Below are 72,089 nucleotides of genomic sequence, written 5' to 3'. Positions count from 1 at the left end.
AGGGGGCAACCATTTGGGGAAGATTATTATACACAATACAATCATATTAATTTTTAAGACGATGCAAAATAAAAAAAAACAGGAATATTTGGAGAATAAAAAGTAAATATACCTAGGTAAAATACCTAGGTAGGAAGTGAAAACTAGTCATCTAAGAATATGAGAGGAAAACGCATAAGGAGATCTAAAAAAAGATAAGTTATACTGTTGCTTCTGTGAAATATAAAACTCTCTATAGTCCCTAACAGCTTAAAATATAAAACTCTCTATAGTCCCTAACAGCTTAGCATAAAAGAAAAAGTCTCACAGAGAATCAAAAATGATCTTTACATACTTAAGGCAGAAGGGTAATAATGAATATTGAGTATTCTTTGTTTTTATAAATAGAATGTTTCTACCTAACAAAATTTAATATATTTTGCTATTTAACCATCTCGATTTCCATTAACGAATCCCAGAAATAGAGGTTGATACAGATTGTAAACATTGCCAGAAACACTCTTCTATCTCTCTTCAGCCATCCCTGAGCAGAAGGAATTACTTCCTTTTCAATTGTTGATATCCTTGGGAAACCTCTGCTGAATTGCAAAGCTTGTAGTAAAGTAATACCAAAAGAAGTTGCATTCCAGGAATCCCTTTGTAGGGTGTGTTGAAACTTTGTTTACATGCGTGATCTTCTCAAGATGATCTTTTATAATGCTTCATTATCATGCTTTTATCTCACTCTCTAATGAATAAAAAATCCTTGTGTATGGGAGAGTGAGAACAAAAATGCGTGGGTAATGTGAAACTTGAATGCTGTCCTATGGATCAGATAAGGTTGAAAGAAGGGCGTTGTCAGTCAAGCATCAGTTTGTGGTGGCTTTCAGCTTAACTATTGTTGAAAGGATAATGTGTAACTCCACCTTTTTTCTTAACTTACTCAGCAAGGGCATTTTCTTCTTCAAAATAGTTGCTTACAAAGAAGCACGTGTACGTCTAGCATCCCCCCACCCCTCAGCCCAATGCCTTTATTAACAGCACTTTGGGGAGAAGCATTCATATGTGTTTATAGTGTGTTTGAGGTTAGGAAAATGTGACTTTAAAGTTGAGTTATCATCTCGGAACTTTGTCCATTTATTTTTATTTTCAAAATTCTGACCTGCATATGATGGGTTTTAGAAACTTTTTTTAAAAAGTTGATTTAAACAATAAGTATACCAGACAAAATAAAGTAACATCAACAAGGCAAATGCATTTAATAAATAATGAAATTATTAGATAATTTAGATAACATTAGATAATTAGATAATTTTTTTAACAATGCCTTACTGAATAAAAGATAATTATCTAAAATGCTAGACTATTAACCAAATGCCTGATACCATTGTTTCTGTGAAACATAAACACTTGTTTTTTATGACCCATAGTCCCTATTCAGAACAGAGTCTTTGTGTGATTAGTCTTTTCCTAGGAATAATCATGCAAGATATATTACATGTTTGCAAATTTGAGTAAATATGCATAGGTATACTGCTTGCTTAGCTTTATTTGCTTTAATTTTCCACAGAATTCAAATAATGAGAGTAGCGGATGTTTGCCGATGAAGACGTTCCAACAGGAGAATGCATAGCATTTGTCAACCATTTTTAGCTTTGGAATATTATTACAGCATAAAAGAAGAAGGATCTGCCTAGGGAGTCCTACTAAAAACAAATCCTATATGATTGTGAAGAAAATCTGTCTAGGGAGCAGGCACCATATGTATGCACATAGTGGAAATTATGAGATATTAGCAGTATACAGTTTCCAAGATTTATACATAGAGTGGTCCCCATATTTAGTGCATTATAGTAATCTAGTTTAAATATGTCCCAGCTTTCAAACTTTACTTTCAAACTTTAATGGTATTTCTATGCCGCCCACTCCCTGGGGACTCTGGGTGGCTCACAGCAAATAAAAACAGCAAATAAAAACATTTTAAACATTTAAAATTACAAAATTAAAATCAACGCAGCATCCATTTCATCAAATGGGGTTGGAATACTCAGCAGCCCCAGGCCTGATGGAACAGCCAGGTCTTAGTCGCTTTACGGAAGGCCGGGAGGGTGGTGAGGATCCGGATCTCAGCAGGAAGCTCGTTCCACAAGGCCGGTGCAGCTACAGAGAAGGCCCTCCCTCGGGGAGCCGCCAACCGGCATTGTCCAGTCGACAGCACCCAGAGGAGGCCCAACCTGTTAGCTAATGGCTAACATTATCATACTCATTTTCTTAAGAAGACACTCCGGTGTTGAATAAGACAGTGTGTTAGTTTTTAGTTTGACAATCTTATATTATGCACAAAGGCAAGAAAACTTATAGACATTAGTGATGTCCCTATCATGCATGCAAAAATCAACATTTAAGAACATTTTAAGGCCAGGTCCTTTTGGCTTGTTTTTTTATCTTATGATTGTTTGACCACTAATATTATATTTAGGAGTAGGCATAGTTATCAAATGCTAACATTCACTAGTACATGAAAAACAATGAAAGATAGTGTACTTGAAGGCTGTAGTTACACTAAGCACAATTACGAAGGGTTTGTTTATTTACAGATCCTGTGAAGAGGCACCTAAGTTATTGCCAGGAGCTGAGTGCTATTTGTGGAGCCTGGCTTCTTTTTATACTGTTTTCAAACATGTTTCAAGCTCTTTTCAGCTAAACTTTACTTTCTAAATCTGCTCAATATATCATGGTTGTCCAATTTATCTGTAAGTTTCAGAAGGAGCCCTTTTTTTAGGAACAGAAATAATCAGGACAAGACAAGTTTGGCATTTTGGGGAGTGGGGTTCTTTCAGTGGTAGGAGTCAAATTTTGTTACTACTGATTCTGTGGGCGTGGTTGGTGGGCATGACAGGCTAGATGGGCATGGCTTGGTGGGCATGGCAGGGGAAGGATACTGTAAAAACTCCATTCCCTCCCCACTCCAGGGGGAAGGTTACTGCAAAATCCCCATTTCCTCCCAATCAGCTGGGACTCGGGAGGCAGAGAATAGATGGGGGCGGGGCCAGTCAGAGGTGGTATTTATTGGTTCTCCAAACTGCTCAAAATTTCCACTACTGGTTCTCCAGGACTGGTCAGAACCTGCTGAATACCACCTCTGGTTTCTTTGTGAGATAGGAGATAGTTACAGACAAATTCAGTATCTCTCCTCCCTCTTTAAAATTACATTATAGGTAGTCCTTGACTTACAATCACAACTGAGCCCAAATTTTCTGTTGTTAAGCAAGACATTGTTCAATGAGTTTTGCCCCATTTTATGACTCTTGCCACAATTGTTAAGTGAATCACTACAGTTGTTATGTAAGTAACAGAAATGTTAAGTGAATCTGGCTTTCCCATTGACTTTGCTTGTCAGAAGATGATAGTAGATGATCACATGACCCCAGGACACTGCAACCCTCATAAATATGAGTTAGTTGCCAAGTGTTGAATTTTGATCGTGTGACCATGAAGATGGTCATAAGAGTGAAAAATCATCTTAGGTCACTTTTTTCCGTGCAGTTGTAACTTCAAAAGCTCACTTAACGAAAGGTTGTAAGTCAAGGATTACCTGTACATTGTTCCCGTCTATCCTATACTCAGCCCATTTTAATTATCAAATTCAAAATATTTTCAGCAATAAGTACATAAAGAGTTTCTTCTGCATTTCTATTGGAGTGTAGATAGCTACTCAGGCTTAGTAAAATTCAAAAAACCTACCAATTTTCTCATATAATTTTATATACCGATGGCGCAGTTGTTGGAATGCAACACCTCTGCCCACAGCCCGAAGTTCCTGACAGAGTTCAAGGTTGACTCAGCCTTCCATCCTTCCAAAGTTGGTAAAATGAGGAGCCAGATTGTTGGGGGCAATATGCTGACTCTGGAAACCGCTTAGAGAAGGCTGCAAAGCACTATAGAGTGGTATATTAATCTAAGTGCCATCACTATTACTATTTAAAAAGAAAAATTGCAGTTAGAGAAAAATTTCTATTGTCCTCAGACTAGTACCCAAGTGCTAAATTCTCAAGACAGTGGTGGGCATATGACAGAAAGTCTTTTCTCTAGAGTATTGGAAAACTTCATGTTTCACCATCCAATGCTCATTTCTAACCTGTTGTGACTAATTTCATCAGATCATCACAGGATTCTCATGCAAGCGTTAAATGTCAAATTTAGTTAATGCAAACATAAAGAATATTTGAAAGATGTAAATATTAAATACTTCCTGTAGAGTCTGCATGAGGAAAAACTATGATCTACTTTGGTAAAGGGTTTGATGACTAACTTCTGACTTTCTGATAACAATGCACCTACTTTATGATTGCCTTTCTATTTTTAAAAAAATAATGAACAAATATCCTTCAATAATAGCATTATTGGAAATTAATTTTAAAAGATTAAGTCTACAAATATTTTAATGAAAAATATACTGGTAGTTTGAAGTGATGTTTGAAACATTAGTTTGTCTCATCTTCTGTTGTTCAAAATATTCTTAAGTTTGGGATATGATAGTTTGTTCCAAGTAGGAAGCATACTTGGCATGGTGTTTACTTGCAATGTAATAGATTTTGAGGAAATGATTCTTATTTAATGAACTATGATCTAAACAGATGTTGCTTATAAGCAAACATTTTGCATTGTTAATTTGTTTCTTCTTTATACGCTTCACCAGAACACTGTTATATCTGAGTAATCGTGTTTATGATACTACGCAACAAAAGTGAGCAATTGTTGAGAAAGCAAATACTTTTAGTCATATAATATTCATGAAGGTAATAGTGTTATCTTGTTGGCTACACATGGAAAAATATTATTTGCTTTTCATGCCACTTTGGACCAGAATGGGAATTAAAGAGGAAAAAAAAACCAAATTTAAAATTTCATTTTAAGGAGAGGGAAATATTAAATCATTATATGTTTTTAAATTCATTCCAAACTGGCATTGATTCAATAATTGATTGCCTTTTATATCCATTGCAGTTCTCTCTGACCACTTTAACCTTATAAAGTTCCAAACAGTGATCAATTTAGGGCTCAGAACTCCAGTTTTGAGTGTATGAAGATATTATACTTCACATGATGTGCATGCTGATCTCTTTTAAAGGACTTAAGAAATTTCATTCTTACAAGGAGCTCCTTGTATGTTTGAATGCACAAGGGGGGAGGGTTATCGAATTCCAAATCAAGGGATACAGATTCTGTTTGCCTAAGTGAAAAATGGAACTACTTTGATTAAAATTGGGTTAGGACTGGAGAGAATCTACTTCAAATACCAAACTAGTCATGAAACACATTAACCACCTTTAATTCCTGGAGAAATAGTGGGATGGAAGTATAATACCAAAATAAGTAAGATTAAACTCCAAACTGGAATATCATGATTTGTAAGTTGCAAGTTGCAATGGAAGTTGTAAACAGGTGAGGATGGGATGAAGTCGGAGTCTGAGTTGGGTCATTTCACATTGAGTGGGTGATTGAGTCAATGTATCATATTATTTCAGGGGAGAAATATGAAATAATGAAGTTTCACATTAGCCAAACACTTGCCATCTTGAATCCCAGTTATACACCATATGTACTTCAGGGGTATGAGGTCAAGCAATTAAATGTTACAATTTGTGAGGATACTCATTTAAGAAAAACAGACATTAATGGGTAAATGTGCCATTATCGTTTTATCACAAGGAATATTTTTTTTTGTGGGAGAAACCATGGCTTTTTACAGGACTTTGAGACTAGTACTGGCAATTAATCCTAGTCTTTGATCATGGAATCCAGCAGGCCTCTTAAAGAACTCCATTTGTAGTTTTGGGTGGAATGATAGCTTTTGAAATTTGTTTCACTGCAGTTAAATACATTGCTGCAAGACAGCTACCAGTAGGAAATTGGATTTATTGGATTTTATTGAAAATTTATATGCCGCCCTTTTCCCTGAGGGGACTCAGGGCGGCTTACAACAGTGAAGGGAAGGGAGTGCAAGACAGGACTTAAAAAGAAAAAAAAGAAAAATCGTGATTAAAAGAAAATTGATCATAAAAACACAACATTCACTCAACATTCGGGCGGGGTGAGAGTAATCCTATCCCCAGGCCTGACGGGATAGCCAGTTCTTAAGGGCTGTGCGGAAGGCCTGGACTGTGGTGAGGGTACGGATCTCCACGGGGAGGTTGTTCCATAATGTCGGAGCAGCAACTGAGAAGGCTCTCCTCCGCGTAGTCGCCAGTCGGCACTGACTGGCGGATGGAATTCGGAGGAGGCCTACTCTGTGCGATCTGATGGGACGCAGGGAGGTAATTGGCAGGAGGCGGTCTCTCAAATAGTCAGATCCACTACCATGGAGCGCTTTATAGGTGGTAAGTAAGACCTTGAAGTGCACCTGACGATCAACAGGTAGCCAGCGCAGCTCACGGAGGATTGGTGTTATATGGGCGAACCGTGGTGCGCCCATAATCACTCGCGCGGCCGCGTTCTGGACTAGCTGAAGTCGCCGGATGCTCTTCAAGGGCAGCCCCATGTAGAGCACATTGCAGTATTCCAGCCTAGAGATCACAAGGGCTCGAGTGACTGTTGTGAGAGCCTCCCGGTTCAGGTAGGGCCGCAACTGGCGCACCAGGCGAACCTGGGCAAATGCCCCCCTGGTCACAGCCGAGAAGTGGTGGTCAAAACTCAGCTGTGGATCCAGGAGGACTCCCAAGTTGCGGACCCTGTCCGAGGGGAATAAATTTTGCCCCCCCAGCCTGATTGGTGGAATGTTAGCCAAATTTTTGGGAGGAAAACACAACAGCCACTCGGTCTTTTCCGGGTTGAGTACCAGTTTGTTAGCTCTCATCCAGTCTTTAACAGCCTCAAGGCCCCGGTTCATCACGTCCACCGCTTCATTGAGTTGGCACGGGGCGGACAGATACAACTGAGTATCGTCCGCATACTGGTGGTATTTTATCCCGTGCCTTCGAATGATCTCGCCCAGCGGTTTCATGTATATGTTAAATAGCAGGGGGGACAGAACCGAACCCTGCGGCACCCCATAGGTTAGGGGCCTCGGGGACGATCTCTCCCTCCCCACCAACACCGACTGCGACCTGTCCGAGAGGTAGGAGGAGAACCACTGTAAAACAGTGCCGCCCACCCCCACCTCCCGCAGTCGTCGCAGAAGGATACCATGGTCGATGGTATCGAAAGCCGCTGAGAGGTCGAGGAGAACCAGGATGGACGCATAGCCTCCATCTCTGGCTCTCCAGAGATCATCGGTCAATGCGACCAAAGCGGTTTCAGTGCTGTAACCGGGCCTGAAGCCAGACTGGAAGGGGTCAAGGTAGTTAGCTTCCTCCAAGGTACGCTGAAGCTGTAAGGCCACCACCTTCTCAACAACCTTCCCCAGAAAGGGGAGGTTGGAGACTGGACGATAGTTGTTAAGAACTGCTGGATCCAAGGACGGTTTCTTCAGGAGGGGCCTCACCACCGCCGCCTTAAGCGCGGTGGGGAGGTGTCCCTCCCGAAGAGAGGCGGGAAGAGAGGAAATCTCTTTATGCCAAGCAAAAGGACAGTTTGTCAGTTTGCTGTTCTCTGAGAATTTTCCCACCAACAGCTTTCCTGAAGATGAGCCAATGCAGCAAGTTTTGACTCGTAGTTTCACTGGTTTACCAACTATTTCATACTGAAACTGGGAGAATTACTCAACTGCAAAAGCTAGATTATGATCAGAGTTTTGCCAGAATATACCTAGACTATGTCCCTTCTAATAAGGAGCATAATTAGAATAGCATTACATGAAAAGAGAGCATTACCTAGTTTGTTTGTAAAGGTGACAGAAAGGAAGGGTTGTAAGATCAATCAAGCTGGAAAGAAAATAACAAAATTACATTCCTAATTGCAGTACTTCAAAAACATTTCATTTTCCCTTTACACACTAAGCTCACATTAAAGTAATTATTTAATTATGGAACACTATGTGTAAATATCTGTTTAGAGCAGATATCAAGACTGGGAAGACTTGTGAGCATTTGTGAGCATTTTTCCTACAGGGTGGAGTAAAGGCAATATTGCTAATGGTCAAAGCTGCAGTGCTGAAAGTGGGAAAGAATGTGTTAGGCATATTAAAAAACCTGTACTCTGAAATTTAGCTTTGTCCTTTCATGACACCAATACAGATTTATGAATGAAGTAAGTAAATAACTAGATCAGCACATTGCATTGCATCACTTGCAATGCTATTTTGCACGAGACTGAGTCAAATGTTCATTCATGCCAGAAATGTAATATCCAGGCTGTTATTTTAAAAACCCCATGTTGCAGCAGATTCACATGAATTTGAGTAAATATTTTGACCATTGGAAATCTCAGAACTGACTGGGTCTATTCTTCTATGATTGCGTATTTCATTGCCCAAGAGAAAGACTGACACTCACAAGGAATTTGTGCATGAAGAATCCATCCTAAATTTTGCTTTGTGTAACTTTGTCATCTTAAAAACTACTTCATTGTTGATACTATTAGGTAAAGGTGATGCACCACAACTAAGTTATTTCAGGCAGCTTTTGCCCTCACAGGCTCCAAGAAAGCCCCCTGCACATGCATGTGTGACCCCCCCCCACTGCCCCGCACATCTGCACATGGCTTTTTGGGAGCCTGTGAGGGCAAAAGCAGCCTCCCCCCCCCGGAGGCCCCCCAGAGGCCAGAAATGGTAGGTCTGTCTTTCGCTCTCCCCAAGCTCCAGAGGCTTTCTAGGAGGCTGGGGGGGGGGGGATGAAAAATGGCCCAATGCGCAAACTGGAAATCTGTTCCTGAACTTCTGGGTGGTTTTTCATCCTCCGGAGGATTTAAGTAGCTTCCCTAAGGCCTCCGGAGGGTGAAAAAGTACCCAACGTTCAAACCGGAAGTCCGTACTTCTGTTTTGCATGTTGGGTGGTTTTTTGCCCTCCAGAGGTTTCAGGAAAGTCTCCAAAGGGCGAAAAATGGCCAAAAATCAAGGGCAAAAATCAGCTGGCCAGCACGTGTCGTGCATGCACACTGGATCTGACAGGGCAACTCCTCGCGTGCCTCAGAAATGGCTCCGGGTCTGGAGCATTTCGTCATAATCCAAACCTGTGCCTAATGAAAGAGTGTAAACATTAACTTCTTGATTGTGAGTAATTTCATTTTACCTTGATCCAAGGGCACATGAGAAACTATAAAATTATATACAGAACTCCAATTATTGCAACAGTATTTTAATAGCTTTTTTTTAAAAAAAAAATTGAGTTGCAAATATTTACAAATTTCTCCTACCTCCTTACACAACTTTGAAGAAAATATTGCATTGATTATCTTGCTTTTTTAAAAAACCGATTCTCAGTACACACTCATAACAGAATCTGAAGCATGGCACATATAACTCTAACCAAGGCATTCTGAGATACTTGCAGAATGCCAACATTATTTGAAATAAATAGGCAATAAGCACTGTAAACAAAGAAATAACTGAAAGATAATCAAATCTCTTATGATACTGTGTAATATTGCCAGGCATCCAAAAAGGTTCCCCCCCCACTCTGTCAGGCATTTTTTGCCCAGCTTTGCTCAAGAGCAAGGTGAGCTTGAATGGGGGGGGGGGGGGGAATACAGCCTTATTTTCATTAACTGAATACTGGAATTTGTTTTCTCCTGATTTAATAGATTAATAAAGAAGATGTATAGTTATTATTACATATTTGTTATCTTTTAACATTTTGGTAAGTATACTGTATTTGAGCATAATTGTTCCCTTTGTAATACAATCTCTCTCCCTCCCTCTGCATTTAAACACATGCTTCTGAGCAGGAGTCTATAATTTTCACCTGAAGTCTGTATAGCACAAAAAGGTTCAGCACCTTTTCTCCAAATTAATAATTCCCAATCAGGGTAGAGAACATGCTACATTTACCCAGATTTTTCCCCCTGCCAATGTAATTATTTCAGAAAATTCCACGAATTGAAATCCATAGGTTTGGAAGTTGTCAGATTGTTCTACAGTTCTAATTCATGTTGAGGTGCTAACAGGTTTCCCAACGTTGGTGGTAAATCACAGATCTCTTGACACATCACATCTTAGCTCAACTAATCTTGGCAGTGGATACTCAAATTGCCTAGATTAGAATCTTTATTGCATATAATAATGAAGCCATACAAAACAATCAATTGCCCACTGCAAGTAAGAAAGCACACATGATTTTTATGCCTTTAGTAATTTAAATTTATTGTTTCAATCTCCTGCCCATCCCATGAATTAATGGATTGGTAGCGGTGAATTGTTTGGTGACCTTGAAACTCAGCAGTTCATCTATGTTTACATAGCTTTTTTGACCTTAGAATCCCTGGCTCCCACCTCAAGCCCAGCAAATACTCTAAAGATTTGTTTTTCTGCCAATCAATCTGTAAGGGTTGGCTCTCAAGGTGATAAAGATTCAGAAGAAAGTTCTATAAATAGATACCTGCAATTCTAACCATTACCAGTAAAAATGCTTCCCTCTCTTGGCAGTTCACAATAAAACAATGAAGAAGAAATCATAACAATAACATCTTAGGCAATCAATCTGGTCTAATAGAAAATAATTCAGTTCCTGAAATTCTTATAACCATATAGTTTCACTTCAATAAATCTTGTTAAGAAGACAGTGCAATTTATATGGGGGAGTATTATTTTAGATTTGAGTGAACTGCCTGAAAGCTAGGCAAAATCAATAAATGTTAAGGTGGTAATGTGATGTCTGTATATCCCTTTGGCCTTCACCAACATTTTCTCCTTCTTCTGATTAATGTTTCAAAATAGTACCAAAACCATAAGTCTGTTCATACAAATATTAGTTTTTCTCCAAAAATGTATACAGTGTATGATTCTTGCTTCCAACCCCCAGTAATCAAATTCAGGGGTGATATGAGGCTTTTCAGTTATGACTAATGTTAGAGCATCAGTGGTCAAAAACATTTGCTAATCATCAGCAATATTCCAAAAGATCCTGCTTTTTCTTCCATCCTTCCCTCTATGACTTGTCACTGTATACTGTAACTCTCTTTTTTAAGGACAAAGAAAATGAGAGATATAAGCAGAAACAAAGTGTTCCTAAATGAACTTTCCCATCTGATTTGATGCTGCTGTTTTGTGCTGGTGATAAATTGCAGACCCCCACATAATCAAAATGTTATTGAAAATGAAAGTGAGAACAACATGACCACATGGTAGCATTTTGTTCTAAGCTAAATGTAGCTGCTATCAGAGATTGTTCTGTTCTCTGAACAGCATCTAAACGAGAGCTCTTTGATGCTTCTGTCTGCCAAAGCTTATTGGGATATTTTTTTTTTTTTTTTGAAGAGCCATGTGGTATTCTAGTTTTATTTGCCAGGGTGTTAATATAGTTGTCACAATTGTCTCACTTTACTGTCTGGTACAACTCACAGGAGGATAGAATGCCAACCAACTTCACAACTAGAAAAGGAGAAGGACCTAGTTTTGTCTGCATTTAAATATATGCCTTCCTAGTGGACAAAAATATGACATATATTGGTGGGAAAGTTCAGGAAAGAGAAAATTGCACATAAAAATGTAAAGTTACCTGTGCGCATAAAAAAAATCTTAACTGATACAGAAATAGGTTGGAGAAACTTGTTAGAAAATAATGAAGACAAAATTAATCATCCATGTTTTCTTAATTAGTACCTAGTAGGCATCCCAGTTGAAATATTCTCATCAATTTATATCTTGAAACACTGCTCATCTTCATCCCACCGCTAGAAGAAATGGATCTGGCATCAGTTTTTCATTGTCAGAGTACTTCAGTTTTATGAATGTCAGTCTTTCTTTTACACTACTGAATATGAATTGATGCAGAGGAAAGCAGAATGGGAAATAAAATGAATGATTATCATTTCAAGCTGAAAATGAAATTCCATGGGGGGGGGAGATACCTGTCAAAATCAAAAGATCAAACACTATCTCAGCATCCATGCCATAGTGTAAATTTTGAGAAATAAAATAAGAGAGGAAACCTGCCACTACCAACATCACTAACCCTGATCGCTGTAATTGGTGTCAAATGAGAAAAATTACTGAGAGTTTTTCAGAATGAAGTAAAGTTCATTTTCCAGTTCTTTTCTTGGAAAGCTGCGGTAGATCTATCTATCTTCTGCAACCTCTTATTGACCCAAAGGATTGATGCTACTGTTTGATGATGAATCACCCAGAGCAGGAAGGAAAATCTGATTTTGCTGCTCTAGATACTCAATCTACACCTCAGAACCCCTAAGAATCACTTTGAAGGTTTCTCTTCTGAAGTCCAGAAATGGTTGTCTGATTCACCCAGTTGAAGAACACATGCTATTGATTTATGTTTATTAAATGGAAGTGTCTGTTGCACCGTCACTCAGTTCTAAACAGTGACCTTTGCTCATTGTCATAAGGAATATATGTGAAGTTTTAAAATGAGCCCTAAACAATTTCTTAACGCCAGAGATTAAAAAGTAAAAATTAAATGTAAGAATTTTAAATGCACACACATACACACATGCTAGCCAATCTCTCTTCCTTCCACCCCTCTCCCAATGCACATACATCCTCATCCTCAGGTTGCTCCTTTTAAATGGTGCTAGAAAATAATAAATAAGTTCACATGTTTCAATAAGCTAGTTTTTTTTTTGATAAAGAAACTAAACAAATGATCCAAAAATGATTGGGAGGAAGGTACTGTATTTTACTAACATATGCATCGACTTTCCTTAAAGCAACACAGGTCCAAGAATATCTGTGCAATGAAGTCCTCAGCTCTGCAGACAAAGTGGGCTTTAATAAAGACAGGATCTAAGACATACATTTCCAATTATTTCAAATCACATATAAATCACGAAGCTAACATTGCTGATGGATTCTGCCTGGAATAGACAATGTACATACATTTAAAGTGACTTTGTATTAGACATCTGAGCTATGACAGTATTAAAGTGTTCCTTTTTCTTAACTTTCATAATTATACAGGAGAACAGATGGTAAAGAAGTAATTCAGAGTAATAGAGATCAGTTAAATTAAATGATCATGCTGCCTGCCATCCTGTATTGGAGGGTTAAACCCAACAGTGCCTTCTTAGACAGAGCTGTTGGAAGAAATGTCCTTCTGGGTTCAGTTCCAAGTGGGGAAAAAGTCACTGGAAACATGGAGGAAAGATTATTTTAATAGTGGATAGGACCACATGGTTTGAGGTCCTGAGTAAAAAGGTGATCACCCACTTCAAGGTGTTGAGTAAAGAAGAAGAAGGTGCTTGCTGAGAGTTCCTGAGTTTTTATAGTCTCTGTTTGGCTCCACCTCTCTGTTTCCTGTTCCTGTATAAGAAATGTATTCTGATTGGTTGTCAGACTCCCATGGGGCTATGTAGGGGCAACTCTCTAGGCTGTGCGTTTGACTCCAAGCTTGGTTGAGCATTGCTTCTTCACAGATGCCCTCTGGTGAGATAGGTAAAGATACTATCATGCCTCAATCCCATCACCCTGGAGCTGAAGGGGGAGATCTTTGTTATGTAGAATAGACTGAGTCAGGCATTTTAATGGCCCATTGACAAAGGTGGGGGCTATTAAGAGTGAGTCTGTTTCCTGCCTAAAGACATGTTTCTACATTTCTTATCCAGGGAAATATAATATGCTGCTTTTTCAATATTTCCTAGGATATTTCATTCTTCTAGGAGATGGGTGGGTGCTAACTTCCTACAGAGCAAAGTGGAGGCATTCACACGTTAAACTCAATCTTCATGCAGGGTTTATTTTTTGTAGCAATTGGAAGTGGTTTGCCACTGCCTTATCATAGGAATTTTTTCTTTTTATTTTAACTTTACAGTCTAGCTAACAGTCCCTGGAGTTAACAATGCACACCCCCCCCATCAAAGTACTTGTTTGAGCTATCTCTTCTGAGTTTTTGAGTTACTTGTTTCCACCTGCTGAGCTAGCTTCTTTAGTGGACAGAAATAACACGAAATAAGCTTCTTCTTTTAATGTAATCACAGTTTGTTTTAACTGCTACAAGCAATCTGAGTTAATGTTTTCAGGCAAAATCATGGATTTCCTTCTACTGGATGTAAATGTTGAAAGGAGAAACATATTGGAGCATGGACATTGCAATGCCCTAACAAAAGCCTTTAAGATGCCCATTAGGTACATTCAGTTCCACAAAATGTTGTGAAGGCATAGAAATAAGCAGTATTTTCCTAAGGTGAATTACCAATACAGCCTTTTAGACAGCAATTCAAGAACTCTGCTAGAGGCAAGCCTGGGGAAACACAAATCCTATTGTGCTTGTTGAAAGGAAGTGTGTGCAAGCTCCCTTAGGGCAATGTAAAATTTTCTAAAATGCAGGCAGACAATGGTAGGATCTGATATGGCTTCTTGTCTAAGTAGAGCAAGCTTGGTATATTGATAATATAGTCTCGAAACGAGGAGGGTTCTGGTAACAGGTGTGGTTTTGTGGTTGCTATAATCTGTAGGCTTCTTATGTAATAAAAATAAAATCTAGAATCTATTTGTATTTTCTATGTGTGTCTAGTGCTTTTTAGGTCAATGTTATTGGGATTTTAGGAGATTTTTATTTATTTCAAGTTGTTATGTTTGTTAAAGTGGGAAATAAGGCGAATTAATTCATTAATGATACTGAAATGTGGCTTTCAATACTATAGTTCACAAGATGCTTATGTTTTGTTGAAGAATTCTTCATTTACATGTTTTTTTTTCCTCTTTGCTAAGTAGTCAACTCCACAAAACACCTATGGGAGGAAGTTGGTCAATTGCTAAGAAGGTTGTTGACACCTCCATTCCAAGCTGTATTTTAGAAAAATATCTGCTGGCTGCTGTAAGAGGCAGAAGTGATTATGGTGAATTTCTGTAGAGCCTTGTTTGAGTGAGAAAGTTATTCATTGGCCCCAATACCAGAGCCATCAAAAATGGGTCTTAATGGGCAACTTGAATAATATATTGTTCATATTGCACTGTGTATGAGATGTCAAATAATTTTCTTACCACTAGAAGACTCAGTTCCCAAGAGAATCCAGTCAAGGGCTTTTATCTAAATAGAAGTAATACATATCCTCCTTTCTTGTGATTTATGATAAAGCTACAAAGGATTTTCATAAACTGTGATGATGATAAATAGTTCCCCAAAGTTATAATCTCACACAAACTTGAGAAGATAAATGTGCCTTATTGCGGCAATGTATTGTTTGCCCCTTAAATAGATAGAAGGACAATATTTAAAGTGTAATATTTTGCATACATGAAAAATATCATCTAATAGTTCTCCTGCAAACATAGATACACAATAAAACTTCCCTGCTTTTGAAGATATATTAAATATGTCCCAAATGAATCTTGATGGTAGTTTCACATGACAATGCAGTTTGGGTTTCCAGTGAGGCATTTAACTAAATGAGTATTTTAGTAGCATTAAGCATCGCTCACTGGAAAGCATGGGTTTATTTCTATGAATATTCTGCTCTGAGTCACAAATATCTCTACAGTACAGTGTAAAGGCATTAATAGGCCACTAGTGATAAAATACTCCTAGACATAACTTTCTTGATATACCATATTATCTTAAATCTGGTCCTTTGACAAAGCAAATACTGTCTACTTTTGCTAAAGAGATGGGAACCTATTATAAATCCCACAATTTCTTGTTAACCACTGAAAGAAGAAAAGTCCAGCTAGCTCTTCCCACAATGAAAGTTGATATGACTCCTGGCAATTTCATGGATTAATAACCACTTTGCCATGCCTTTGCCTTAATTTAGGATATTTTTAGATTTCCCAATCTTTCCCACAATTCTATGATTTCTTGATAGTCACTCATCCTTATGTTAACTAGATCTGATCCAGTCTCACTTTTTGAGATCATCCATAAATGCTGATAACAACCTCATCTTTTTGCCCCATTTTTAAAAAAAACAATTATCTTCTCAGTAGGAGAGTGGTACAATTGTGTCATGACATGAAAGAGAAGAAAATATTTCTTCTTATAAAAAAAAAAAAACCAGGATATTTATTTCCATTTGGATTGGTTTGGTTTCAGGATAATGTAGTTTAAGGTGCACAAAGACTCTCCAAAAGTTTAACACCTCATATTGGCTGAAAGTCCCTAGGAAACTGCATCCCCCCCATGTTTGGTAATTGGCTAATGTAGTTTTGACAAGATAATAAGGGCAGGTTGCTTAAACAACAACAAAAAGGGTTTTGATCTCACTGGCAACAGCCTTCCACTACTTTTGAATAAGGTTCTTTTCAATACTAAAGACAAACAATGATACCTTCTGCAGAACATTCACTCTTTATCTATCTCAACAAGAAGGTCAATTTGGTCAAGATTACTGTGTCTGGTGGCAAAGTATTACCCTCTTCATTCTCTTGTCACTGTCCTGGTCCTGTTCAAAGATCCTCTTCCATTGATAACTAAACTTGCAAAATAAAATAAAAAAAGTTATATTTAATGGGATTCGGGTGTAATATACAGCTTGCCCTTGACAGTCAATGTATTCCGATAACAGAAGAATTAAGGGGATTTAACATATCTTAAACAACTTCGATGGACTGATTGCAAAGTTCAATGGAAAACAAGTGAAGCTACCTTGTTGGAACTGGAGACAAGGAATGACCTAGGATGTAAAAACCATGTAAAAAATTCTAAAGTAATTATTTTTGCTGCATGGACTTGTCTGCGTGTTCAGTTTGCTGTTTAATCAGAGGTCAGGAATGTGGCACTTCCAGACTTACAATATTATATAGGAAGGGGAAAAAGAGAGCTCATTCAGCTTAATTTAGATTCAAACATGTGACTGGATGGCACATGGAACAGGACTGAGCTAGACATCTGGACCAGCCAGAATATTATCTAACAGGTACAAATACTTCTGTAAAAGATGGGCTGGGAACTACTCGGAGGCTTAGTTTACGAAGAAGTGCTCAGCCATACACAGAATTAAATCACATGACAGGAAACTTCTTCCCAAGCTCCAAGCACCAACAATGATAGGCTGTAGCTGGAACATTTGATAGTGACTCTGGATAGAGTTCCAAAATTTTTCTAGTGTGCCCTTCAGCTCTCAAGTCCCCAGAAAGGAGGCAGGGCAGTGTTCAACTAGTAATGTATGAAAAATAAAAAGCAATAAGATTTATTTAGTGGAAAGGAGAAAAGCAGGCACCAAAGCAAGGGGAGCAACTTAGAAAAGGATATAATTTAGAATAGTTCTTTAAGCAAAAACTTCAGAGGGTGCAGAGTCCTGTAATTAAGTGACAACCAAATGAGTGATTAAAGTTGTCTCCGGCTATGCGTTCCTGGATTGGAATGCAACAGTAAGCTTCACTTGCTGCTGGACTAGGACAGAAATGCTACTGATCCCTCTCTTTTCTGAAATATGTTTTTGTTCCCCATTTTCTCAACCTTTCTTTCTTCTCAGATTTTTGTAAAGATATCTTCTAGGACATTTTTTTTTAAAAATAAATAAAACCCTTCAGTTTCCAGTTTGCAAAGTCGTTTTTTTAAAACTGGATATGAAAGCATACAGATTGATTATCTCACATTCAGACATTCCTAAATCTTTAGTAGAATGAAAAAGCAAACGGAAAAATTAAAACATTCTAGAGTTGACTTTGGTTCCTGATGATAATACTGACACAATTTTGTTGGCAAAGTTAGGGGATTATTTCCACTGGCTTCTTCTGTGGGGTTTCCCCCCCCACTTCCTATTCTAACCCAGGAATTCCCAGGCAGAATCTAAATACTAAGAGTCAACCTTGCTTAACTTCCAGGATTAGCCAATATTTGGCTACGGGCCATTAGCTGTTGAGCCTATTAAGGATGGTTAGGGATTACTCGAGTTCATTTCTGCCAACATTATTATGATATGACATTGCATCACACTTCAGGGTAAAGTGTGTAAATTTTTACAATGGGATTTCCCACGTTTTAGAGATCAACCCAGCACTTGTCCTTTCAGAAACTATGCAGAAACTGTGTTCTAAAAAGTAGGCAAACGGCATCAAAATAAAGCCTTTCAAATGGTGTTTAAATAAAATAACCTATATTTATAGTGATTGTGGCATATATTATGATAAGGCTAATATTTTCCCCTTTTGTCATATTTAAAATTATAATTTGGCAGCAAATTTTAAGGCCGCAGTGAGGTCGAATTGAAATCTCAAGAAAGTTCATGAGAACCAGTCCGAGAGCTACAACTTCCATGATTTAGAATCAGTTCCCTCTGATTTTTGAGATGAAACTTGCCATCCTGTGACAATATAATTACAATCCAGAGATTTAAAACACCGAGAAAGGCAAGAATGAGGAACTAGGAAAAAAAATGTTGAGTGTTTATTTAGGAGAACAAACCTCCAGTTAGAAGTTGCTAGAACTTCCAAAGTATTGGCTAGAACATCTGATACAATTGTAATTTTTACAATTATTCAGTGAAAGCCATACATTTTGGCTTGTCGTACAGCAATATAACCATATAGTATATAGAGAAATAGCACATTCTCCTGAAGATTGTTTTACAATCAAACCCTAGTTTGATTGGGGAAAATGTGATGTAATGAATAGCCATTTTCATTGTTCTATAATATTGTTGTATAGGTAGCAAAACGTACAGTATTTGCTTAAGCATGACTGGGAGTTGACAGAGATGTCTGTAGGTCAAAAAGGTTGAGCTGTTGGCTGTTATCAAACCGCTCATGAACTTTTTTGTGTAAAATGGGAAAAAAATGAAATGATGTATCATTTTGATCATTAGATAGATTATAGAGAGTCATGTAACTTCGAAGAAAGAGGTAAATTTATAACTGTACTTATAACAGCTGTAAAGACAGTTGGAAGTCACTTCTTGCTATCTTGTTTTCGATTTATTTGTTTTATTACTTATTCATTATGCCACCCATCTTCCCTGTGAGGTAACCTTTACTTTTGTTCTTCGTTGCACTTTTAGCTTTCCACTCTTTGGTTTCTTCCTTTTTTTTTTCTTTTTCATTTTATAATTATTTTCCTTTTAAAAACTTTTAATAAAATTTTATTTTTCATATATTTTAAAGAGGGCAAGAGGAACTTTAAAAAAATGTTTTCCAGGTTTTATGATAAGATATTTAGTAAGGTAAGTTTTTAATCCCAAACAAAGTCAGGTCTATTTGGCGATAAATCAAACTCTCCTGAATTGATTAAGTGATTGATTGGGGTAGTTTATAGAATTTTTTTTTTTTTAGAATTTTATTAGTATTTGTAGGCCGCCCTTTTCCCTGAGGGGACTCAGGGTGGCTCACACAAAACTGGGAAGGGGGAATACAGACATTAAGACAAAAAACATGTAATAAAATAGCAAGCAACATACATTCATCATTCGGGAGGGGTAACTATCCTATCCCCAGGCCTGACGGGCGAGCCAGTTCTTCAAGGCTATGCGGAAGGCTTGGACGGTGGAGAGGGTACGAATCTCCACGGGGAGCTCGTTCCAAAGGGACGAGAGTCAAATTTACAGGCTTATCTTACTCTTATTTTCCTGGTAACCTTAAAGGAAGACTAAAGTTGGCAGAAACACTAACTTTGAGAAATTTGGCGGATGCTGGAAAGGAATGATGAAGAATTAATTCTAGGCATAAAGAATCCAAATACAAAGTTGATCAGTAGCTTATAAAGAATAAAACTCAAGAAAAAGAGATTTAAAACCTTCAAAGAGGCATCACTTTTTGAGTTTACTAAGAAGGTTGGGCATTCCTATTGTGGTTTAAATTATTCTGTATCCTAGCCCCGAGTCTTGCATTAAAATCCTTTATTGGGAAAAAGAAACCAAGTTCCAGATGGGTTTTAATGTATGGGCTTTGATCAAAAACTCATGGCTGTCATCTTCACTTCTTTGACCTCAACCCACAGATATCCTCATCTACTGAAATTTATACATGTTAAATTTGAACAGACAAAATAAATCATTCTATTGTACTAATAATTTCTGGAATTCATTTTCACATGATGTCCTATTAGCCCTTAGTTTCAAAGGTTTTAAAATGGCACTAATCAAATTTGCAGAGGGTCTGTAAAGCACAGAGCTAGCCTTAGCCAAAGAGGTATTCCAGACTTACTCTAATATACTGTATCCTTCAAATTTAAAATAAAAAAGGAAACAATATTGCCTACTTCTTTTTAGCTTTTGTCTGGAAAAAAAACCAACCATATTTGCTTACAGACTATCAATCAGAAACAGTAGAACATTATAAGAGACCAGCCCTAAAATAAATCAGACAATCTGACAATCATTTAAAGAGCATTAAAACAGTCGAGCTTCCTTTTTATTTTGTATAAAATGAAAATAGTATAGATTAAGGGTTATTTGTTTAAAAAAGAGAAAAGTAGAGAGGATAAATTGAGATCATTTTAACCTTTCTTCATATGCTTATGAAACCTGAAATGTATTGTAATAGTTGTGAGAATGATCCTTAGGGACAAGTGGAAGAGATGCTACCTTGGAAATGGACAGGTGAGAGGTGGAAATTCCCAGTGACTTAACAGTGAGAGGAAGAAATTAGGACCCACCCTAATTGATTAAGCCTAGTTAAAAATGGCAGCAGGACATTAGTCCTTTAGACTTGAAACATTCTGTAAAGAAGAATTAGCTGTAGGTAATCCACAATTATGACCCTAATTGGGACTGGAATTTCCATCGTAGGTCATTGCAGTCAGACCTGATTTTATGATAAGCTATATGATACTCTTCAAGTGAATCACCGCAGTTGTTAAGTGAATCACACAGCCATTAAACAAATCACATGATTGTTTAACGATTCCTGCTCCTCCAATAGGTGGTTTTTTATGGATATCTCCCAAAAAAGTTGCAAGTCATGATCATGTGACCATAGGATGCTGCAATTGATTGTAAATGCAAGCTAGTTACCAAATGCTTGAATTACAATCCTGTGATCCTAGGGTAGTGCAATAGTCATAAGTGCAAGGAGAAATCATAAGTTATTTTTTTCTCATGCTCTTCATTGCCTGGAATGCATTACCTGACTCTGTTGTTCCATCTTCAAATCCCCAAAACTTTAACCTTAAACTGTCTACTATTAACTTCACCCCTTTCCTAAGAGTTCTGTAAGGGGGTGTGCATAAGCGCACCATTGTGCCTATCTTCCCTGTCCTACTGTCCCCATTTATTCATACCCATTTCATTCATACTCATGTTTATTCTTATACGTATTATCTTGTAAACAATTGATTGACAAATTGAATACATGAAAATAAATAAATAAAAACAAATCTTTGATGTGTCATTAAATAGATGATCGTAACTCTAGGACTACCTGTAAATTGTGTTTCCTGTCTGGTTTACTGGCTGAAAGATACGACTCTAAAATTGGAGGGTTGGATTAAAACTCCTTGAAGAGAAAATATAGTTCTATCTGCCTTCAAAAGGTTTCATTTTGAGAAATATTATCTTCTTGCTGTTATATAATTGCTGTCTGAAAGTTCAGTTCAGTAGTATAACGTATATAAATTCCATACTTAATTTATTTTAAAGCTATTCTAGTTAAAGGAGGGCATTTACAAAATATAGCATTTCCATACCAGTTCAATGGTATGCGGTGGCTCAGTGGCTAAGATGCTGAGCTTGTCGATCGAAAGGTCAGCAGTTTGGCGGTTCGAATCCCTAGTGCGGCATAACAGAATGAGCTCCCGTTACTTGTCCCAGCTTTTGGCAACCTAGCAGTTCGAAAGTATGTAAAAAATGCAAGTAGAAAAATAGGAACCACCTTTGATGGGAAGGTAACAGCGTTCTGTGCGCCTTCGGCCTTTAGTCATGCCGGCCACATGACCACCGAGACATCTTTGGACAGCACTAGCTCTGGTTTTGAAACGAAGATGAGAATAGCCCCCTAGAGTCAGGAACAACTAGCATATATGTGTGAAGGGAACCTTTACTTTTATTACTTCATGTGGCCCTGTAAACTTTTTCCCCTGCCTGAAGGGTTTTATTATATGTCCTCAAAATGTTCTGACTTCCATTGGTTACTGTGCTAGAAATATAGCAACTGAACTTTTAACATATGCTTTTCAAGTGTCTCCTGAAGAAGAATGCTAGTATTTCTTTTTAAGACTTTTTGTAGCCATAATGTTACCTACTGAAAGAACGTAATGGGGAAATTGCCAAAACACATTGTGATAAAAGTATACTACAAAAGTCTGGAATATACTGTATCTTGATGGAGCTGTCAAAGAGGAAGAGCAACAGAGAAGTTTGTTGAGGTATTGCAAAGCCTGAATGTTTATTTTAGTGCACCTTTCATAAGCCATTTAATCACATACATCAAAATATTTTTTTCTCCAGTGGTTTAATCTATATAAAGAACCTAGAACTGTGTTGGCTTTTAATCACATACATCACACTGCTGGCTCATATATAAATGGTTGTCCACTAAGATTCCAAGATCCTTTTCACAGTTACTACTATGTTGCTACTATTATAGTTACTATTACTTTTTATATTATTATTATACTATACTATAATATTATATATAAAATAATATTATTATATATACGATTATAGTTACTATTATAGTTACTATTATAGTTACTATTATAGTTACTACTATAGTTACAATTATAGTTACTACTATTATTCAAGAAACTGGATTTATTTCAGTGTAAATATAGAGGGTGTTGTCAAATGAACCTTATGATTCTATAAAAATAAGCCATTTTTCTACATCTGGATATATGTTTATTTAGTTGTCAAGAGAAATCTTTTTCCATAGTAACATTATATAGTCACTACCTTAGGGTACCTTACCTGACATAAGGCTAGTTAAATTTGTGGACAGAAAAATTCAGTACACATTCCTTTCTTTCTGTCCCCCCTCCTCCACCCCCCCCCCCCCGCCCCAGGATTTTACTGAATGGAGAAATCCTTGGTGGAAAGGCTAGGAATTTCCCAGCTGAGCAGGACGTACCAGGAAACTTTGGACTGATTGGTGATAGTTTGCTTTATGTTTTTCTTAAAACAAATCTTTAGATTAACAGATTGCTACTAAGGTATCTTTTTCTCCAGTTTGTAATGCACACCCTTCCTGACTCCTTCAAGTACAGCATAAATGGCTAAATCTGAGAGATTGCTAATACCTCTTTGAAGGAGGCAATAGGGCATCCCCTCTTTATCCTGGATCCAGCTATTTTTGACAACTTTAATGGGTCTCCAATGTTTCTTTTTCAAGGGAAGTTGTAAAGAAGGCAGTGGGTACTCAATGACATAATAAACTAAGGGGGTAATTATCTAAATTCATACTGGACTCATGGGCCCTTTAAAAGAGTGCCTTTGTCCATCTTCAGTCAGTGTGCTAATTGCAGTCCTATCTCAGCCAGAACGCCCAGATGATAGTTCCTTGTGCTCTTATCATCACACAGTTGGATTTCTGCAGTGTGCTCTACACTCGGAGCCTTTGGAAACAGTTCGAAAGGATGGATATTTTAGCCAAATATCATCCATTTCTGCAACTTATCTCCTGTTATTTCTGTTGTTTTCTCAGCTATAAAATAGATATCAAATAAATGTCACAACAGGTATCAAAATCAAATACTGAAAGCTTATTGGTATGTTGATTTAAAAAAAAACTGTTGTCAAACTGACAATAATTTATGTAGTTGAGGGATTCACTTTCCTGCTAGTGTGTAGGTCAAATAGATCATCTTCTGCAAAGGATTAAACTGGTGGGGAAGACAAAAACTCTATAATGTGTATAAATGTGTATTTTACAGATATTCATTTGCTGCAGTCTAATTCCATCCACTTCATACTGTTTTTCATCAGAAATCATGGCCAAACTTTGGAACAAAGGGCTTAATTCTTCAGCAAAATAGTATTCCACTCCTGAATTCTGTTTTTAAACTTGGGATAGGTAAGAGAAACTTATCTAAGAGTCCCAATTCAATATACAGTTGAGAACATTAGTGATTATTTCAAAGTCCAGCTTTATAAGCTAACCATGAATGTATTGATTAGCTTTAAGTGGCATAATATCTCTTGCCACTGCACACTCCCTAACATTGAAGAGACATTGGGGGCACTGACTGTACCTCAGATCTATAGTTTCCTCTATGTTCCTGTTCCTTACTATTTCTGCCTTGTTGAAAAGGCATGTAAGAAAAGAAAGAAAGCCACTTTTTAACTTTGGGAAGAATGACAGCCAAATTTGGATTAAGCAAGTTCTCTACTAATAGCAAAAATAAGACCATGTCAACTAATGTTTTATTGTTAAATTTGGAATATCACTTTAAGAATGGCAGTCACTTGTTACATCACAGAGAGTATTTACCTGCCAGCATATTTGTAGTCCTGAAAAGCATGTTCTTAAGAGGCTTAAACTAACCTTTTAAAATCACCCTTACTAGAGAGAAATCTCTCGTCATGACATCTGATTTCTTTTTTATCTTTTCTTTTTTCTTTTCCTTCCTTCCTTCCCTCCCTCCCTTCTTTCCTCCTTCATCCTTCCTTCCTTCTTTCCTTCCTACCTACTTCTTTCTTTCTTTCTTTCTTTCTTTCTTTCTTTCTTTCTTTCTTTCTTTCTTTCTTTCTTTCTTTCTTACTTACTTACTTACTTACTTACTTACTTACTTACTTACTTACTTACTTACTTACTTACTTTCTTACTTACTTTCTTCCCTGCTCTCTCTTTCCCTTCTCTTCCCTAAAATTCAATCGAAACTTTTTCCTCTCACCTTTTCAAATTTTGTAATGCTAATGTCCTTCTTGGAAGAGGAGACACCCTCTAATTGTATTAGTAAACATGCCTGTACACCCCTGCTTTAATCATCAGTTAAGCAAACCACATGTAGGGATAATTTTAAGTTGACTCCTTTGAAAGTGTTTGTATCTGTTCTTCAGCATGTTCCAGTTTGTAGTGTACTATCAAGACAAAAAGGGAAATTAGATGGTAGAAGAAACAGACAGTGAACATTTGATGTGAGCTAGGAAATTAGTTCAACCTTATTTTGAATCTTAGCTCAATAAACTGCATTAGACAAACCAACTTCAATATTTGACTCAAATCAGCATCCCTGAATCAGAATTAAATCATTTTAGTTTTGGTCATTACTAAGTTGCTCTGTAATGAACTGAGCAATCCTATTCTTTATAACACTTTAGGACCCCCATTGTACCAATGTTAGATGGGGAATGGGCCAAGATCCCATGAATCCTTAATTCCATCTGACCATCTCCCATTATATTTTCTTTTGAGGCCTTCTTTGATTAGGGACTTGGGAAAAGACCAGCCATATGATACGAGAAGGTCAAAAGAAATTCTTACATAACTATTCTTCTTAATGAGATGTTGGCCCACGGAACATAGGCTTACTTTGTACGTTTATATTCATGCCATTGTTTCCTTAACCTACTATTGTAAAAATGACAAAAGAAAAAAGTTGTGATCTAAAAGTTGTGTGATCTTTAAGCTGTACAAACACTTAATGATTCAACAAGTTTTCAAGATATTATTCTTCAGGAAGATAAAAATTACATTTACATTACATTACTGTTAACACAATATATAAAATCAAAAAATAATCTTGACTAATTCAAAAATGTCTATATATTATTTAAATATTGTAATGCAGTATATATGTAATGAATTATCTTTTTTACTCCATCCAGAAACCACTTTGGACTCTGAATGCCAAGAGCTACAAATCTGAGCATGGACTCAATTTAATTAATTTACATTAAATATAACTACAACAAAGTTTTAAAATGCACAACTACCTGATCACTCTTCTATATTTAATAATTATTCCATTTTGCCATATACAACATTTTCAGCTTGGTGAAAATTACAAACAGGTTTCAGGAACTGCTATCGCAGTGGAAGGTCACACTTGGCTTTCTGGTTTCAGGTTGCACACTTATAATGTCATTTTTAAACCATATAAACAAATATAGATTTAAAAAAATAAATAAATGAGTGTATTCTATATTTCATAAAGATGATACAGTCATTTACAGATACATCTGTTTTGTCTTCTAGTGTATAATGTGCAAGAGGTGTCCACAAACTTCTATCATGGGCTATATTTTATGTGATCACTGAAATTAACTAAACAGCTTTGGTTACCAACAGTTCCTCTTTATTCATTGGTAAAATGAGAATAATAACAACTGCTCTCCTGAGATTTTGGAATTGCAAACAATTTTCCCCTATGCCAATGGATGCAGTACTTGTATTCCTTCTGAAATAAATGGTAATAACTCAGATCCTGTGTTAACAATGTAAACTACAATGTGGATATGTTTATGGAGAAGAAACTGATTTGCATTCTTCAAAACTAGAATTTGCATTCACTGAAACAAACATGTATATATGAGAAGTACTGTATATACTCGAGTATAAGCCTAGTTTTTCAGCCCACTTTTTGGGCTGAAAAAAAGCCGCCTCGGCTTATACTCGAGTCAGTGAAAAATTTGCCCGAAATGGAGGAGAAAAAGGGGCGGGGCCATGCCGCTGGGTGACACTCGTGAATGGCCCAGTGCCCCTGTGAGTTTCCCCTCCCTCTGTGTCAGTTTGCCGCGCAGCGCGCACCGCACCATCCCCCCTCCTCACGTTCTAATGTAATGCAGGGCTGTCTTACGATTCCCCTTCCTCCCCCTCCTGCCGCTCTGCAACGATGTCCCACCTCCTCCTTGTTATGGCAAGCAGCCACATAGCGATGTCCCACCTCCTCTGGTACAGTGATCCAATGATAGGAATCACTGTGCCGTGTGTCATAGGAGGCGGGACATCGCTCCCGCGGCTGCACGGGGCATCATCATCACAGCGGGACATCAGCATCATGAGGTGAGTGAAGTATTTCATTGAATACACCACTAGTTTACTGTTTTTCTTTGAAATAAATATTCAAAAACATTATTGGTATCTATTTTTATTTTTGAAATTTACTGGTAGCTGCTGCATTTCCCACCCTAGGCTTATACTCGAGTCAATAACTTTTCCAGTTTTTTGTGGTAAAATTAGGTGCCTCGGCTTATATTCGGGTCGGCCTATACTCAAGTATATACGGTAATAGTATATTGTTGTGGAAACAAATGGAACAGCTTGACAGTTTCAAAAATAGGTTTGTTTGTTTGTTTGTTTGTTGTTTTTCTGTTTGTTTTTCTCTTCAAGTCAGCGTTGACTCTAGTTGACTGCCTGGACTAATCCCTGCAGACTTCTTGGCAAAATTTCAGAAGTGATATACCGTTGTCTTCTTCTAGGGCTGAGAGAGAATGACTGGCCTAAGGGCTACCTTTGTGCCTAAGGATTTAGAACCCACTTTCTCTCAGTTTCTAACCTGGTTAGTTAACCAATACACCAAACTAGCTATGAAAAATTACAAGGAAAAAATACCCAATTAATTAGAAGACATAAAAACCATATAAAGCAATTAATTGTTGAAGGCTTGAAAAACTGAAAATTTTTAGGAGTCCCGTTACTCTATTTCTCGCCATTTTCAGTTTGAGCCAGTTAATTTATGCAAAATCTATGTTTTAAAAATACTGTATGAGGAAATTATATTTAAATATTTAACAGTTTCTTCTTCAAAATAAAATATACGGTTAATCTCTTTTAAAGGAAGAATTATATCAGAAGGTGTGAGAAATGATATCAGTGGAGACTAAATTTCTAGTTATATGGAAAGTGGCAATGTAATCAATTTATACTCGTGTTCACTATATCTAATATCTCAAGCATTTTTTGTTGTTGTTAGAGAAGGGCCGATGCTGGGGTTATAGTTTTGCTGCTTGCTGTAAGAATGTCTATAAATGTCAATAAAACAAATATTACAAAGATGTCACAAATCTCAAACAAAAATATATTTTCCTTATTAATCTTTAAGGTTAATTTTGATAAAACAGTTTTAGAAGCTCTAGTTAAAAATTTGGGGAAGACAAAAAGCATTCCAGATCATCTTAGTCAAAAAATGTTGCCTAAGTTTTAAAATGTTATTAGAAATCTAATTTATAATAGATCTGAGGCTCTGAGTTTTCTCAACATGAGATTTAAATGGAAACGGCTGTTTCCTCAGATATGCTTCTAAAAAGTGCTTTTCTTGTTTCAGTTCAGCCATTCACCATACACCCCTCACTCTGAAGGATGGCATTTTGAAAAGGAGACAGCACATTTTTGTGCCAAACGATTACATGTTGTGTCAGGCAGTGGGATGTGATCAGATAGAAAAGAATGTCTCCATTGTCCAGACAGACAAATGCTACAGCTTCCCAAATTAATAGTGAATATTGATTCCTCCCCCCGCCCTTTGTACTTACATGCCATGCAATCAGAATTAAAAATATAGTACACAATAGGCCTTCCCTGGAAAGTTAAATCAGAATTGGGATTTTTTAATTAAAAAAAATAAAATTAATGAAAGTTATACTCCAATCCAGGTCGAGAGTACTAGGTTAATCTTGGTTTGACGTTTTGTCGGAAGTAAATATTTAGGTGATTTCACAAGGTTAAGATTATTTTAAGGACAACTGTTAAAATTGATTGCTGGGTTTGCACAATATGTGAAACAGATTCAGGTAAGTCCAGGAGGCTAAACTCACATTAGTATTAGATGCAAGAAATCAAGAACCAAGATATAGTTCAAAAATACTACAAATTTCAGTCACTACAATATAAAAAAAGAATGTTGAGATTTAGAAAGGGTACAGAAGAGTAACAAAGATGGTTAGGGGACTGGAGACTAAAACAATAAAGAATGGTTGCTGGAATTGGGTATGTCTAATGTAATGAAAAGAAGGACTGGGAGAGACATGATAACAGTGTTCTGATATCTCAGAGGCTGTCACAAAGAAGAGGAAGTCAATATATTCTCCAAAGGACCAGAGGGCAGGACAAGACACAACTAATCGAGAAAAGCAACCTAGAACTTAAGAATTTCCTGATACTAAGAACAATTAATCAGTGGAATTGCTTGCTCCAGAAGTTGTGGGTACTATAACATTGGAGGTTTTTAAGGAACAATTTTTCTGAAGTGGTATAGGATTTCCTGCTTGAACAGGCTGTTGGAGTAGAAGACCTCCAAGGTTCCTTCCAACTCTGTTATTTGATGTTAGGAAAAAGTGCAGAAAGAGCCATCATAACATGTGCTTAAAGGGAGTTTATTGGCACATGGCGAGAGCCAGCTGAGGAATAATCACAAGGGAGGTAACCATCACCCTGAAATGACTTTCCTTTTGGGCAGGGCCAACATTTTGACAGATGTCATTGTTGTTTGATTTCTGAAATCAAAGTGTGCTGATTCACACTAGGCTGTAGAAAGATTCTCCTGATAAAATCCCTAAGAATTATATAAAAATTAGAATATTTCCCTTGGAAAAGACTGGTATTTTGGGGGGAATGTTGATGTGGATCAATAGCAATACCCCAGAATCCTCCTAAGACCTTTCAAAGCAAAAGGCACATATAAACAATAGGTGCATTCTGCGTTATTTCCATTTTAATGGATGATTTCAAATGACAACAAGGAAGGAGAGACAGAAGATCTGCATGAATAAAGATTATTCATGGGGCAACAAGAAGGATCATTTGCAGTTGTCTCTGATTTGCATTTGGCTAACATAGATGCTATTTACAGTCAGGCTTTCCAGATACTATCTTTTTGTTTATTTTGTTTTTTAAACTGCTTAGGTCTCTTTGGTATGATTTGGTTATCTACTCAGCAATCCAAAAAGTGGTTAATCTTGGAACAAAAGATTACTAGCAATAAATTAACACTACACATGTCCATATTTCTTATCACAATCACAGTCATGAATCAGAAGTCCCTTTGACAGATGCATGCAAAGGCTAAGCTGAAGTAGAATTGGGAAAAGGTGATAAAAGAGGAGATGAAGATTGCACATAGAAACATTGTAAGTATACTTTATCAATTAATTATAGGCATATTTATAACCTATTGTGTTTGTGGAGACCTTCTGGGATAGCTTGAAACCTTTTGATGTGCAGGAGTTCAGTAGCTTCTCACTCAAGTAGGGTGCTAGAGTTTCTTTGTTCTAAAACAGCTAGTTTGAAGTCTTTAATTGAATATTCTGGAAGGTTAAAATGATCTGCAATTACTCTGTCCTTGGTTTGAGATGTCAAAGCTATATCCATTCACTTTTTGCATAAAGTCTTTACTGTTTGTCTTGGATAGAAGCCAGAGGGGCATTGCTGGCAGATGATGGGTTATATGTCTGGCTGAGGAAATCTGGGAGTTGAAGTCCATAGGTCTTAACGTTGCCAAGGTTGAACACCCCTGAACTAGATGAAGGCCATGTCAAGGTGCTTCTAATCTTATGTATAAAACTGGTGGAACTTGTGATGGTACCATTGCAGGGGTGGGTTCCGGCAGGCACTACTGCCAGTTTGCTCGTGGGCACAATGTGTGTGCTTTGTACAGATGCGCAGTACAATAAAAATTGTTCTGCACATGCACAGAAGCGGAAAACAAGATGGTGTTGCATATAGTCCTGGTCGGGGAACTTCTTCGGGGGTGTGACAGGCCTGGATCACTGCCGGTTCCAGCGACCCAGGCTGCCAAACCACTACCAGTTCGGCTGAACTGGTCCGAACTGGTAGGAACCCACCACTGTACCATTGGTATAAATGTGGAAGCACCAGACATGACAACAAACAAAGATATCCATCTCACAGGCAATGTTCCCTCTAATTTTTTTTCCGTGTGAGCGGAAAAGTATAGTGTTTGAGCAGCACATTTTCATACCTGAGCACCTGGATTTTTTTCATAGATGTCACCCAAGACAACGAACTTAGTGTTATTTGAAACTCAATTCTACCATGTAAATATCCATTAAGTAACGAAATCTCCCTATACAGGTAGTCCTCAATCTACGACCATCATTGAGCCCAAAGTTTCTATTGCTAAGGGAGACATTTGTTAAGTGAGTTTTGCCCCATTTTACAACCTTTCTTGCTACAGTTAAGTGAATCACTGCGGTTAAATCAGTAACCTGGTTGTTAAGTCAGTCTGACTTTCCTACTGACTTTCCTTGGCAGATGGTTGCAAAAGGTGACCCCAGGACACTGCAACCATCATAAATATGAGGCAGTTGCCAAAGATCCAAATTTTGATCATATGACCATGGGGATGCTGCAATGATCATGTGTGAAAAACAGCTGTAATTCACTTTTTTCAGTGCTGATGTAGCTTTAGTCATTAAGTGAACTGTTGTAAGTTGAGGACTATACTTTCCCCCTTACTATCCAATAGTCTGCAGTGATATTAGCAAGTTATGAATAAATTACCAACTGATATAGATTAGCAATTGGAGCACTTAAAGAAGCAAACAAAGAGGGGAGAGGAAGGGAGGGAGGAAGGAAAGAAGGGAGAGGGAGAGAGAGACAGAGACAGAGGGAGAGACAAAAAAGGAAAGAGGAGAAAGAGAAAAAGAAAGGGGAGTGGAGGGTGGGAGGATAAGGAAAAGAGGCAGAAAAAAGAAAGAGAGAGAAAGAGGAAAGGAAGAAAGAAGGAAGGAAAGAAAAAAGGAAGAAAGAAAAGAGGAGAGGAGAGGAGAGAAGAGAAGGCCAAAAAAGCAAACAAGGAAAAGTAGGGAAAAAACTTTCACTGGAAAACACTATTTTTCCATCAGTGCAAAACTTTCCTAAACAAGGTTAATTTTCTGGATTTTGACTTTCCGGTCCATGTGGACCAAGAAGCCTTTATTTTCTTTTTCTAAAATCAAAATCTGCAGAGCACCAGCTCAACTCCCCCTTCCTGCGAAAAAAAGTGGCTGTCTTGAGGGTAGTTTTGAACCAGGTCTCTTAAATCCTAGTCCAGCGCCTTAACTATTAAGGAATGTGTAAAATAGCCCTTCCTAGGGCTTCGTCCTGTTTTTTGTCAGAAGTAAACTCTGGTAACAAATGGGGAATTATAATAACCCCAATCAATTTTGCTTTCTGTAAACTGTGTCTCAAATTATTAAAATGTCACTGCCTGTTTTATAATTTCAATAAAATTGTTAGAGTTCCTGGAAGCGAGGAGGTGGTGGTGGGAGATAGCCAGGGTCCGCGTTTGGATCTTTCTCCCGGCCTCCAGCTCTTTCCCCAGAAGGAAACGTCTTCCTTCCTCCGCGTTACGCTGAGCCTCCTTTAAAGGCTGCGGTTTTGAGCTCAGGCAAGATGGGAACAAAGGGGTTTTTTTGCACAGAGCTTCTTCAGCTCTGACAGGATTGTGGGGAATGGGAGGATTTCTATGCCTTGCGGACAGCTGGGCATTTGCATCCCCCACTTCCTAACTCCTCACTGTTGCAGCCACTGCTGGTCCAACACGATTTTCCTCCCCTGGGATGGCAGCGGAGCGGAGCCCCGGGGCTGCTTCTTCTGCGTCCGCTGGACTGTGGGGCTGGGAGGAGCGGAGGAGGGGGCGGGAAGAGCGGCGGGGCTGGCTGTGGCCGGTGGTGGCAGGCTGGTTCGCCTCCTCCTCCTCCAACAGGCAACAGCACTGCCGGATCCAGTTGTAGCCGGCCGCCTGCAAAACGTTTCCTTTACAGAGTTTCTCTGCGCGGCAGATAGAAACTCTGCGCGGGGCTTTCTTGCAAGGTGCGCGCCCGCGCAGGCGCGCACCTTAGAGGGAACAGTGCTCACAGGCACATTTATGTAGCACAAACAGTGGTATTGGTTTTGGAATCATTGATATAAACATAGTAGCTCCTTCATAGTATTGGCCATGACAAGCAAAAATGAGTAACTTTGTGGACGAGAAGTTAGCCACAATGCTTGCCAAATGTATGTACATATGTATTCATTCATTCATTCATTCATTCATTCATTCATTCATTCATTCATTCATTTTTACATTTTTACATTTCTAAACTGCCCACCTCCCTCAAAGGAGGACTCTGGGCAGTGTGCAATAAAACATCAAAATATGAAGCAGCATATAAAAGTTAAACTTTAGAATTAAAAATGTAAAAAGTTATAAACATTTCTAAGGAGACAAGGCCCTGTTTAAACAACACTGCTTATCGGAAAGTTCTTTTTGCCCAATGTATGTAAAATATTTTAAAAATTGATGTAATGACTGGGTAATGGGTCTGTTTGCAGTTAACCAAAGAAAAAATACTCTTAAGCCAATTTTGGGTAATTTAGCCAAGTTTGAGAAGTATTGGTCTAGCTGTTAATTAGCTGGGCTGATTTCTGTCCATTTCATGAAAATGTGATGTCCTAAACTGTAACAAACAAATAGCACTTTCTATCCACTTAATGACTATTTCACAATAGTCTCACAAATAGTAGCAAATAGAAGTAGCCCCATTCTTACAAAATATAATAAAAGGTAAAATTGATTATGTAAAACAATCAGATTAACCACTGAAAATCGTTTCTGAAATCATTTGCATATTAACATGTTCATCCTCCTTTTCATGGACACGGTCTATCCATTTGCTGCATACATTACGTCAAGATTTGCTTTAAATAAGAAAGACGTGGTTTCCAGTTTAATAAAAAACTGGAAATTTATTTAGTTAAGAGATTGGTGACTAACTGGGCCGTACCATGAAATAAGCATATCATTGGTACTTTTGTGTAAAAATTCCAACTTATACAAAGAATGGGATGACATGAAGAAGGATATATCAATCAACTTATGTTAACGGCTTGTAAAAATACAAAAATAAGCCCTGAGGGAAATATTATCCCTTTGCTATAAAAACTCAGTGATAATAGAAACTGAAACATCTGGGAAGAGGAAAGATTTTTTGAAGAATAACTGGGGGATCAATATATCATAATAAATTTTGCATTTTCTCCTAGTAAATTTGGGGATTACATTATATAGTGGCTGATATAATACAGAAATGGATAGCTGTAACTTGCCTAAAAAATATTGTTAGCAGGAAGATGATTGGCTTCATTTAAGCTCTGTCATATTTTTCTGTCCTTCTTTCCTCTCTTTCTTTTCATTTTTTTCTTCAAATCTGTGATTTCCACTGAACTGCTTCTGTCACTCTCAATCCACCTGCAGCTGAGTTAAGCATCATCTCCAATACCTAACTAAATCTCAGTTCAACATTCCATCCCTTTACTGTCTTCCTATCCAAATATAGCTAAGATGATAGACATTCTCAGTATATTTGCACAGGTATAGATACAAGCATGTGTATATATAAGAAACTGAAATAAGAGACTAAATACATCTTCAGACATTCCAATAAAAATAACTGAACAATATGTTGATATCTGCTTAAAAGAACTCAGCTGTTAGGTGTTTTTTACACAACATTGAGGATTTGACATTTTAATAATTTTAAACTTAATACCACTTCCAAAAAGTTCAAATATGAGTTAACAATAATGTCATTAAAACAAGGTTTAGAAAGATAACATTAATGAGAGTTCACTGCTTCTTTTTATGTTTCTAGAAGAAGCGTTAAGGCCCAGGTGTACTTATAGAAAAATTAGTCCTGCTCTCCTTCCCTTCCTTCTTTTCCTTCCCCTCCTGTCCCATCCCCTCCCCTCTGCTCCCCTTCCCTCCCCACCCTTCCCTTCCTTTACCTTCCCTTCCATTTCCCTTCCCTATTATACTTTTAAAGGTAGTCCTCAACCTATGAGCAAAGGGTGGGTTCCTGCCGGTTCTAACCGGTTCGCTGGAAGAGGTTCCACAAATCTAATGTGCTGTTTAGAACCGATTCCACCATTAGCCTCAAAAGCCTCTCCTGGATATCTATTGCAGTTGTGAGGAGCTGAGGAGAGCATGGAGAAGAGCACGAAGGTTCTCGGTGCTCCAAGAATCTGCGAAAGCACCTGGGAGAGGTGCACGGTTTGGTTTAGCCTCCCTGGACGTCACAGCAGCCCCCAAGCGTGCCGATCTCGGTATTTTTCATATCGGGGCATGCTGCAAGAGGCAGTGAAGACCTTTCCCTCTTGCAGTATGCCCCGATGCGAAAAATGCTGAGATCAGCGTGCTTGGGGCTGCTGCGACGTCCAGGGAGGCTAAACCAAGCCGCGTGCCTCTCCCAGCTGCTTTTGCAGATTTCTGGAGTGCCAAAAACCTTCCTGCCTCTGCTGGACTTTGTGCTTTTCTCTGCGCTCTCCTCAGCTCCTCTTCCATCGCTCGCTCACTCACTCTTTCGCCCGTCCGGACTGCCTCAGCGCCACTGTGACTACCTCCATCCATCCGTGCTCAGCAGCTGCAGCAACATCATCAAGATGAAGAGCAAAAGGGAAGTGCCTGGCTGGGAGAGGGCCCTGCCACCACTTAGGCAGGGCACCGAGGCCCCTTCGCCTCCAAGCCACTTCATCTTGATGGCATCGCTGTAGCTGCTGGGCATGGACAGAGGTAGCCAGAACAGCACTGAGGCAGTCCAGGCAGGCAAATGAGCGAGTGAGCGATGGAGGATCAGGAAGCCTGATCCTCGCTCGCTTGCTCACCCGCTGGGCTGCCTTGGCACGGATCTGGCTACCTCCTCCATCTGCCCCCAGCAGCTGCAGTGACATCATCAAGATGGAGAGTGAGAGGGAAGAGCCCAGCCAGGAGAGGGCCCTGCCGCCGCTTCATCTAAGTCACAAAGTGAGGCGAGGGGGCCTTGGTGCCCTGTCGCCTGCGGGCTCACACCGGCCAGAGCTGAAAGGTTTTCCTTGGGGCGGCAAGTGCAAAAACCTTAGAGGGAGTGAGGATGAGTGGGAGTCGAGGGTGCCTGGGGGTAGGTGCGGCTTTTCCTTCTGGCTCGCTTGGAAGTGACCGCAGGCTGTGTGGATGTGTGAATGATGAGGATCAAGCCGAAAGAGTCGATTTCCTATCTTTAGGGCACCCCCTTGGTGTTGATGGAAGTCCCTTGAGGGCTGAGAAGAAAAGATGAAAGGCAACTAAGAAGTCTTTTCCTTTGTTTATATCCATTCCCATCTTCCCCCTTTCTCAGTTCTGGTGGCTGCGCCTTCTCTTTGCCTTCATTAACTCCACTCTTTCTTGTTTACCTGCATGTGTGGCTTCTTTCATTAGGCTCCACAATTAGTTGATTCACTCTTAAGCAACGTGGAAATGACCTTGGCTTTGGGTCTTTCAAATTAGATGTATAATTTCTCTTGAGAACAAACAACACCATTTCATTTTTAATAGATGCCAGCCAGTGTGTTCACAGCAAAGACATGACAACAAAGGTTATCTTAACCTGGCGGCTTTTGTAAGAGTAGATTGAGGGGATAGCAGAGCAGTTATCCCTCCTAATCCCTCCCATCTCCAAACATTCACAGTTAAAGTAGCTACTCTAGTGCAGACTTCAACTCCCAGAATTCCCCAACCAGCCATGTTAGTTGAGGAATTCTGGGAGTTGAAGTCCACAAGTCTTAAAGCTGTCAAGTTTGCACACCCCTGGTTTTTTTTCTAAAGGGTTAGGGGTGCGAGGGTCTTGTAACTTGACAGCTTTAAGGCTTGCGTGCTTCAAATGCCAGAGTTTCTGAGCCAACATTTTGGTTGCTAAGCAAGAGTGTTGTTAAGTGAGTTTCACCACATTTAGCAAGTTGGCCACACCACCCAGTCACATGACTGCCAAACCACTCCCACCCAGTCAGTCCAAGCCACTCACACCCGGTCACATGACCGCCAAGCCATTCCCACAAAACAGGCCACACTTACAGAAGAGGTTCTAAAATTTTTTGAAACCCATCACTGCTATGAGCACAACTGAGCACAAAACTTCAATTGCTAAGCAAGAGGGTTAAATGAATTTCCCCCCATTTGTTGCTACAGTTATTAAGTAAATAGTTGGAGTTGTTCAGTTAATAACATGATTGTTAGGTGAATCTGACTTCCTCATTGACTTTGAAAGTCCGAAGATCACAAAAGTGATCACATAGCCCTGGGACACCATAATTGTCATAAAAATATGCCATTAGCCAAGCATCTGAATTTTGATCATGTGACCAGGGAGATTTTGCAATGGTTATAAATGTGAAAAATAGTCTTTTTTTTTCAGGGCTGTTTTAACTTTGAATGGTCACTAAACAAATTTTCTACAAAACACAGTGTCATATTGTACCTTTATTTATGATTGGAAATCAGATAATATAGATGTTAAAAAAATGAGATATGAAAAAAAAACACATGCTCTTTAGGAAAACAAGTGAAAGAATAATATCCAAAGTGTATTGATTAATTCAATTTGTATAGGTGCCCATCGCAAACAAGTGATACTTGGCGGCAAACAGCCATAAAATCAAATAAAACCAATATAAAAATAAATACATGTACATACATACAAATGTCTAAGGGACATTTATAGCTGCCCAGTGAATTTTTATCTTCTTTCTCTTTCCTTAAAAGACAAACACAAGAGAAAGAAGATAACAATTCAGTCAAAAGGGTCAGTCTTTCAAGATTCTGTCAATGTAGCTTTACAAAAAGATAGAATTAGTTTATTTAGTCATGTTTCCCCTCTGGTTTATATGGGAGATATGACACAATGTTTGGACATTGTAGGGTGTGTGTGTGTGTGTGTGTGTGTGTGTGTATGTTTATTTACATATACATACACACACACTTGTGTGTGCGTGTGTCTGTGTGTAAGTATATGTACTTTGTGTCAGGCCTCCCAGGTAAACAAATTAAGCGGTAAAACTGATTATGGTTGGCATCTGCTCCACAATACATGCAGCTTCAATGCCATCTTTGAAACTCCAAGGGGAAAATCTGTAGTAGTGAGTATCTAGAAGCACAAATATCAGGGTTTGTTTTAAAGTCGGAAGTTACAACAGAGCAAATTCAACTATTACATAAAATTGCTGCAATTTACAGAAGGAAGAAATGAAGGGCTATTCCCTGAGACAGAGTGGAAATTATTTCCTCCATCCTTGAGTGACTGTATAGCTGGATCAACGGCAGAGAGGAGGAGGTCACAGCTCCTCTATTTTTAGGTCACCTGCATGGAAATAAAAGGTGAGAAAAATGGAAAGAAACAGATATTGAATTTTAATCTGTTTGCTACATAGGTTGAAAACATATACAGGTTTTCCATCTGTGGGAGTTGTCCTCAATTTATAGCAACAACTGGGCTCAAATATTTGCGACCAGTCATTGCAGTTTTAAATCAAATCACTACGCCTGAATTCAATTTTACAATTGTTTTTACAATAGTTGTTAAGTTAATCACATGGCAGTAATTCCAAATGCAGATTATCAGGTGGCTGTATTTTGCCGTTGTTGTTTTTTTTTGCTCTGAAACAATGAAAAACATGATCGTGTAAACATTTGAAACTGATCATAAATTTGAGCTTGTTGCCAAGTACCCAAAATGTGATCACATGAGTTGGGGTGACTGTCATAACTATGAGGGCAGATCATAAGTAACTCTTTTTGAGTTTGTCGTGCCTTTGAACAGTTGAACAGCCACTGGCCGTAAATTGAGGATTACCATTGGAAATAGAAAGTGTGGGATTGATTTTGTGTCTCTTCATGTGCCATTACCCTCACCCACTCCTCTTAGTGTTCTAAATAAAGTTACCTTCATTAATGTAAGCATACATCTTTGCAGCATGCCAGATTTCCCTGGGAACTTCTGGAAAAGCCTGCTGGACTTCATCAAGCTGGAAGATGCAGAAAGAAGTGCCTTATACTATTGCCAAGATGTCTCATACAATAATTCTCCTTCCCTTGTCTATCGACACGAATATTAGTAGAAAGACATCCCTTCCAGGGATTCCTTAGTCCATCATCAAGTGGAATGAGAGGAAAAAGACACCACCTACACTTTGTTTCCAAGAGAGAGGTTATTTGAGGGTGGGGTCCTGAAAGCAACAGAGGACTGAAGGGCTACAATCAGTGGTGGGTTCCTACCAGTTTGGACTAGTTCAGCCAAACCGGTAGTGGCTTGGTGGCCTCGGTCGCTGGAACTAGCAGCGACCTAGGCCTGCCACGCCCCCAAACTGGTTCCCCAGTTGGCACCGTCAATGCCGCCATCTTGTTTTTCAGTTCTGCGCATGCGCAGAACAATTTTAATTGTACTGTGCATGCGCATTCAGAGTGCATCAAGTGTGCATGCTCATGAAGTGCACATACAAGCAAACCGGTAGTAGTATTGGCCATAACCCACTCCTGCCTACAATTCATGGCACTTTAGTTTTGCTAGATACATCGATCCTGGGGTGATGGTTCCCATAGTAGAGGAGCTGGTTCAGTGCTGCAAGAAGAGTTTCCCATGTGGGTCCAAGTGCTGTGGAATTGACAAAGAAAGGACACTTTTGCTCATTTTTGAGACCAAAGAATCTCACTGCCAAATCATAATGTGTGCAATTTATAATACATCCTTCTCTCAGGCTCTGGGACCATCCAGTCCCACTAACAATGCTCCAACATTCTTAAAATTTATTCCGAAGAGATCCCTGCCTGAAGAACAGCAACTTTTGTGACAAGCCAAGTTCTCATGGTACTTGATGCATGTCTTAACAAACAATCCTCCAGTTATTGTTCACCCAGGGACATTTGATAGCAGTTTTTTTTTCTGTGAATGTTTGCACTGGTCAAATGTTTCTTCAAGCTCCTCATGGGATTTCTGGGCCCTTACCTTCAAAATAAAAATGAAGTGGTCTGAGGCAGGAGACTGCCAGAGAAGGCCTCTAGCGTGAGGCCAAAGGCCTTCTCCACCAACTTTCCAATTTTCCCATCCATGCCAACAGCAGAAAGGATATCCCAGAAATGTTGGTGAAGGAGGTATCTCAAGAACATCTTCATCTTGTATCTCCATGGTAGCCACCCATTATGTGATGTTCCTGTGTGATTGAAAAGAGTCAGGTTGTCAGTCAGGGTGGCTGTGGAGCACTTTCTCCCAGAGTCCCCAGTGTTCTTCCTTTTCGAAGGAAAGCTTGAAACCCTTCTGTGACTCTATTAATCCTAAGGAATCTTTTGCCCCATACTGATATTGGGCAAAAAACAACAACAACTGAGATTTACTTCCATGGGGTACCTACTATTTGCTGTGCCTCTCTCCTCCTCTCAGAGACCTCTTGCCTTAGGTATTGGCTCAACTCCAGATCTCTTCATAGAGAGGCCAGCTCTGATTGCACTTCATGGGGAAGGTCCTGTCTCTTGAAGAGGAACTTCCCTTTCCCTTGACTGTCCTTTGTGGAGAAATCTGGGAAAGGAGAAATAGATGGTGGAATCTTAGCAAAGTTTTAGGTCTCCTCCAGTTGAAGAAAAGACACTAAAATCAGCCCTTTGCAGAGTCCTTCCCTCAGAGACTCAATTTAAAGGCTTTTGTGGCTGCTGGCTGCTTTAGGGGAAATACAGATTTCATTCTTTACATCCTGCCTCTACAATTGCTAATATATAGATAGGTGCCACTGACCAAATTTGGAGGCTCCCAGAAGAGTCCCATGGAAGCAGAACAACTTGAGGAAGTTAATGTGGACTCAGATGCTTAGTGAGGAAGGGTGTTTGGAGGGTCAGGAACAATTTTGGCTCTGCCCAGTCCCTATTTGTGTCCTTGAATATAGGAAGAGGCAGAAATGGATCCTCTAGATGCATGGAGTCCAATCTCAATGATGATTTTACTTTTTCTTTGGCCAGGAGACTTGTTTGTGTCCTCCAATGTACAGATTGGAGGACTTGCTGTCCTGGCATTTCTTATTTTTCTCCCAAAACAACATCCAAAGAATGGTCCAGAGCAGAGGGAAAGAAATCTAAGAAAAGATTAAACCTCTCTTCCATACTCTACCTCCTTTGTGTTTTGTTTCAGGAATAGCATTTGGGCAAAGAGAAAGGTTCCTTCTGTGTAAATCTCTGCGAAGGAGCCCAGTCCTGAGGGCATCCCTTCCCTACCTCACCCTTCTCAGTTTCCCCATGCCAGGTAAAGGCTCTTCTCACCACAGTGTTTTTGTTGACCAAAAGGAAAACTTTTTTTTCTCCCTTGCTATACAGTCTCTAGAAGTGTTGCTCCCTCTGGACAGCTTTGAAGATCAGATCATGTATGTCTTCTACTGCCTGACTCCTTCCCCACACATAGACAAACCTTCCACCTCCCAAATAAGAAAAAATATAGAGACCAGCCCTTCTGAAGACCTGCTTCCATCTTGGAAAACATCTTCGCTCTCATTCACTTCACTCTCCTCCGTGACCACTGGCAATTGGTGACCTTTGACCCTGGATGGATGAAGTCATACCGCCAATAGAATTCCCACAGAGGTGAAGGCCGCCTTTGGGATTTACCAAAGGTGACCTGTTCCTCCTTTTCTGCATATACTGTTGGCAACCAAAAATCTCTAGGAACCTAGTAACAAATCTCTCAAGCTGCCTTTCAAACATCTTTTGGCACAGAAGCCAAAGTTCTTCGTATGCAGCCTTCTTTTTTATATAGAAGCGCCATTAAAGCTCCGTGACTGAGAAAGACTCACAGTCAAAATCAGTTGTGTTGCAAGCTCTGGGTTTGTATGTGTGTAAGAACTCTGCTGGGTAGAGAGTCAGCTCCCTCTCTTCTTTCTGCACCTTTTTCTGCATGCCAAACTATTATTAGATGATGCCAAGTTCAAGGACAACAAAAAAGCAGAGAAATTCTCTCCCGAGCTTTTTAACCTCAGACATCATTTCTCATACAGCAATCCAAGCCATAAAAATGTATTCATTTTTAATGTATTCTACCCAAATAAAATATTGCATAGCTTAATGATGCCGGGCACCAAATCACAATGCTCGCTTGTAGAGAAGTTCCAACATTGAGGGATCTGGCTCTTAAGGAAGCCAATAAAATTGGACTTTTCCTTTTTAATTCAAGAGGCTGATAGGCTGCCCCTTAGTATTGAAGCTCTATTAAACCATCCACTTAAACAAGATTCATTATGATAGTTCTCCCCTCTCAATTCTTTGTGTTTCCAATAAATATTTGGAAGTGGATGCCTAAATGAATAATACTGCAGTTTTAATATAGTGAAGCAAACATGCTCTCCAGGTATGTTGAACTACACATGCCATAATTCCTATTAATTGGCCTGAATGACATAGTCTGATGGAAGACATTAATTTATAGAGGTAGGTAGAATCCAATGTTGTTAATCTGACATAGTCATTGGGAGAACCACTGAAATTTGGGTGTTTTTTGTGTGTGTGGTGTTCCTATTGAGCATGCAGCAGAATTTACATGAACAAATCTAATTTCTGGGCCTCTTTAACATCCTGTTTAATTTTATTTTAGGAAATCTTTGTTGGTACCATTCATTTTCTTATCCTGCATAAAAACCAAGCACAATATTTTCTCTTCATCTTTCATTTGACAGAATATCTTTGTTTGATAGCCTTTCACTCAGCTAGCAAAACTCAATGCTTTCCAGGGGTTTCCACAAAAAAATCTATTCATTTGTTTGGCTTTTTTTTTTACTTGCCATGAAAAGCTGATTGTTTAGCTAGAGCAGCTTATACTGAAACAGATTTTTTTTAAAAAATCCATGTCTCGTTTTTTATGCACAAAGAGGCTTGTAATCTGACAACAATAATGGTTTGATTCCTAATTAATGGGGTCTTAAGCAGCTTATTAAACATATCATTTTTGGTCCTTCTATCAAGCAAAATCTTTTTTCTATCAGAAGATAGGCAAATTAGCCATCTCAAAACCAAAAGTTGCACATGAGGATTCATTTTCATGGACTAAATAAACAACATGTATTCCAGTTTCAGTCATTCCTGCCCAACATGTAAACTAGTGGAATTTGAGATCCACCATCATCTGGAAAAGCATATGTGTCACCCACCTTGAAATAAACAGGTGTAAAGAAAAGTTGATGTATTTTTGTTTGAATCGTTTGACATATTCACTGAGTTTTGTAATTGGGTGACCAAACACTTAAACGGAGATATTGTATTTTGAGACAGAGGTGTAAAGCCCAAACAATAAAAGGGAAAGTGATTAAGAAAATTATCTCTTCTGATAGAAAAAAACCCCAGAACTTCTGTTCTTATGGTAGGAAAAAGAGAAGATGGGTAGACCTAATTGTTCTTCCTGTTGGAAGCAGATTTGGGGGTGGGGGGTGGGGGAGGGAGAAACTAATAGTAGTGTTTTTTTCCAATCAGAGGAAAAAAGAACAGAAACAAAGGGACAAGGAAGAAGTGTTCCACTTGCTATGTCTAGACTAGGGTTGTGCAGTGCATTAAAGAGAAAAAAAAATGTTTCAGAAATTGCAGGAGGAGTTGTATAGCATCCATCACAAATTCTTAAAGCAGCTGCACATGGGTACACTGCCTTTTTCAGGCCAAGAGCTATATTTGTCCTTTGATTGGCACAACCAGCACAGCACTTCAGTAAGAAGCAAGACCAGGACATAGATAAGGTTAATCTAGACCAGAGGTATCGAACTCAAGGCCTTCTAGGTGCTTAATCTGTCCTGCGGGGCCACCCTGGAAACAGTGAAGGACCGGCACACGGTGCCTCTGCTAGCAAAAATGGGATCCTGAGCTCCGTTTTCAGCTGAGACAGCCTCCTGCAACACTCCTGAGCTCCTTTTTCACTGGCAAAGGGTTGCAGGAGGCCATCTCAGCTGAAAATGGATCTCGTGAGCCCATTTTCACTGGCAGACCACTCAGGCCACCACAGGCGCCGACACGAATCACATTAAGTTGTCCATGCCCACCCTGGCCATGCCCACCCCAGGCCCCTGAGATCAAACACAACCCTGATGCGGCCCTCAATGAAATTGAGTTTGACACCCCGATCTAGACCAAACTGAGACCAAACAAAATTTCTTTGAATTTCAATGAATTCATTTACATTTAACAAACTAAACTTTGTATGATTAGTCTCCACCTATTGTGAAATTCTCCCTTCTCTTTTATCAGAAGTACATTTGAGCCGAGGTGGCGCAGTGGTTAAATGCAGCACTGCAGGCTACTTCAGCTGACTGCAGTTCAGCAGTTCGGCTGTTCAAATCTCACCGAGATTGACTCAGCCTTCCATCCTTCCGAGGTGGGTAAAATGAGGACCCAGATTGTTGTTGGGGGCAATATGCTGACTCTGTAAACCGCTTAGAGAGGGCTGAAAGCCCTATGAAGCGGTATATAAGTCTAACTGCTATTGCTATTGCTATTTGGTGGCATTTGGGATGTCTGTGCTCTCGGACAGCAGGCAAGAATTTCAGAACCCAACATTAGCCTTAGGCCTCCAGTTGCACACTCTTATGTTAGCATGACACAGAACCCTAGAAGCCTTTTTAAAAAATGAACAAAATGCAATCCCAATCATTTGTCAAGAAACCACAGAAAAGAAAATAGCGGCATGAATGGTTAGTCTCATGTATGAACTGTAGCTAGAAACAGCAATGAATTCTGGATAGTGACATAATCAATAGAGACTTTTCTTAGTAAGATATATTTTACTAGGAACTAAATGTTTTTCTAAGAAGCTGTCACATACTAAGCAAAGGAACAGGTGGCTCTTTTTTTAAAAAAAAAAATCCCCTATTTGGCAAAACACAGAGAAAAGTATTACATATTTATGCAACAAATTCATGACATTTTAGGAACATTTTCTCAAAGCTTTACTATACTCCTCACAACCCTAACCCGCCCCAATGTTTTGGAGGTTTGTTTGTTCTTCTAAAGGATTTTTTGGAATTTATTCCATGGATTTACCTTAGGGATGATCAGGATTGTCTAATACTGATGCATGAAATGAAAGCATTCCATTTCGTAAACTGGAGGTAAGATACCAAAAAGAAGGTCTTCCGAATCCAAAGATGGTTAATAACTACTTTAGGAAAACTATTTTGCTGAGGTAAGAGCATGTATTGAATTACTCATGCAAAGAGTGGATTTAGAAAAAGCCTTAACAGTCAACAGTCAGTAATATTATCAAGAAAAGACAAAATATAACTAGTACCCAATTCCAAATTCAATTTATTATGGAGAAAGAGAGTGATTGAATGAGTGTGTGGTGACCCTCGCAAAATAACAGTCCACAAAATATTCATTTTAACTAAAGATAAAGTTATTTTCAAATATAAGAGCTCTTATTTTCGAAGCAATGGTTACTTTTATTTCCCGAAATGAAAAAAAATGCTTGTCCTAGTAAAGAGTCTTATTCTCAGAATGATTTTCATTCAAATAAAACAACAGGATGCTTTTCAGAATCAGCTGCATTACTTCCTTGAGAACATTGAAATATTCATTGTGAAGCCATAGATTTAAATAAGAATGAAATGGGGGGGAAAGAGGGAAAAACACCAGATACAAATGGCATCAATATTTATAAGCATTCACAAGGCTTTAGCCATTTGAAAGATGCATATCTTTCCAATTATTAATTTCTGCATTGTGATTGATATGAGTGATTTTTTGTATACCCAAAAGTACCATAAAAGAACAATGACCTAGAATTTAGGATGATCCATAGTTTCCTCCCAACACACTAAAAGTGTGTTGGGAGGTAAAAACCTGCGCCATTCACATCTTCTCTCAGTTTTTCAATTATTATTATTTAGATTAATATGCTGCTCAACTCCCAGTGACTCTTTCAGTTGGACAACCTAAAATGATTAAAGCCAGCTGAAACCAGTTCTATGGGTTTTCCTCCGCAATTCAGGAGAAATGTGCATGTGACTAAATTTTTACAACTGCTTCTGTGGGTGTGGCTAGATGGGGGGCATGTGACTGAGTGGGCATGGCCAACTTGATGTCACTCATGCACACTCAGTCACATGATCCCCATCCTGCCAAGCCGCACCCACAGAACTGGTGTAAAAAATTGTTGGGAATCCGATGAAGAGAACATGGGAAGAGAGGGGAAAAACTCCCAAAAATAGACTGCCAGAGGATTTAGGGTGGGATGGAGCATTGGAGGCCAGGCCGGGCTAGGCCCGCCCATTTGCCGGTTTCCCTGCCAACACTCAGTTGACCAGTCGGGGCCTGGGTTGCAGCCGGTGGGGAGTGTTATAGCCCAGCAACAGCCTGTGCTGCGTTCTAATTGGTCGGGCGAAGCACAGCCTGTGATTGGTGGTTGTAATGACAGTTAAATGACAGTTGGTACCTGAGAGTATAAATACTGTGACAGTTGTAACACATTCTGAATCGCTTGCAACCTACTAATAAACATCTTACTCTCTGATCCATGGCTCCTGCGTCTTTCCCTCAAACACAAGTTACAATAGGGAGAGGGTGTGGCTAGGTTAACATGAATGCTGCTTACCTGTGTTTAGGCAGGAGGAGGCAGTTTTGTGGATCCACAGGCGAGCCAGGGCAAGTGTCGGAGAGGGCCGGTTCTGGGATGTGGCCAGCTAGTGCAATAAAAATTTCAGTAAAAAAACAAGATGGTGGCACTTATGGCACCACTGGGAGAACCAGTTCGGGAGCATGGCAGGCCTGGGTCACTGCCAGTTCCCACGACCCATGCCACCAATTCACTACCGGTTCGGCTGAACCGGTCCAAAGCCCTGGAACCCACCTCTGTGTGACACACACATATATGTGTAAACCCTATTCAAGTGATGACAAACGTTCAAAGACATCTACATATTTTCAGGTTTTTGCATCTCCTGCCATTTATTTTTTATTCCCATTCACTGATTTTCAACCACATCTCCTCTTCTTCTCAGCTCAAGTTACACAAAGTCCTCACTATTTTTCAATAAGGAGAGATAGATGATAGAATATGGAAATGTGACCTTCCTCCCATATTTGGGCATACTAGGGGTTGTGACTTTAAATATATACCTTTCACCCTGGCCTGGCTGATAAGGAGTCGAGCTCTGTAGCTCAATGGTTAACACATCTGCCTAAGAGGCAATAGAGCACAGGTTCGATTCCCAGCAAGGGTATGGCTAGCTGATGAGAGCTAAATAGCTTGAAATAGATCTATACTAGTCTCCCTTTATTTATTTATCAGCACAAATATAATATATATATATATATATATATATATATATATATATATATATATGTATGTATGTATGTATGTATGTATGTATGTATGTATGTATGTATGTATGTATGTATGTATGTATGTATACATATATATACATACACACACACACACACACACACACACACACACACACACACACATATATATATATATATATATATGTGTGTGTGTGTGTGTGTGTGTGTGTGTGTGTGTGTATGTATATATATGTATACATACATACATACATACATACATACATACATACATACATACATACATACATACATACATACATACATACATATATATATATATATATATATATATATATATATATATATATATATATATTTGTGCTGATAAATAAATAAAGGGAGACTAGTATAGATCTATTTCAAGCTATTTAGCTCTCATCAGCTAGCCATACCCTTGCTGGGAATCGAACCTGTGCTCTATTGCCTCTTAGGCAATATATATATTATATATATATATATATATATAGAGAGAGAGAGAGAGAGAGAGAGAGAGAGAGAGATGATAACCAGATAAACAGTTTTTTTCTTCTTTTCTTGCGAAATCATAGAGTTAGGAGGATACCCCATTCAGTTTTCAGGTAGCAAAAAAATACCCTACCTGGGTGCTAGGATAAAACTTCATTCTACCCCAAACAACTGAAGAAATTGTAAAACTGTAAACCTAGAAGATGCTGGGGGGGGGGAGAGAAACCATGATTTAAAAAATCTGTTGGGTTGTAAATTGGCAAACTTCTTTTAAGTTAACTAAAGATCTTTACTATCCTGTATTTAAGCAGTGGTGGTAAAAGGAAGTTTAGTTTTTTTTTAGTTTTTAGTTTTATTGCAGATTTATATGCCGCCCTTTTCCCTGAGGGGACTCAGGGCGGCTTACAACAATAAAGGGAAGGGAGTGCAAGACAAGACTTAAAAAGAAAAGAAACGTGATTAAAGGAAATTGGTCATAAAAACACAACATTCACTCAACATTCGGGCGGGGTGAGAGTAATCCTATCCCCAGGCCTGACGGGATAGCCAGTTCTTGAGGGCTGTGCGGAAGGCCTGGACTGTGGTGAGGGTACGGATCTCCACGGGGAGGTTGTTCCATAATGTCGGAGCTGCAACTGAGAAGGCTCTCCTCCGCGTAGTCGCCAGTCGGCACTGACTGGCGGATGGAATTCGGAGGAGGCCTACTCTGTGCGATCTGATGGGACGCAGGGAGGTAATTGGCAGGAGGCGGTCTCTCAAATAGTCAGATCCACTACCATGGAGCGCTTTATAGGTGGTAAGTAAGACCTTGAAGTGCACCCGACGATCAACAGGTAGCCAGCGCAGCTCACGGAGGATTGGTGTTATATGGGCGAACCGTGGTGCGCCCATGATCACTCGCGCGGCCGCGTTCTGGACTAGCTGAAGTCGCCGGATGCTCTTCAAGGGCAGCCCCATGTAGAGCACATTGCAGTATTCCAGCCTAGAGATCACAAGGGCTCGAGTGACTGTTGTGAGAGCCTCCCGGTTCAGGTAGGGCCGCAACTGGCGCACCAGGCGAACCTGGGCAAATGCCCCCCTGGTCACAGCCGACCAGGTTTAGAACCTATGTTGTACATAATAAGAGTTAGGCTAAACTGGGAGAAGCTCCCTTCTTCTGCAAAATAGTCAATCAACTGTTTAAGGTTAATCTGCAACAAACCGAAGTGCTTTAGCCCAAACAGACATGCCTTCAAGTCAACATGACAAAGACAAGTGAAAGCAGAGAAAGATGCCTTGGGGTCACCTTGAAAGTGAAAGGGGGATTAATAGAGGATGACATCTTCCATTCCTGCATCCCAGAAACAGTTGCTGACATGTTCTGGCAAGGAAGTTGAAATGGAGATAAATGGAGATAAACTCATAGTTTTCTGCATATCAGTCTTCCACATAGAGGAAGAGAGGAAGGAAAATTAGGGTAAGAAATGTGGGGGAGAGAGAGGGGGGGGAGAGGGAGAGAGGGAGAGAGGGAGAGAGGGAGAGAGGGAGAGAGGGAGAGAGAGAGGGAGGGAGGGAGGGAGAGAGAGAGAGAGAGAGAGAGAGAGAGAGAGAGAGAGAGAGAGAGAGAGAGATGGATGGATGGATGGATGTAATGTAAAACTGGCACACTACAGGCTTCAACAGCCCAGCACTGGCTTGTGACAAAGCGCTAATAGATTAGATTTGCCAACATGGCCCACAAGAAGAAAAGGTAGCTTATCCATGTGTCATAGGTAGCTAATTTCCTTGAAGTACATTTCATTAACTATAGGTATGGGAGAAAGTATATTTTATTCTTTGACTGCAACATGTGCCATGGAAGCGTACTCACCTTCCCAGTCGGAACAAAACATCCACTCCTACTAAAACCTACCCTGTGGATGTGGAAATCATTATTCTAAGCAGACAAGGAAGAAGATGACATCCAGTCCAGTATTTCTTAATTTTGGCAACTTTAAACTTGATGACGGAGAAATTCTGGGATTTGAAGTCTACACAGCTTAAAGTTGCTAAGGCTGAGAAACACTGCTTCAATCATTACTCTAGTTAAAAGATGGTGTGCAAATAGATACAGTTTTAATTTAATAAACAAAAATCAAACAGTTCAACTTATGTTCAGAATAAAGAAAAAAAAACCTATGGTGTCATCTTCAGCAAGTTTGGAACTTAGGGGTCAGATCCTACATTTTCCTTTAAAGGCTAAATTTAAAACTTGAAGTTCTGAACAACATATAATTTCTTATTGAATCCAAATATAGTAAACAGTGTCTTTCTGTAATTATAACTAGTATAGGATTGAATAATTGATTCAGATCTAGCTGTGATTAAGAAACTGATCAGGAAAAAAAAATCAGCTTCCCATTACTGACAATCATGGGAAACTATGTATGGCTTTCATCCTCTTATTATAGTTTTATTTTCTATATGTTCTTGAATGGGAAGTTATTATCTCTGTTGTTTTATTTGTTATTTTTATTTGGGTTGATATATTTAGTTCTTTTAAATCTATCTACATATAGTAGGATTGTAAATTGATACAATCAGACTAGCATAGTAAAATATTGGATGGATGGATGGATTGATGGACAGATGGACATTATTCTGACCACTAAATAATATATAATGTAATATTTATTGAACTTTGAATACAGGCCAAAGAGTTTGCAAATTGACCAATTGCATCAATTTCTATTTAAAGATGATCATTGGTATGCATGCAATTATTATTTTTTTGAGTGATTCCTGGGAATAAGAAACATGAAAAGCTAATATTGATTTTTGCCACTGTGTTTCTATCAAATATTCCTCTGCCCACATATTTTTGCTGGATTTCAAAATAGCCATTTGCTTTATTACCAGACCATTTGTGTCTTTTAGAGGAAAACAGGCATTGGGAAATCAGCATCTTTTGTATCAACACTGCATGTTTAAAAATGATGATATTATTATTATTATTTGGTTAATCTTTGGTGAGATTCACAGCCTTTGGGGCTGGTTAGTAGGTTAGTAGGTTAACCAAGGACCTAGGAACTGTTAAGGTAATGTCGAAGGATATAAGCTGTTCCAAGTAGGGTGGCTTTTTGTAGAATCAGAATGTTCATGTCTGATAAATTTTAAATTTCCAAATAGCGAGGTAGCCTTTTAGGTATTGTTCCAAGGGCTCCAATTACATTCAGGACAACACATGACTTCATTTTTCAGAGTCGCTCAACTTCAATTTGCAAGTCGTGCATCTCCAGGTATTGCAATGTCAATGAACCATACTTTTTTCTTTTCAACTATTGTTATGTCCGGTGTGTTGTGGGCCAAGTGCCTGTCAGTCTGAATTCTGAAGTCCCACAAGATCTTGACTTTCTCATTCTCTAAAACCTTCTGAATCTGATATTCCCAGTGGTTTTTGCTGTACTCACGTCCAAACTTTTGACACAATTAACAGTGAATGATCTTAGCAACGCGGTCATGAAGTTGTAGGTAGTCAGTTTGTGAAATTTTGCTGCACCCACTGATCAAGTGGTCGACTGTCTCGTCTTTCTCGTTACAGAGGCGACATTTGCTGTTGGTGGTAACATGTTGAATTTTTGCCTTCATGCAGTTTGTGGCTAAGGCTTGTTCTTGAGCTGCCAAAATAAAGCCTTCTGTTTCCTTTTTCAGTGCTCCTGATCTTAACCAGTTCCAAGTTAGACTTTGGTCAGCTTTGCCTTCAATACTTTTCAAGTATTGGCTATGCATAGCTTTGTTTTTCCAATTTTCAGCTCGCTTCTCAATTACTTCTTTCTTATATTCAGCTTTTGACTTAGTTGTCTTCAAAAGGCCTATTTTATTTACTTCCTTAATCATTGGTTTTTCACTTTTCTGGATGTAATCATTCAAACTGTTTTTCTTCTTCCACAGTCTGTTTTCCTTGTAGGAGTCCTCGACCACTCTCTGCTCTTGGTAGATATAATCGGTCAACATCACTTTTAGGGTGCAAAGCATGATTCATTGTCATAAGCTTCCTTGTTTTTCTGTCCAAATTGTCCAACTCCATCTGGGTCCAGTCAATTATTCCTGCAGAGTATCGAATCACAGGTATAGCCCAGGTATTTATGGCTTTTATGATGTTTTCTCCACTCAATTTGGACTTTAATATCTTGCGAATTCATTGAATGTACTTGGCTGAAGTTAATTCCTTGACTTCATTATGCATTAAATCAGAGGCCTCTAAAATCCCCAAATACTTGTAGCCTTCTTCTGGTTTTACTGCCTTTATCATTTCTTCATTCTCAAGTTCTATTCCATCATCTTATATGACCTTGCCTGCTTTGTTGCTCATTTGTCAATTCCAAACTGCATACCAACGTCTTGGCTAAATTCTTTTGTGCTTTCATTAATAAATTCAGTTCAGCTTTTGTTTTAGCAAACAGCTTCAAATCATCAATGTACACCGTGCGAAATTTTCAGTTCTTTCTTTGCAAGTTTGTATCCATAGTTCATCTTCTTCAAAATGATTGCCAGTGGTAGCATTCAGAGTATAAACAGTAGAGGTGAAAGGGAATTGCCCTGGAAAATGCCTCGTTTAATTTCAACTTCACCCAGTACTTCTTCATTAGCTATAAGCTTTGTTTTTCAGAGGTTCATTGAAGTTTCCATGAATTTTTGTATGTTGCTACTGATGCCAAAGATTTTCAGGCATTTCTTGATCCAGCTATGGAGAACTGAATCAAACCCTTTCTTATAGTCTATCCAAGCCATGAACAGGTTGATTCGTCTTTTCTTTGAATTCTTTAGGATTAGTTTGTCAATCCTTTGTTCCTCTTGAATTTTTGCAGCATCCTTTCTGTTCCACAAGAAGGAAGTTATTTCTTTCCAAGTATCCATAAATTTGGTTTGCAATGATACCAGTAAGGAGCTTGCATGTTGTTGGCAAACAGGTGATTGGCCTATAGTTTTCAGGATCCTTTCCTTTTTCTTTATCTTTTTGGATCAAAAATGTCCTTCCAGTTGTCATCCATTCATCATTTTCAGGTGTTTTTAAGATCTGGTTCATTTGGACTGCCAATCTTTTGTGCACACTTGTAAGTGCCTTTAACCAGAAGCCATGTAACACATCTGGTCCAGGTGCACTCCAGTTCTTCACTTTTCTTGACTGTCTTTGCATCATTTCTTTTGTTATTTTCACATCTTTCATTTTATGCACTTTAATAGAATCCTCAATCTGTTTGATCCATTTTGCATTTCTGTTGTGCTTCTTGTAGTTTCCCCACAAATTCTTCCAGAATTTCAGAGCTTTCTCTTTATCAGGCTTTTCATTTGTTGTTACTCCATCTCCACTTTCTAACCTCTTATAAAACTGTTGCTGATTTGCTCTGAACTGTGAGTTTTCCTTGAATTGAGTTACTCGGTTTTCATATCTTTTAATCTTTTCAGCAATGGCAGCAACCCTCTGCTTCAGCTCTTCAATGACTATCACAATCTCTTTATTCTCCAAATTGTACCTTGCTTCCAGGCTGCTTTTCACCTGCTTGTTCTTTAGCTGACCTTGCCTTAGGTTCTTCAAGTTGCTCAAGTCTCCACAAAATTTTTTGATCTTCAATTCCAACCGAATTTTCCATTTAGGCTTCCTCTTCTTGCCTCTTTGGTTCTTTTGTATTTTCAAACCCAATTCTTTGGTGGTTACGAAGGCTACTGCATACATCAGCTGGTTTGTTTCAGCTAATTGAGTGGTTTGAATGATTTGCACAGTCTCATTGACCTTTTTTAGTACCTTTCTCAATTCTTTCTGGTTCACTTGGTTCAGCTTTGGCAAACGTGTTCTTTCGGCATCTTCCATTTGATGCTTTATTTTCTCAGGTGATTGAGCAATATCTGTTGGTGTTTGTTCTTCAATGCCTCCTTGTTCTTTAGCTTCATCCATTTCAGCATCCTCTTCCTCCCTTTCTTCCTCAGTTTGCTTTTGAGTCTGCAAATCATTCTTGATGTTACTCTTCTTTGTTGGTATATTCAGACCATTAGTTGCTTTCTCTTCGATTCCTTTTAATTCTGCGTAGTGAAAAATTTGTGGCTTAATGGACACGTTGTTGGTCCATTAGCCTTTGTTCACTGATATCACAGTCCATGTGGTTTACCTTCCAAATCTGATAGATTTGTTTTTGAAATCCAAGTTTTGCTGGCTCAGATTGATAGTAAGCTTTCATAATAGAGATGTTTCCTTCCCTAGTCCAGATTTTTCACTTTTTCACTTTTTCTTCCAGTAGCTTGTCAGCTCCATGCCCTGGTTGCCTAGCAGAGGGAGCTGAGCCCTGTAGCTCATTTTGTGCAGAATGCCCAGGAGCCATAGCATCCAACAGAACCCTTGTTAATCCGGGCGATGGTTCATCTGGCATAAATTTCATTTTTTTCGTATTCACCATATTTGAATGGGTTGTGGAGCAAATTTTGTCTGGCCCTTCACCTAAGACCTGTCTGATATGGTTGTACATGTTCAGCATATCCCTTAGGATCATTAGAGCTCACAAGCCCCTCCACCATGACAAGGTAAAGCTCCTCGGAGGGGTTGTTGTTGTTGTTGTTGTTGTTGTTATTAAAAAACCATAATATGGCCTGGGAATTTCCATAATTTATCTCCCCTCCTTTGTTTATCTAAAATATTCTGGTTCCTGTTATAATTGGCCTTCTGCCAATTGCCTCCCTCCGTCCCATCAGATCGCATAGAGTAGGCCTCCTCCGAATTCCATCTGCCAGTCAGTGCCGACTGGCGACTACGCGGAGGAGAGCCTTCTCAGTTGCAGCTCCGACGCTTTGGAACGATCTCCCCGGGGAGATTCGTACCCTCACCACCGTCCAGACCTTCCGCACAGCCCTCAAGATCTGGCTATCCCGTCAGGCCTGGGGATAAGATCCAAACCTTGCCCCACCCGAATGCTGAATAAATGTTGTGTTTTATCGGTTTATTTTTTTTATTCACATTTTTCTTTCTTTCTTGTGTTTTGTCCTACACTCCCTTCCCATTGATTGTAAGCCGCCCTGAATCCCCTCAGGGAAAAGGGTGGCCTATAAATGTCAATAAACTAAACTAAACTAAACTAAACTATAAGGAAAGACATTGAAAGAAAGAATTTTGGCATACCAGCAGTTTTACTTAGATGGGGGAAAAGAGGCCGAACATCATGGCACCTGTTTTGACTAAAATGCATACAGCACTATTTTTCATAAATATCATATACTAATGTGAGAATGTTAATGTCTCTGCAACTGTCTACTGTAGATTAGTAAATAGTCTGCAACTGCAGTGAAATGATTTTTCACTACCTCGGTGATTTATTTTAATCAGTTTTTATGCAGTCAAATAAGTCTGAGAATTTCTATTTTGGATTCCTTGCCTTTTTACTGTTTTATCATACCCCCCCTCACATATTTACTTGGACTTCAGTAAGGCATTTGATAAGGTAGACCATAAACTACTACTAGATAAAGTAGAAGAATGTGGGTTAGACAGCATCACCACCAGATGGATTAGTAAATGGTTGACCAACCGCACTCAATGTGTAGTCCTAAATGGAACTGCATCTACATGGAGGGAGGTATGCAGTGGAGTACCCCAAGGCTCTGTTTTAGGCCCAGTACTCTTCAACATCTTCATCAATGATTTGGATGAGGGAATAAATGGGGAACTCATCAAATTTGCAGATGACACCAAGCTGGCAGGAATAGCCAACACTCCAGAAGATAGGCTTAAGATACAGAAGGATCTTGACAAACTTGAACATTGGGCACTATGTAATAAAATGAAATTCAATGATGAAAAGAGTAAAGTTCTACATTTAGGCAAGAAAAAAGAAATGCACAGATACAGTATAGGTGGTACCTTGCTCAACAGTAGTAACTGTGAGAGGGATCTTGGAGTCCTAGTGGACAACCATTTAAATATGAACCAGCAGTGTGCAGCAGCTGCCAAAAAAGCCAACACAGTTCTAGGCTACATAAACAGAAGGATAGAATCAAGATCATGTGAAGTGTTAATACCACTTTATAATGCTTTAGTAAGGCCACACTTGGAATACTGCATTCAGTTTTGGTCGCCACAATGTAGAAAAGATGTGGAGACTCTAGAAAGAGTGCAGAGAAGAGCAACAAAGATTATTAGGGGACTGGAGACTAAAACATATGAAGTACGGTTGCAGGAACTGGTATGTCTAGTTTAATGAAAAGAAGGACCAGGGGAGACATGATAGCAGTGTTCCAATATCTCAGGGGTTGCCACAAATAACAGGGAGTCAAACTGTTCTCCAAAGCACCTGGGTGTAGAACAAGAAGCAATAAGTGGAAACTAATCAAGGAGAGAAGCAACTTAGAACTGAGGAGAAATTTCCTGGCAGTTAGAAAAATTAATCAGTAGAACAGCTTGCCTCCAGAGGTTGTGAATGCCCCAACACTGCAAGTCTTTAAAAAGATGTTGGATAGCCATTTGTATGAAACAGTATAGGGTTTCCTGCCCAGGCAGGGGGTTGGACTAGAAGACCTCCAAGATCCCTTCCAACTCTGCTATTGAATTGTATTGTATATGATTTGCTTGTAGATTACATTAATAACTAGAACTTGGATGTAAACATTCCCAGTAGTGTCTGAAACATTAGGACACAAAAATATCCCCAAGCCTGACGCAAATCCATCATGACATCTGACAGAAGTGTGTAAGTTGCAGCAACTGACAACATCATACAAGTGTCATTACTTGCCAGCTTTAATCCTTCTTTCATAAACACCATTTATTATTCCACTGTTAAATGTTTAGGCTTCCCTATCTGTTACATGATGTGTTGTTTTTACCTGCATCTGAAGATTTCTTTCCTGGCTGTTCAATCTCACTTCAGTCTTGGTTCCTGCTTCCATTAACAGTTTCCTTTCCTTCAACTATATTTTTCTCTCTCAATTGGTATCCTGCTAGCCTCTTTCCAGAAACAGATTTTCAAGTTCTTTATAAATAACAATACTAGGCAATAATAAAGCAATAAATTTAATTGCATTCCATAAGCAGATAAGTGAATAGCAAAGAATAAAAAAAAACAACAGTAAATCAGTACTGCAGTCCCACACTATATCTGATAGATCACATGTTTTCCATGCAGAAAGGTCAAGATTCCAGAAAGTCCAGGATATCTAGATATCTTCCTTTCAACATACTGAAATACTGCTTTATGAAATATATATTACTGAGAGCTGATCGATAAATATTCTGTCTCTTATATAGTTTCTAGGATCAGCTTTCTTCAACCTCATAGCCTCTGGTATAAATTTCAGAATTCCTGAGATTCTATACCAAGATAGAAGGGACTTAAGGGAATTATTACGCTAAACACATTTAAAGGGTGGGCAGTTGATAAAGTCTGATCTAAATTTTCCAACAAAGAGAAATAAATGCTTCTAGTTATTCTGTTCTAAATTCTGAAAATTGGTTTTAAAAGGAAAGCATTATCAGAGCTAATTGGAGCCTCTTGAATGCACATACCAGTTGACTGATGCTACTTTTTAAACTGGTATATAGAATAGAAATTACTTATTTACTTGTTTAATAAGTGATGCGGTGGCTCAGTGACTAAGATGCTGAGCTTGTTAATCAGAAAGGTCAGCAGATCAAATCCTTAGTGCTGCATAATGGAGTGAGCTCCCGCTACTTGTCCCAGCTTCTGCCAACCTAGCAGTTCGAAACCACGTAAAAATGCAAGTAGAAAAATAGGAACCATTTTTGGTGAGAAGGTAACAGCGTTCTGTGTGCCTTTGGTCTTTGTCGTACCAGCCACATGACCATGGAGACATCTTTGGACAGCACTGGCTCTTTGGCTTTGAAACCGAGATGAGTACCGCCCCCTAGAGTCGGGAATGACTAGCAGTATGTGTGAAGGGAAGCTTAATCTTTACCTTTATCACTTCATGTGGCCCTGTACACTTTCTTCCCCTGCCTGAAGTGTTTTATGATATGTCCTCAAAATGTTCTGACTTCCAGTGGTTACTGTGCTTGAAATATAGCACCTTTGTCATGCCAGCCACATGACCACAGAAACGTCTTTGGACATCGCTGGCTCTTTGGCTTTGAAATGGAGATGAGCATCAGGCCCTAGAGTCAGGAACAACTAGCACATGTGTGAGAGGAACCTTTACCTTTAATGAGGGAAACTCACCTGGATAGCATCCCTGTTTCCCTGTTCAATTCTGTTCTTGTTGCACAATCTCTTGAGAAATATATAGGCATGCAATTCTTTCTCATTTGGTTGTCACGCTAGGCCCCAGATTCATATATTAAGTTGCAAATATATACCGTGTAACATGAGCATGATTCCCAAAAAGTTGAATGGGACTCAACTTCATGAAAATATGATGTAGTTTGATTACATTCTTCTGGGACGTTTAACAGGTGGACTTTCCTAGAAAATGAAGGAACACAGTTCTGTCTCAATAAGGCATTGTTATAAATGAATCATTGGTTCTAAATTACATTATACTGGAATTGATATACTGATAGTCACTAATACATCAGTTTGCCAATAATTACCTAGTGAACTGGGTTGAGGTTGCCTGATGTTAGATCATTATTCAAGAGATTTATAGATTTATTTTCATCATTGTTGTAATCTCAGTAGTAATGAAACATTAATGCTGAAATCACTAATTATAGTCTTTGCAATGACTGGCTTATGAAATTTATATCTTGTTATTTGTAGACGAATAGGATAGATGCCTTGTTTCGTTGCAGATCAATCATACATTTTGCAACAAGATTGCCACTTGATCTCCTAAACAAAAAGCTAACACGCGTAATTAGGATTATCCCTGATGTTTGCAGATGTTCAAAATATATGCAATCAATTCTTCGTATAAGGACAGGTAACTCGATAACCTGGAAATGTGGTAAGGAACGTGGCACAACTATTTTGAGTGTTCTTTCCTAATCAAAGGTTGCTTTACAGCAATCTTATTCTCCTTGTCCTGCTATGACCTTTATGAGTCCAGGTTGAACTTTGTCATGGTATGACCGATTTTTGGACAATTCTCATATAGTGTTTTTCTTATACTGCTGCATTTAGCTTTGGCTGAAACTCAGGGTAACCCTCAGTGAAAACTTCCCTTAACCCGGATGAATGAGGGCTTTATTTAACACTGGACAAGTGTTCATTTCACAATGGGTTGCATTTTCATCCTTCCCTAGAATCCCTTCCTTGTCTTCTGACATCTTCATTCCTACATTCTCCTTCTCATTATATGTGGCCTCCAGTTGCTGGGTATTCAGTGTCTTAAGCTGTTCTGATGACATTGGGATCAGGGCAGGAAAACAAACTTATAACTGGAAGCACTCAGGAGGCTGGAATTTCAATTGCTGAGAATTTTCAGCTTTACTTGAGAATGGGATGGTTTCAGAATCTTTTGAGAAGAGGAATACTGCGGATTAATTTTATCAAGTAAAAAATATTGGTCTCAATAACTTTTATTTCAATGTAATATGTTTTAATCAATATGTAAATGCTGCCAATTATTATTATTATTCACAACAACAGAATTGTATCACAGCGGCCACTTGTTTTGCCAGATTTGGCATTGATTACTAGTCAGGCCCCACCTAGGGGCCTAGGATGTCGTAATGTATTTTTGTAATATGCGTGCGGATCCAAGCAGTGCAGCTTTTTGCATTGGATCGATGGTGATCATTTGTGCTACTGAATTGTGCCGCAATTTATAATCAGTCTGCGCGATTTTTTTTACAGCAGCTGAGTATGTGATCAACAGTTTCATCAGCTTCTTTGCAAAGTCTGCATTTGGCATCATCAGAGGATTTTTCGATTTTGGCCTTAATGGCATTTGTGCGGATAGCTTGTTCTTGCTCAGCCAGGATTAGTGACTCTGTTTTTTTCTTTAATGTACTTGCTGTTAACCATAACCAAGTTTTTTCATTGTCCACTTTATCTTTTATTTTTCCAGAAATTGGCCATGCAATGCTTTGCTCTGCCAACTCTCCATTCTTGATTTTATCACATATTTTCTGTATTCTTGTTTCGTCTGTTGAACCTTCAATAGATTTTTGTTCTTTACTTTGATTAATATATGTTCTTGACTTTCTTTTAAATAATCAGCCAGTGCATGTTTTTCTTCTTCAACTATTTGCTTCACTTGTAATAATCCTCTGCCACCTGATTTTCGGGGCAGGTATAATCTATCAATATCACCACGTGGATGTACCTTGTAGTGCATTGTCATTAGTTTCCTAGTTTTCCTGTTTTTTCGGTCCAGAATGTCCAAATCAGCTTGTGTCCAGTTAACTATACCAGCTGTGTATCTTATAACTGGTATTGCCCAGGTATTTATGGCCTTGATTGTATTTCCACCATTCAATTTAGATTTCAAAATTTTCCTAACTCTGTTGGTGTACTCTCGCCTGACAATAGTTTTTACTTCTTCATGCTTGATGTTATCCAACTGCAGAATGCCTAAGTATTTGTAGGCTTCATTTTCGTTGCATTTAATTAGTTGGCCATTGGGCATTTCAATTCCCTCACATGCAGTGATTTTGCCCCTTTTTATGGATACAGTGGCACATTTTTCCATGCCAAACTGCTCTTGCCATTTCCAACCACACTCAATTTGTTGTCAGTATCCACATTTTTATCTCTTAGCTCAATTTTTTTTTCAATTTTTAGGACTCTGTCCTTTCTTCATTTGATAAACATCCTCAATTTTTCCATCAAAATTTTCTGGTTTGTGTTCTATATTCTCCAATCTCTTCTCAATTTTCTCTGTTTCTACTAATAATTTTTGAATTTCAAACATGATCATTTGCAATGTTAAAGTTTCTTTTTCCTGTTGCACCATTCTTCCAAATTGTAAACACTGCCACTATAGCATTCAAGGCTTTTTATTAAATTTCAAGCAAGTTCATTATAATCTTTAAAGTCAAGGTTTGTCTTCCTTCCCATCCAGCTGGTGATAGAACTCCTGAAGAACACCTCTATAAATAATATGTGCTCTTCCTACTATCACTCTCGGTAAACAAACTGAGAAACCTTGAAGTGTCAAATGATCAAAGAAAAAAAAAACAATGTTTCAAAGCCTCCAGCCTCTAAGTGGCAGTGTTACTTCTTTTCCCTCTGTTGTTACAACCCTCTTTATATTCCTTTTTATATCTTCTTTATGTCCCAAATTCAAAGAGAAAACAATTCTTAAATGGAGGGGGGAAAAACAATCCAATTGAGCATTATATAAAAAAAGAAAATTTTAATCCATAGGTATAAGAAAGAATAAAAAACAGAAGAATAAAAACTAATCCATTCAGTTTACAAAGTAGGGAATATTTACAAAAATTCCATCCATAAAAAGAAAAATTAATAAAAGATAACAGAGTAAGTTTAATGTAATTTAATTTCGCCTCTTACTCTCTTCTGTCTGCAATTTTAATTTAGCTGATTTTTTTGAGGGTAGTCTCTTTTCTAACAATAAAATTTCCTCACCAATTCGACATACTTTCTCTTTCCGCTTTCTTTCTGTTCTGGAGCTGTCCCAACTTCAGCAGCTTCAAAGGCTGCATTTCTGTAGTCAGAAATGAGAGCTTCTCCTGGATCAATCAGGGACTTTGCGGTGTCCCTGAGATCAGCAAGACGTAGCCTTCACTATCACCATCTCTGCGGGACGGTTTAGGTCCAAATAGACCATCCAGCGGCAGAAATATCAACTGCGATCTTGGAGCTCCAAGATTGCATGTCGTGTTGTCGCAACATCAGCTCCTCCTCTCTCCAGTTGTTAGAATTATTGTTAAGTGAATCTGGCTTCCCTATTGATTTGCTTGTCAGAATGTGTCAAAGCACGATCCACATGACCCCAGGACACTGCGACCATCATAAACATGAACCAGTTGTCAAGCATCTGAATGTAAATTATATGACAATGGGGATGCTGCAAAGGTCATAAGTAACTTTTTTCAGTTCCGTTGTAACTTTGAACGGTCACTAATTGAACTGCTGTAAGTCAAGCACTACCTGCAAAGTCATTAAGATTCAACACCAACTTGATCACACATGAGCAATCAATCAATCAATTAATCAATCAACGCAAGCTTTTATTCTTCTTTCAAAGTGGACATTTCCCCACATTTTCACAATAGTAAAATCTCAGAAGACCAATTCCTGTGAAATAGTTTTGGAAAGGTGGTGCATGCATGCCATCCCTCATACTTGAGACAACAAGTGCTTCTTCAGCATACACCAATTTTCTAGCTACCTGCACTGTAGACAAAATTATGGCTTTAATACTCCTAGGTCAGAGCTCAATGGGACATTGTAAGGTGCTAATGTGGACTTGCCATAGCCACTATTAGGACAGCCAACGAGGCCACTGCAGTATCTAAAATGGTTTCTGGGAACTACATGCACAAGACTCTGCCGTTTTCTTGGAAGCAGTTTTCAGAAGAGATTTGCCTTTGCCTTCTACCTAGGGTTGGCAGTGGGTGGCTGGCCCAAGGTCATCCAGTTGGCTTTGTGTCTAAATAGGAGTAGAAATCATAGCCTCCCTGTTTCAAGTCACTACATCAAATTTTAGCTGTCAATGTAGCTTTACTAGGTAATGAACATAAACAGAAAATGAAACGAATTATTTTGACTGTGTGCAGCTTTATTTGAAAGGATCAAATAGGAAGTGAGCAAATTTCAGATGTACACATAAAACACTTATAAGGAAGAAGGGAAATGAAACAGTTAAGTTATTTAAACTCCTTAGTTGGGATAATATAGCAACAGCAATAGCAGTTAGACTTATATACCGCTTCATAGGGCTTTCAGCCCTCTCTAAGTGATTTACAGAGTCAGCATATTGCCCCCAACAACAATCCGGGTCCTCATTTTACCCACCTCGGAAGGATGGAAGGCTGAGTCAACCCTGAGCCGGTGAGATTTGAACAGCCAAACTGCAGTCAGCTGAAGTAGCCTGCAGTGCTGCACTCTAACCACTGCGCCACCTCGGCTCCTATAGGGGCAGGTAAATATAAAGTTTACTGAATGAAAAATACTGAATAGAAAAGCATCTGCTCTGCAACAGAAGTGCTGAAAAAACAGCTTCACACACAAAAAAGCAGGACCAAGTAGTTTAAATAGGTAAATCATTACCTATCATTATCTTGTTTCAGGCACAGCCTGGATAGCATGAGAAATGGGTACTGGAAGTTAATTAATATATTAGTTTTTCTCTGCCCTGCAATGTAAGAATATATCACATTTTCACATTATCAATGAACAAATTAAGAACGGTGAAAGTCTTGGGAGCAATGCATTTCTTAGTCCCTTTGAGTATTATATAAAACTATAGACTATTATTGCCAAGGACCCATCACTGAATGATGCTTCCTCATCCAAAATTTGTTTGGAACGGGAAACTTGGTTAGAGGGATAAGCATGCCAGTTTTAATATTAAGGCTTCAGATACCAACAATCTTATTATAGCTATAAGTTTAACTCTAATTTATAAAATAAAATAATTTATTAATCTTTGCATCTTTCCTACCACCCATCTTCTCCCACTTGACTGTAACTTTGTTGATTGTATCCTTACAATTTATATTGATTGTTTCCTAATATGATTTTATTGCTTATTTGTACCCTATGACTGTCATTAAGTGCTGTACCTTATGATTCTTGATGAATGTATCTTGTCTTTTTATGTACACTGAGATCATATGCACCAGAGACAAATTTCTTTTTTGTCCAATCACACTTGGGCAATAAAGAATTATTCTATTCTATTCTATTCTATTCTATTCTATTCTATTCTATTCTATTCTATTCCATTCCATTCCATTCCATTCCATTCCATTCTAACTGAAAAATACATTCATGTTGCACAATATGCAGGAAGTTGGTAAGAGGCATAAGTTCCCAGAATATCCCAATGTCATGACCTCAAGCATACGTAAGTACATTAATTGGAAAAAGAGAGATGATGGATGGATAACAGAAAAAAAGATTAGAATGTAATTAGGTAAATATATCTAATTGATATCTTTATCACAACATTTGAAAGTATCCATGTCCATTAGTATTTCCCATTAAAACAGTCTGGAGCTTCAAACTATCCAAAAACATAATTTCAGTGAAATGTTCATTCCTTATTTTTAGTGCAAATGTGTTTTACACATTGGATTTAGTTTTTTCCTACAGGGTATCTAATGTCACAAATCTGAATTTAGGCTGGAAATACAGTGAGGCAATTCACGTACATTCTGACTTTGTTTTCTGATCTGCAATTAATAAAAGTAAGATCAAAAGCCTAGGATACTATATCTTATTTCCATTTGCTTTCCAGGGCCTCAGAAATACCAGACAGATGTTTTCATTCACTTCATAAAAGCATGCATAAGCCATGAGTATCAATATAATTTTAAAGAAAGAATGCAAGGCTGATTTCCTTCTTTGAGGGTGCTTTCACTGAATATGCAATTGTTATTCCTTTATTTTTCCTCCCAGACCGTCATCTGGGATTCTTTAAAACTAAGCCTCCATAGTTATCCATAACATTAATGTGCATATGTATATTCTGAAAAGATATTTTTTGAGACTTCAAAGCATTTTATGCGGATTACAACTTGTGGGGAAAAAAACATTAGAACGAATGCAATTGTACACCTGTGACTGCTTAATATTTTTCATATTTCCATTGCTTTCAGACAATATTTAGGAGGGGAAAAATAAGCTAGTCATTTCCTTATCTCTTTTGCTGTCTTAGGTTTTCAGAAAGCTGGTAAAGAGATTTGTACCTCACCATACAACTTTAGTACAGTGTGTATGACACAATGCCATTATTTGTTGGATTCTTTGCAAAAAAAAACCCACATATGTACAGCCCATCATATTATTTCCTTATGGAGTAACCAATATTATGCAAAATTGAGAAAAGAAAAATAAAATAGTAAGCAAAGGAAATTAAAGGCATGGATTAAGAAAATGCCATTCATTATACCTTTCCATACCTTTCTATTCTTGCAAAACATCCATTTTTTGTTGTGGAAAAAAAAAACCTTAACTAAGAAACCAAATCATTTCATGATAGATGCATGTATAATTCTATTGCAGTAGGCAACAGTGATCCATGGGCTCCCTGACAATAAACAGTTGGAAAAACAGTCCCAAAGGAAATAACTCTATGGATGATTTATATTTGGTTAGTTAAATTACAAAGAATAAATAAAGTGAATATTATATACAAAATAGGATCCTTACGGAAAAATGCTTTAGACTGATAAGCTATTAGGATGACCTCTGTGTTACTTTTAACACTAGTAAAATCTGAACTTTCTAGATCAGAGGTGTCAAGGCCCGAGGGCTGGATTCGGCCCATGGGTACCTAGATCACCCTGGAAGCAGCAAAGGCCTGCAGTTCCTCTGTCAGCAAAAAATGGATCTCGGGACGGCTGCAAGCACCCTTCCAAGCTCCATTTTCACTGGCAGAGGGTTTCAGGAGATAACCGCAGCTGAAAATGGAGCTCAGGAGCCCATTTTCGTTGCAGAGGGTTTGGGGCCCGACTCCTTGGATATGATTATTCTACACTATCATTCTCATATTTATAAAACTCAGTGCCTCTGTGAAAGGTAAGGATGACTACTGCGTTTGTGGTGCAATCAGAACATTGCGTGTGTTGAAGTTGTTTTAACGCAAACCAAAGATGCCTTTTAAAAAACAAGTTTACATCATATTCTTATGCATGCCAGTGCTGTGTGTGAGGTAATTTAAGGTGGTTCTGACAAGTGTCGTCGGCATCTTCATATCCGGTCACATGGGCGGCAAGCCACTCCCATAAAGGAGGCCACAGAGTAGGTTTGAACAATTTTTGAAACTCACCACTGGTTTGGGCTACCATAGGCACCCCCGACACAAGTAACATAAAGCTGTCCATGCCCACCCTGGCCACACTCACCCTTCTCCCCTGAGGTCAAACACGACCCTGATGCGGCTCTCAATGAAATCGAGTTTGACACCCCTATTCTACTTGATATCAACATGTACGATAAACTACATTGTTGTTTGCATTCTCATTCTTTAAACCATTACAGTCACACTTTAGAAGAAAGACACTTGCCAGGTTTTTATTCTCAGACTCTATTCTAGATACACAGTCGGGAACTCTGAGCTTCATGAGCTTTTTAATACAGGTAGCCCTCACTTGACAGTGCTATTGCAACCAGGAACTCAGTCATTAAGCAAGGGGCTTTGTAAGTCAAAAAGCCATGTTACCATGCTGCTTACTGATAATCTGTTCCAGCAGTCCTGGTTGCCATCATTGAGTGGAAGGATCTCACATGACTGTGACTTCTGACTTCCTGCTGGCTTCCTCATTTGATTTTGTCAGAAATCAACAGGGAAGGTCGCAAATTGTGATTATGTGATCGCAGAGAATGCTGTCTGCTAGCTGTAAGTACAAGGATCAATTGTAACTGCTACTTGTTCAGTACCATCCTAAGATCAAACATTCATTGAATTAAGTCATTAAGTGAGGACCACCTGTGGTTAATCTGTCAGAATATGCATACCATTCATTTAATGAAAGCTCCACACTCCTATCATGTCTATATGCCTTTTCATACTTGCCTTTGATTTTTTAAACTTCTCCATTCACTAAGCAGTACATGTTTTAATATTTGCACTATAGTTTTCCCAGTGCATACCACTCTGAACATATTCAGCATTTAATTTGCAGCTCCATATTCAGACAAAATATTCTGTAGTTCACTTTGCCATGAACTTTTTCTAGTTTAATAAAAGTATAATAAATGTCACATCCAGACTTTTCTCAAGCAAGATCTGATCTGCATCCCCATTGCACAGCAGATATTTTTGCAACACTTCCCAAATTTTGTTCATTGTATCATTTCAATCATATTTCTGCCATGTACTTTTCCAGGACACTTAACAAATTAATACTCCTACAATTTTTGCATAGAATTTTTTATCTTTGGGTTGCATAGTGGAACAATAATTCTTCTAATTACAAGACACAGACGTAATCTTCATATACTAGCTAAAGTAGATATACCATCATTGTATAAACAAAGCACATTCATATTATAACATTTCTGCATTATACCATGTACATCTGCAGTCTTATCATTCTGCAATTTTTTTCCACATGTCTTCTTTTAATGAGTTTTTCCTTTATCAATAATGCTTATAGCATACATTTCAATTCCACTTTTCAACATATGATTGCACATCTATGTTGTAAGTAGGTTTTGGTCACTTTATCAAAACAAAAACAAACGAGATCAAATTTGGTGTGGTGAGAAATGCTGCAAAACCAATTCCGAGTTTGAAAATGGCCCAGTTGCAAATATCTGTCTCCATTTTAAAGAAAACTTTCCAAAAAAGAAACATGAGGAATCTTGGAATACAGTTTACTGCTCATTCCAAAGCTAGGTAGAATGGAATGGAACAGAATAGGAATGTAGCAGTGTTCACTATTAAAAATTTCCAGTTGAATGGTGGTAGCCACCCTTCAATGGGTGTGTGTGAAATGATATAGTAAATATGTAGTTGATAAATAGATATGGAGATAAATATACACCTACATATACATGTACACCAACCATATATACCAGCTATGTGGTATAGAATCAATTGTGTGGACGGACATGATTTAAAAATAAACAATTGTTAAGGAGACACAAGGATTAAAAAAAAAATCCCCTCCCTGCAAGTTGACCACATCCCATCAGATGGCACATCCAGTTGGCACAGGTGAACTGCCCAATGCCCCCTTGCCATACTGAACCAACCACAGCCCTCTGTCTGCACCAACACATCCACACCAACCCAGCCACCATGGGTTGTCCTATACATAACAGTACTGCTTTATACTGTACAATGTACTGTACATTCATCTCTTACCAATACATTGCATAGAATGCTAAAACAACACAGCTTTATAAAAAATCTGCAGAAAAAGAGCTTATATAAATGAAACAATTGGTAAACACAGTAACCTAAAGACCTTCTAAGAGACATTGATTTGTGTGCTTAATGTTTAGCATGACTTCCTGGTACATAAGTGTGGTAATGGTCAGCCTGACCTAGACTGAAGTTTAATGGATTGACTTTTCATAGCTTCCGCTGCACCTCAGCTGTCAAAAGAAAAAAATCTAAGTGGTTTTCAGGCAGCCCGGTCTTAAAATTATTCTAATCGCCTTCTTTTGGGTCTAACCACCAGCTCTGATAAATAACCATTTCCGTAAAAGGAGTAATGAAGAGATGTTTTGCAACTCACAGAAGAAAAAAATAGGGCAGAAATTCAAGTAAAGTTGAGTTTAGTAGAAGCTGAACCAAACATTATACCTGGAGGTATAATCTCCCAGTACCCATTTTGCACTGTAATTTATATGATAGGATGTCATCATTGATATTATTACAGTTTGAGCAATCTATGCAACAATTCAATAGAATACAAGTTGATTTCTGCTATGGTAATGATCACATGGAAAAATTGTTCAAAAAATAATCACTAATATATTTCCGAAATTATAAATTGAGAATTTAATTTAGAATTGGCAACCATTTTTCTTCAGATACTACATGCTCTTTGAGCTGCTCTGTTGGAACCCATGATGTGTTGGGCTGAAACAAGGACTAGATAGAACTAAAACTAGAACACTGATTTTTTTTGTGACAATTTTGATGCTGTCTTCCAAATTTATCTAGGACCTGAAATGATTTCCTACAGATAACTATTGAAATCAACCAGAGCATTTTTCAAATCAGGACCTATATGGTTTTAGACCACAGGTTACTTATCTCTGGTTTTGTATATCTGTTCCCCCCATAACATTATCTATGCACAAATTCTAAGATATTACAGTATTGACTCTGCATCAACTGCAAATGCACAGATATTATTTTTCAAAATAAGAGAGCTCTTTTCCTGTCCCCATTTCCCTTTTCGGTAATTGTGATTTAGAAATATTTATCTCAAAGACAATAAAACCCAATTCAAAATATTGATTTTGAGTGAAATTATGATGCAAAGTCTAATATGTATGTATGTATGTATGTATGTATGTATGCATGTATATATATTGTTATGTGTGCCACAGTTACAAATGCACTCATGTTTTTGTCTGGGTTGCATAAAATACAAATTCAGTGGTCAGCTGGCCACTTCCCCTAAATAAATGCTAAGTAGCCCAAAGTAAAATAAAAGCTTCATGGTAGCGTCAAAGAAGGAATCCCTAGGAAGTGGGCAAAAAGATGACATCCTGAACCAGTGGTGGGTTCCTACTGGTAGTGGTTTGGTGGCCTAGGTCGCTGGAATTGGCAACAACTTAGGCCTGCCACATCCCCGAACTGATTCTCATAGCTGCCACCATCTTGCTCTACCTGCAGACAAACCTGGGGACCTAGGTGTCTAGAAATTATAATTTGGGTGGCCATCTTTTGAAACTTCCTTTGGCAGTTGTTTGCTTGTTTTTCAGATCAATAGCATTAGCAATAGCAGTTAGACTTATATACCGCTTCATAGGGCTTTCAGCCCTCTCTAAGCGGTTTACAGAGTCAGCATATTGCCCCCAACAACAGCCAGGTCCTCATTTTACCCACCTTGGAAGGATGGAAGGCTGAGTCAATCCTGAGCCGGTGAGATTTGAACAGCCGAACTGCAGAACTGCAGTCAGCTGAAGTAGCCTGCAGTGCTGCATTTAACCACTGCGCCACCTCGGCATCAATTCAGTAATTTTCAGGTACTGCTGTGTTCCAGTTGTTTAGTTTGAAGGAAAGGGCAGCAGACAGGGCCCAAATGGGCAAGGAATGAAGGGAATGAAATTCCTACATGGTGGAGAATTTTAATATAACTATCTTTGTTGAAGGAATCATGACTTGGAAGTAGTAAAGAAAAAAATACCCACCAGAATGTGGCAGAAGTGCTTCTAAAGATTATAATGAAATCAGATATATGAGGAATTGAATCTCTGTAAGTTCCACTCTGCAACAACTTGATTCATACCTCCTGGTAAAACTCTAAATTAACTAAACTATTCTTTAATCCTTTGAATCTTGAGATGTAGTTCTGAACCTCTTAATTAAAACAAACACAGATTACGTTTACAGTTTATGGTAATTCATGATCTGCTATTATTACTACACTGTTGACTGACCCACAATTGTCTGCCTTTATATGTAACTCTCAAATCATCATAGACTATTACATGATAGTAGATCATGGTACATTCTAAGGCAAAATCAAAACATAATATCATTCAGAATTAATGCCAATACTTAAATATCAAACTAAGGCATGGTATGGTTGTTTTTAACCTAGCATAACGTTTTAAATATTTTTATCCCACCTTTATTATTTTTATAAATAACTTAAGGTGTACCTAATAACATAACTAATATTCCTTCCTACTATTTTTTCCAACAACAACCTTGTGAGGTAAGTTGGGTTGAAAAATAATGACTGGTTGCTGTAGTTTTCTTGGCACATTTTTTTGGATGTAATTGGTTATTGCCTCCTTCCTAGACTCAGAGAGAGTGACTGGCTCAAGGTCACCCAGCCAGCTTTCATTACTAAGGCAGGACTAGAACTCACAATCTCATGGTTTCTAGCCTGGTGCTTTAATCACTAGAACAAACTGGCTCTTGTGTCATTTGTGTGTGTGTGTGTTTGTGTGTGTGTGTGTGTGTGTGTGTGTGTGTATAAATACGCAAGCAAATAAGAATCCATATATTTATTTTGAAAGAAAAAATGAATTGCAAGTGGAGGAAAATGACTTACTGATAAAACTTATTTTTTTAAAAAAACTGAAAATGGTTTCACATATCTCTAGATTACTTGTAAGCATGAATATTCAAGGATGATTAAGGCAGTATTTGAAATTCAGTTTTGATGCTAAATTTCAACATGTATATTGCCTTTGGGCAATTATGAAGCTCACCAGGAGGCCAATGGCAAATCAATTTTTACCTGCCCCTTCACAATTTATAAACTGGAATGGAATGCAGTTAGGATTTACATACACACAAATATGCTCATCACACACTGTTGGAATGTAGTACATATCTCACGGGAAAGAAAGTTGTGAAAACAAATGAGTAGACATTGTTGACTTGTGAATGAAGACCAAAGTAATAGGGTTTAAGAACTTTTCCTTTTCTAGTGCAGGAGCTGTTCCCATCAACTCATTATGGTGATGGAGTTCCTTCCTGCCCAAACGCTAGAACGATGGGTTTTTCATTCATAGCACCATTTTTAAGGAATTCACCCCAAAATTATACTTTTAAAAATACAGCAGTCATTATTTCATTTAAACAAGCTGAATTAGCCATGGAGTTATCAACAACGTCTCTTGAACGTTAGAACATTAAAAAGGTTTTCCATCAAGGCTTCATAAGAATTAGCTTAGGAACAGATGGACCAGCATTGCATTCTGAAAGCTATACTTCAGTACAACTGGATTGCAACAGGTTTGAGAAAGCTGAAATAGACTGAATTAGATGAACAAGTAGCATAATCTGATATAAATTAGCATCTTCTGATTATAGTTTAGCTCAGTAAGAATGGTAACATTATCATTGTTACTCAATCCTGCAGAAGAATCATTAAAACATTTTATATCACAGCTAAAATGTGTGTGTGTGTGAGAGAGAGAGAGAGAGAGGGAGGGAGGGAGGGGGAGAGAGGGGGGAGGGAGGGAGGGAAAAATATTGTTCTTATTTATTTCAAAATAGCAGACTTTCTTGTATGGTGAGACTGAGTGAGTCTTCAAATGGGAAAAAGTAGTATGCAAAAAGTAGAAGTGCCAGAAAATATATGCACAAAAAACATAGGATAGGAAATAATAAAAATGAAATGCAGTTAATTCTATATGATGAGCATCAGTGATTTGCAAAGTTTAGGATTCAATGATTTTAGAATACAGCTTGTCCATTTTTTTTTCAAATCACAGAGGGGTACCCAACTCCATCTCCACTGAATATGGGCAACCTCCAAAAATACTGGTTATATTACAGTACAGTACTGGACATTGAAAAGAGGAAGAAAGGAGCAATGTGTGAATTGTGACTGCTTTTTTTTAACCTCTTCTGTGGTTTACTATCTTACATCTGATTCCACAGCCTAACATTATTCAAATGGCTATTTATATTTGTGTACATGTCCTAGAGTAACATTGCCAATACACTACAGTCTCTGCATTGTAAATGTTTTCCAGTGCAAACAAGAGAAGCTAGTTTCCCAGCCAAGAAACAGACATGAGCAGGAAGTGATCTCAGTAGGCATATCCTTCACTTCTGGAGTTAATTTTGCTGGAGCCAAAAGTCATATGAGGACACAGTTAACAGCTTAAAGTTTAACACGGGAGTAAATAAAGCAGCCTGCAAATTAAAAGGAATGCTAAAGCCATTTGAATCTTGGCCGGTGCTCTTTTTGAAAATCTCTAATTTTGCATCTGACTTGAGAACACCACTTTTTCATACGATAAACACACACGATTGCCATATGTGAGATACTTGAAGATATTTCTAGTGGCTTCATATATTGGTTAACACATAGTAATTGGCATGAAGATATCCCAGCCTGATTGTTGTGTTTTGTGAGAAACAGTTTTCAAGCCAAAAGTCTCAGGTCCTTCTCTTTAGTTTTTATGGAGGGCAAGTTTCCAAACCTTGCACCCATTCATTTCCCAAACATTTATAATGCAATTTTGAATGAAATCAAAAGACATTCATTAT

The sequence above is a fragment of the Thamnophis sirtalis genome, unplaced genomic scaffold (assembly GCF_051295495.1).
Source record: "Thamnophis sirtalis isolate CommonGarterSnake01/CBP01778 unplaced genomic scaffold, rThaSir2_p1.2 scaffold_9, whole genome shotgun sequence".
Classification (NCBI taxonomy): domain Eukaryota; kingdom Metazoa; phylum Chordata; class Lepidosauria; order Squamata; family Natricidae; genus Thamnophis; species Thamnophis sirtalis.
Note: the sequence above shows the minus strand (reverse complement) of the source record.